Here is a 72,089-nt window from a genome sequence, read left to right as displayed (position 1 = left end):
CTGGCTTTCGTGCACGCCTGTTACTCACCAACCAGAGGATGAGAATAGGCAGGTGACAGCATCTGGATTGTATCGGGTTTTGATTGAAGAGCTTGGTTGGGGCCTCCAACCGAACCTCCTCTCTATGAGGGTATAGATCTTTAAAATGATATGACCCTCTACTGAGTTAAACAGTACAAAAGAGTCTGATCATTCAAAAGAGCGGGGAGAACACACCGCCACGAAAACCAGCTGCAAATAAAGAAGAAGTGGTGAGATTTATGTTACAGATATACAAGTAGTATTGCTCAAACTGTTATGGATTATACCTGGTATTCTATCTTGCTACTGAGGCACAGATCTTCCTACCTAAAAGATAGATTATCAATATCAGGACTGTTCAGGGAAACTCTAAGATTAATTAGAAAAGAAAAATAATCCTTACCACTTGGAGTATTGGGAATTGTCCAAAGGAGAACAACGACAGTATAAAACAATAAACAGGAAGGTTAGTGAGGGTTCTAACCCGATCGGCACGAGGAGCGCACTAGGTTCGGGTTGGTGCACAACCTGCGCAGCGTCCACTTGTGCACTTTGGAATTTAGAGCAAGTAAGTCCCAATATCTTGTGCTTAAAGCAGGGTAGCAATATCCCCGCAAGACCCCAGGTAGCCGGTCCCAAAAAAGCTAGTATGCGAGGTATCAGAGTCAGTGGGAGGAACATTCAAAATGAAAGTTAAATTGCAGAGCCTCACAGTAATACAATGAACCCCTGCACTCACCGTGTTAGAACACTGTCAGATGTGTCCTGTATGAGGCGAAGATGGCTGGGTCCAGTGTACAGACGAACGCTGCTGTTGCAAGTAAGGAGTGCCTGAAAGCAGCCAATTAGTCTGTGAGGCAATCCTTGCAGAGTGTAAGGAAAAGCAATCCAAGAAAACTGGCAAGGTTCTGATACCGTGCTGGCAGCAAATGACAAAACGTTAGGAAAAAGCAATCCGGGAAGGCAGGCAGAATAAGTCCTGGTAACGTGCTGGCATCAAATGACAAAAATGTTTGGAAAAGGCAATCCGGGAGACGGACACAGTAAATCCTGGTAACGTGCTGGCAGTAAATAACAAAACGTTAGGAAAAGGCAATCCGGGAAGACAGGCAGAGTAAATCTTGGTAACGTGCTGGCAGTAAATAACAAAACGTTAGGTTAAGCAATCCGTACGGCAGGCAGTGGTCATTCGAAAAGCTCCAAAGGAAACGAAGGTGGAACTTCAAAGTCAGTGTCAACTTTGATCAGAAGCAGCAAACCGAGTGACAACGTTGCTTTTATGAAACTGAAAGCAACGCGTCAGAGCACCACGATTGGAGGAGCAGGGCACATGACAACCCCCTGAAGCGGCATGTAAAGTGTAGTTTGTTTAAGCTCCCTGCCGCAATCTCCATCGTGCAATGAACTGATAGACAAAGCGCTGCACACCATATGGAAGGGAAACAGGTTTGTGCATGCCTTTTGTCAAACAACCCCTTACTCTAGCATGATGCATACGGCGAGTTGTGGCAGTATCCACCCCCAAAAATGGGGCACACCCCCCATGTGCATGGAACCGGCGTACAAGGGCAGGTGCATGAATATTGCGCAAGGGCTCCCAAGATCGATCCTTGGGACCATAACCCTTCCAATCAACAAGGTAGAAGGGATGACCCCTGCGTAGACGGCAATCCAATATATCAGCCACCTCATATTCCAGATCACCATCCACGTGTACCGGAGGCGGACGAGACGGCAGCCTGGTGGAGGCAGAGCAAGGTTTCAACAGGCTGACATGAAACACGGGATGCACTTTCCACGAAGAAGGCAAGGAAAGATGCACTGCTGCAGGGTTGATCACAGCCGCAACCGGAAACGGGCCAATGAATCTCAGAAGGAGCATACGTTTGCCCGGTATGTTCAAATTGCACCTGGAGAGCCAAACCTTCATGCCCCCTGTGTAATTGGGTGCAAGGACCCAATGCCTATCGGCACAATGTTTAGCTCATTCCTGGGCCTGCAGCAAGTGTCCACAAACAGAGTCATGCACCATCTGTATATTCCTGACACAATCCAGGGCTGCTGGATTGTCGATTCGAAGAGCTGGATCAAGAGGTAAGGAACGCGGGTGTTGTCCATACAGAGCAAAGAAAGGAGAAACACCAGAAGACGAGTGCACAGAATTGTTGTACACAGATTCGGCTGGCGGGAGCATCACTAACCAATCTGACTGGAACTGAAGGCAGAGACACCTAAGATACTGCTCCATGGTGGCATTGACCCTCTCCGTCTGACCGTCCGTCTGCGGATGAAAGGCAGAGCTAAAACGGTCTTCGATGCGAAGGGACGCCATTAGGGCTCACCAGAAGCGTGACGTGAACTGAGTCCCACGGTGTGAAATGATGATAGAGGGAAGGCCAAAGAATCTGAAAACGTTCTTAAGAAAGAGGGACGCCAAGACCGGGGCCGAAGGGAGACCAGTGCAGGGAAAAAAAACAAAGCCAACTTCGTGAAGTAATCAATCACTACCCAGATGGTGTCGAACCCATTTACAGGAGGTAAGTCCACTGCGAAGTCCATGGACACCATGTACCATGGCTTATGAGGTACTGGAAGCGGTTGTAGGAGACCCATGGGCTTGGAGCGAGAAATTTTACATTGAGAACAGACCATACAGGAGGCAAGGTAGTCAATGACATCCTTAGACATTGAAGGCCACCAAGCCCAACGACAAATAGATTCAAGTGTCTTCAGTTGACCCAGATGAGCTGCCAAAATCAAGTCGTGGGACCAGGCCAGAGCACAAAGACGTGACTCTCCGGGGGGTAAGTACAGCCAACCTTGGATGTATGGCAACCCCCGAACAACGTCCAGATTAAGGTCGAGACAGTCCCCTGCATTAGTGGCAACACACTTAGCAACTAGGGAACGCTAAGACGGAGGCGGTGTACACTCGCAGACCACCCTACAGGGCAAGACCAAAGGCCGGTCAGAAACAGCACGCTGAGGGTCATGATGCAGACGGGACAAGGTATCAGCACATGTGTTGAGACGGGCAGGATGATAGGTGATAGTAAAGTTGAATTGTGAAAAGAAGAGATGCCAGCAGGCCTAACGAGCAGTGAGGCCCTTCATAAATTTAAAAGCCAGAAGATTGCGATGATCTGAGTATACTGTAACAGGATGCCGGGCGCCCAGCAAATGGTGTCTCCATTCAGAAAAGGCATCTTTGATGGCCAACAACTCCCTTTCTGTGATGGGATAATTCTTTTCATAAGGAGTGAGTTTCCTAGAGAAGAAAGCGATAGGGTGTATTTCACCAGAATAGGACAACACTGAGACAAGACGGCCCCAACAGTGGATCTCGAGGCATCCGCTTCCATCAGGTAGGGCAACAGTGGGTTAGAGTGCAGTAGTACTGGAGCAGAAGAAAAGGCCTCTTGTCATGATGCCTCCCCCCGGGGACCCAGACCAGGTCCAGCAACCCGGAAGCAGGCATCAAGTTATTTTGGGCAAGCCCAAAAACCCCTGCTAGGGGCTGTTTGGGTGCGGTCCTGGCGCCTATGGCACCAGGCTCATATGGAGCATCAGTCCAGGCGCCATAGGCGCCAGGCTCATAGAGTATAACTTACCTGATGCAGACCATGCTGCAAGAGCTCCAAGCCAAATGAGGCTTGGAAGGGACTATTTTACCTAGGGACTATTTTTTTACTCGGCCGGAGCTCTGGGAGGAATACTTACCTGGGACTACTTTGGAGGCTATTTAAACCACGCCCGAAGAACACGCTTCGTGTTATTCTGCATCCAGCAGCGTAACGTTCACCGTGCCTGCAAGTCTGCATCCAGTCTTCTGCCACGCCCACCTCGAGTTTGGAGCTCCTAGAAAAAGGGAGAAAGAAGGAGAAAAGGTTAGAACAAGAGCAATACCTTTTGATTCTTACCTGAATTCCCGATCCATCACGCCTTCGAGCTGGAAGAAAGAAGTTATTTTATGCGCGTCGCCTCGCCTGCTGCAGTGCCGCGCTGAACTCACCGGCCTTCGCAGCATCTTCACATTCCACCGCATCCTCCTGCATGTTCCTGCGGCATTCCGGCACCTAAGGAGTAGACAAGAATAGCAAGGTGAGCCAAGGGAATACACAGATGAATATTATTAACCCCCCCATAGACTTACCTGATTTTACCACCGGGGGTACTATTCCTCTTCACGGGTCGGCGCAGCTTCCACTGCATCTTCGCCGAACCCCGGCCCCTAAGGGGAAACAAAAGGACAGCAAGGTTAAACAAAGGGACTATCAAGGGGAACCCTCCTCACCACATTAGACTTACCTGATTTTACCACCAGAGGTATTATTCCCCAAGACTTCATACTTTCTCTCAGTGCCTGAATAAGGGAGAAAGCAACAGGTTACATATTGACATTATTTATCGAACTGTGTTGGAAATACAAATCCTTACCAGAATATTACTGGTTGCCACTAGGAATTCTTCACTAGGGTCAAGCTGCAATCTGCAAGGAATCGGAAAAGAGTGAAAGTCAGGCATTTGAACTCTTACGAACTACATACTTTTTGGGGTCAATATTGTTCTGGAACTCACCAATTCCTTCGAGCCAGTGAAGCAGGATGGAGAGCTCATCTTTTCAAACCATCAGGTGAGACTATAAGAGGGGACATCAAAGGTGATCCGTGGGGAGAACAGCGGGGGCGAGGGGATTTACACTCAACTCCACGGGTGGTTAATTCCCTTTCTCCATTTGCAGAAGAATATTCCTACGGGCCAAGCAAACGAAGCTAGGTGGGCCAGTCCAGTCCATCCTCTCGGCCCTACGCGTCAGATTGGTGGAGACCGCAGCTGTCCAGTTCAGATCGACGCCTCTGTGGGAGCCAGGTGAGCATAACACCTCTTTAAGAGCGTTAAAGGCCCCTTGCGCCTCAGGCTTCCAGTGGTAGGGTTGCTTGGAGCTACTCAAGGCGGTCAAAGGGGCTGAGACGGAGGAAAAGGAGTGTATGAAACATTTATAGAAATTTGAGAAGCCCAAAAATGATTGGAGTGCTTTGACTGAGGTGGGAATAGGCCACTCCAAGACCGCCTTGACTTTAGAATGACTCAATCTGATACCATGATTCATGAGATCATATCCAAGGAATTCCACCTCAGTCGTGTTAAAGAGACATTTCTCGGATTTAACGAATAAACGATTTTCCCGTAGTCTCTGCAGAACAAAGAGCACGTGTTCATTATGTGCTTGTCTAGATGAGGAATATATCGGGATATCATCCAGATATACTATTACAAACTGGTCAAGACAGTCACAAAAGATATCGTTCATAAAAGCCTGAAATGTGGCCAGGGCATTACATAGCCCGAAGGGCGTGACGAGATATTCGAATAAACTGTAATGGGTTTCGAAAGCCGCCTTCCATTCGTCCCCCATGCGTATGAACACAAGGTTGTACGCTCCCCTCAGATCCAGTTTGGTAAAAATAACAGATGTACCTAATTGATCCAGAAGAACAGAGATTAACGCAAGGGGATACCGGTTTTTTTACTGTAACAGAAATTAACGCCCTATAATCGATACAAGGGCGAAGGTCGCCCTCCTTCTTCGGAACGAAGAAGAGAGGAGAGGCTGCATGGGATCTGGATGGCCTGATGAACCCTGTATCCAAGGCTTTATCAATATATTCCTTTAATATCTTGTCCTCAGGTAATGTAAGAGAGTATACTCTGTCAGCTGGAATCCTGGCCCCAGGTATCAAGTCAATGGGGCAGTCATATGGATGGTGCGGTGGCAAATGGTTGGCTCCGCCTTCATCAAAGATGTCACGAAACGCCTGATACTCCACTGGAATTGTGATATCTTTAGCAGTGGTAATAGCCCCAATGAGTGCTGTGGATGTTACTAACACCTGGCAGGAGGAATCGGGTGATACATTAGTGTTCTGGAAGCATTGTTCATTACAGAAAGGAGACGAGAACTGAACGCCACCCTTGACCCAGTCAATGGCAGGGTAGTGATGCTGAAGCCAGGGAACCCCCAGGATGACCCGGAACTGGGGGGCCTTGATCAGGTCGAAAGATATGTTCTCCGCATGTCCTTCTTCGGTTTGCATTCGAACCACAGAAGTGTTTTGGGTGACCAACCCAGATATTAGGGAAGTACCGTCCACTGCATGAACGGTTTCAGGATGTGCCTTAGTTACAACAGGTACATTGTGAGAGACGGCATAATCATAGTCCATGTAGTTCCCTGTGGCTCCAGAGTCAATAATAGCTAAAGAAGAAAAAGAGATGTCAGGAGTCGCTGTAAAGACCACCGGCAAGCTGACAGGAGCAGAAGTAAGCCTGTGTAAATCCAAAGAATGTATCCCTGGCGTAGGGACTCTAACTAGCGCCGGGTTTTGGCGTTTCCCGCCTTCCTGATGGGTTTCTTTGGACAATCTTTCAGTTGATGGTCCGCCGAACCGCAGTACATACAAAGATTGTTGGATCTGCAGTGCTCCCTTTGGGCAGGAGTTAGGGGTCCCCGTACAGCCCCCACTTGCATGGGTTCAGGGGCGGACGAGGAAGGAACGGCGGTATCCAGAAGCGGAGGAGCCAGGCCTCCCGGTTTGCGTTCCCCTTTTCTTTCGGCTCTTCTGGCATCGATCTGCAGAACCAAGTCCAAGAGCTCACCAAAAGCAGTGGGAACTATAGTCACGGTCGCTAGTACATCTTTCAGTTCCTCAGATAGCCCTTTATAAAAGACTGCCGATTTCTTCTCTTCTGGCCAGTCTGTTTCGCCTGCCAGTTGATTAAACCTAGTAAGATAGGTGAATAGGGAAGACGTCCCTTGGTGTAAGTTCAGGAACTCAAGATCCGTGCCCTGTGATTTGTAATGGGTGTCAAAAACCCTATGCATAGCTGCGATGAGAGCATCGCAATCGTATAACAAATAGCTGTTTGACTCAAGTAAGGGATTTATCCAGGCTGCTGCAGTTCCACCAAGATTGGAAAGAACAAAAGCAGCTTTAGTCGTCGAGTTGGGGAAGGCCGTGGGACGACAAAGAAAGTGCAGCTTGCACTGATTAATTAATGTCCTGTAATTTTTTGGATCCCCCAAAAAATCTCTCAGGAGGGGCCAACGGAAATTGGGAAGCCATTGTTAGGAAAGATTTCGTAATTGTAGGTAATTTTCCTTCCATGTGGCAACCCCTAAACTTTTTGCTGTTGTTTTTCACCTTGTTCTTGACTTTGCCAGAGAAGTGCAGCCTTCTGCCGCACTCCTCTGGGCTTTCACTCCTTTCTTACGGGGATACTGACATGCCCTTAAGACTGTCAGTACCGGGGAACGCTGTTTCCCGTAGTTTCTTTTATCATGTTGCGGCTTTAGTGCAACATGACACAAGAGGGCACTGTAAGCTAAGTTACAGCTCTCTTGGGTCTCTAGCCTTCTACAGGCCCTAGATACTCATTTAGGATTGTATTTGATCGGTGCAAGTCATTCAGGGACTGGAATGGTGGCAGCGATCGTTTTGTGTATTTTGAGCTCCTTTTGGCGTTCTGAGCGCGTTTTTCGCGCTGAACCCAAAATGGTGGCCTGGCTCCCAAAATGGCCAGACCACGAGGCTCCTTTGTCCTGTCCACTGACCGTCTTGCTCCCTTCACCTTCCCCAGGTCGAGCGACCCGGGGCCTTCCTTATTTGGGCATGTACTTTCCCGCGAAACACAGATGCGTTCGCGGGCTTCTACATGTCTTTTGTGTGCCTCCAGGGTGTGGGCTGGGATGTCTGGTCCCAATACACATCCTGGGTGCCAGAGAGTCTAGGGTGGTGTGAATGCCTGGGACCACCGTGGTCCGTGATTGGTCCACGTATGGTGTGAGTGTTGATGAGCGGATCTCCCATTGGGTCCCCTCCGTTTTGGCGCGAAGGGAACCGTGGATAAGAGGGGGCTGGAAACACCACTACCATGTCGATCTCCTGAGTTCTCACGAACGAAGGAATACAGGAGCCAAGTATCCTGCAACCACGAGGCTGGACCGAGGAATCGCTGGTGACCCGCTGAAGGACTCCTCCTTTGCACTGCTGTCGTCCTGTGAAACCCTTTCCTCCTTTGATCGAACCAGAAGGCCTGTACTGGTGCTTCGACCTTTGGAATAGCAGGAACAGCTATTCTCGGCAACTTCATCATCTCCTGCCAGTAAGCCTTCGGAAGCGTCTCTGGGCCATCCAGTTGACTGACCAGCTTACACGGGAGTCTTGCTCTGTATCCGCCGCCAGGTTGTGTGGTATTTCGAGTCCTTGTCACTCTCACACGCTTCGTACACTTGGCGTTCCCAAGTCTGAAGTGAGTAGTGTACATTTGGCTCCGATACACACGGCCGCTCCGTTGCCCTGCTGTGGTGACAAAACTGTGCAGGTTTCTTCGATTGGGACGTCTTTTTTCTCTACACGACGACGAGGCGTTCCCTGCTCTTCTGAACCTGCCAGCTGCTGAAACTAACGTGGAGAAGCCTGGGTCTGCTTGCATCGGGGACCGGTGAGTAGTATAGCTAGGATTTGGTCGCCCTCCTGTAGTAGCCCATTGCTTTTCCCCGCTGTGTAAAACAGCACCCTTTTGTCCGTACTCGCGCTCTGCTTCTGCTCCCTGTGGAGGCTGCGCTTGAGTCACGGAACCTGTTCTTCTTCTGTTGTGCACTAAACCGAACTGCCTGACTTCCTCCGAAGAGCTTCTCCTTTTGCCCGTTGGCACCAGCGCGTGCAGGTACTTTTGAGCACAAGGCTCCACTCTTCGCAGGGCTCGGACTTCCATCTAGTTAGGTGCTTCTGAAGGCGAACTGAGTCTAAAGCATTATCGCACTGCCTGTTTTCCTTCCCTTTCAGGTGGACTACACATTTCGTGCATATAACGCTTGCGACTGTCGTATTTGTATATATATTGTGTTGATATGGTATGTGTTGGCTTAATATTGTGATATTGTGATTTTCTCGCTACGGTCATTATTTTAAAGGCCTTAAAATAAATGTGTATATATTTTTGATATAACAACTGTTTGGAGTAGTTTGTAAGCGCTCTTGCTTTGTGTGCTCATTGCGGGCTTTCAGTCACCCTCACCCCTCTTGAGACCTAGTCTTGACCGCCGCGATCGCTACCTTGATTGGTCTGGCTCGTCCAGAGGTTACCCTGTTCCAAGTAATTAGGTTGGCCTTCTGAACTTCTGCGCCACCAGGACAGAGTTCAGAAATCCGTCTTAACAAATTGGTGTACAGCGGTGGGATACGACTGAAGGTATCCAGTGTTGCGCTCGAACTAAGGCATTTCAGGTTATTCCAACCAGTACACGTAGTGAATTGTTGTAGTATAACTTTAAAAAGGCCATAGTCCTATCTAACAGTATGGAAACAAATACCTTGTTAACTTTAAATGCTTCTAAATCAGAAACACTAAAAAAGATGTGTGCGGAGAGAGGTGTTTCCTCTCAAGGCACGAAATTGGAAATGATCCAAAGAATCGTGGCGTGGCAAGAAGCGCAGCTTGATGCTATAACTTCTGAGGACAGTGCGGAAGGTGGTGGGGCTGCTCTCACTGGTAGAACCGACGGTTCTGCCGCCGCACTGATCCATCGCGACCACAAGGACAGGGAGGACGAGATGTCTAATGTTTCCTCTGCCAGTGATGATGGGGAGGCTATGCTTGAATTCAAGAAGCAAGAGCTGCGGTTTAGGCAGCAGGAGCTTGAATTCAGCATAGCCAAACTAAAAATCGAACAGGCAGAAAAACAAAAAGACAGGGATCACCAGTTGGAACTGGCCAAGCTTCAGGTTGCAAATGGGTCCAAGGGTCCTGGACATGGGTCTGGGGCCTCCTCTCATCCACGATTTCCGAAAGATCTGCTCAGTGTGTATGAAGAAAGGAATGACATTATGGACTGGCTGAATGCGTTTGAGTATGCATGCGAGGTTCAAGAAGTTGACAATGCTGATAAGATTGCATGGTTACTCAGCAGACTGCCCCATTCTGGCTGTAGTGCCATTATGGAAATGTCGAAGGCTGAGCGAGCTGATTTCGCAATGTTAAAGCAAACTCTCATTTTAAAGTTTGGGAAGACTCCGGCCCAATATTTGAAACGTTTCAGAGAGTATAAGAAAAAGGAAGGTGGTACTTGGGTATCTTATGTCACTGAATCCTTGAAAAACTTAACTGGCTGGGTCGAAGGTTATAAGGTTTCTACCTTCGAAGGCATGATAAATCTTGTCATGCTGGAACACATTTTTGCATCTTCTTCCCCGGAGCTTAAGCAGCATTTGGCCGATTCGAAGGAGATAGATCCTAAGAAGCTGGCCATTGCAGCAGACTTATGGGTGTCACATCGAGTGTCCCATAAGGACAAAACTCATCCTGGTAAGCAGGAGGAAGGGGAAAAAGTCCAAAGATATGGAGGGTGGGGAATCTGATAAATCTTCTTCTCATAAGGGCCACAAAAAGAAAAATAAGGGTAAGACACAAGAGAACTCGCAGGGTAGTGGAGGTCAGCCTCCGAAACTGAACTCTGGTTACAATAAGCCTCCCTATGTAAACAGACCCAATGGATCTTGTTTTGCTTGTGGAGCAACTGACCACGTGAAGGGGGATCCCCGGTGTAAGGTTAGACCTCTGGGGGTCCACTCTGCTAATCTGGCCTTCTCCTCCTACGAGGAAGAAGAGATTACAGGAGCATCCTTCTCCTCAGACTCATTTCCCAGCGGGATAGAGGCTGAGGTAGTTTTAGTGTCCCTGGGTTCCTGGGAGCCTAAAGTCGCAGATGCTTATGCTAGGATTCCGGATAATACCAAGCACTACTTTAAAGACAGTGTGCTGATCAATGGAGTAGATACTCCAGCTCTTAGGGATAGTGGGTGCAGTCGCACTGTAGTGGATTCTACCTTGGTAGACTCAGAGGAAGTTGCCAGAGCTACTCTGATGCCCACTAAGTTGGCTGACGGCCCCCTCCGTATGTTTCCAGTAATACCTGTAAATCTTACTTTAAATGGTACAGCAGTCAGGATTCCAGTGAGCATTCAGAGAAACGTCCCGGTAAAGGTCTTGTTAGGTAATGATCTCAGAGCTTTAGGGCTCGTAGGAGACACTGCCGAAAGACCCTACACACGGTCTCAAGCACGGGCAGCATTGGCCAAGTCCAATACGCCGCCCCAGCCGAAGGGGAAACCCAAGGCGAAAGGAGTCGACAAGTCACGACGAGGGAAAGAGAATATTCCCCCGAGCTCGCCTACCACTGCGGTGGAGGAAGTTGGTCAATGGCCCGGGCCTGACGAGGAGGTGGCGATGCCTGAAGTATTCGACCCCAACGATCATCCTGAACTAAAAGACTTGTTAGTTGAAGGAGGTCCTGATAGGGACGAATTCAGTAAAGGCCAACGTGAGTGCCCATCTCTCGAAGGCCTAAGGAGACAGGCCTGCTCCCAGCTTGAGGGTGAACCTCCTGGGACGCATAGGATTTATTGGGAAGGTGGACTCCTGTATAGTGAGCCCACAGAGTCTACAGAAGGAGACCATAGGAGGTTGGTGGTTCCCCTTGCTGTTAGGCCCTTCCTCCTGCAGTTGGCGCATGAAGTTCCCCTTGCTGGTCACCTTGGTATGAAGAGGACCAAGCAAAGGTTATCCATGCACTTCTACTGGCCCAAGATGGGGGTGCAAGTAGAAAGTCACTGCAGGAGTTGTGCCTCCTGCCAGTTGTCTGGTAAGGTTGGCGCGACAATCCAAGCTCCGTTGGTACCGCTCCCAGTTGTGGGGGTACCATTTGAAAGGGTAGGGATCGACATCGTTGGTCCCCTTGACCCGCAAACATCCTCAGGCAATAGGTTTATCCTGGTGCTGGTCGACCATGCAACCAGGTATCCTGAGGCCATCCCATTAAAAACTGTAACTGCCAAGTCAGTTGCAAAAGCTTTACTCGGCATATTTACTAGGGTTGGCTTCCCTAAAGAAGTTGTGTCAGATTGTGGCAGCAACTTTATGTCGAAGTATATGCAGGCTATGTGGAAAGAATGTGGGGTCACCTACAAGTTCCCTTCTGCATACCACCCCCAGACCAATGGTCTGGTGGAACGTTTCAACAGAACGTTAAAGAGCATGATTGGGGCTCTGGAGGAGCCTCAGAGAAGAAAATGGGATCTTCTTTTACCATGCTTACTGTTTGCCTACCGAGAGGTACCACAGGAGGGTGTTGGCTTCAGCCCCTTCGAACTTCTGTTCGGTCATCCCGTACGGGGACCCTTAGCCATCGTCAAAGAGGGATGGGAGATGCCCACTCCCCCTGTTACTAACAATGTAGTTGATTATGTGCTAGGGCTCAGAAAACGGATGGTACTTCTGATGGGCTTGGCTAGTGATAAATTGAAGGCAGGGCAAGCGCTGGTGAAACATTGGTACGACCAGAAAGCTTCCCTCATCAACTTTACACCTGGTCAGCAAGTCCTGATCATGAATCCCATAAGGCCTCGAGCTTTACAGGACAAATGGTCAGGCCCTTACACAGTGGTGGAGCCCCTGGGTGAGGTTAACTATTTAGTGGACCTTGGAAGGCCTGGACAGGCTCCAAAAGTGTTTCACGTGAATAGGCTGAAGGCTTTCGTCCCAAGAGTCGAAATCGCAGCACTGCTACTGGCTTCAGATGTTGAGGAAGAGGAGTCTGAACCTTTCCCCGACCTGTTCCAAAGCGGTCCTTCAGATAGCTCCTTTGAGGGTGTCCGAGTGGCCACTCACCTGACTTCTGATCAGCAGGCTGAGGTGAAAAGTTTGCTTAGGCAGATTTCCCCCCTGTTTTCACAGTCGCCTGGTTTGACACCTTGGTGCAAACATAACATTGACACAGGAGACAGTGTACCTACCAAAAGTAGGGGATACAGGATGTCAGACAAAGTACGGTCTTATATTAAGACCGAGGTCAACAAGATGTTAGACCTTGGGGTGATTGAACCCTCTAGTAGTCCTTGGTCCAGCCCTGTGGTCTTGGTTCCAAAGGCAGGCACTTCTGAATTGAGGTTCTGCGTGGATTACAGGGCTCTGAATGCTGTCACCAAGACAGATGCACACCCCTTGCCTCGAACAGATGAGCTGGTGGATACTTTGGGTGCCTCCAAGTACCTCAGCACGTTTGACCTCACTGCTGGCTATTGGCAAATAGCTTTAGCAGAACATGCCAAGGAGAAGACAGCATTTTCTACGCCAGACGGCCTTTACCAATTCCGGGTAATGCCGTTCGGGTTGAAGAATGCACCTGCCACTTTCCAGAGGCTTGTGAATCATGTGTTGAATGGGTTGGACGAATTCTGTCTTGCATATCTGGACGATATAGCAGTTTTCAGTGCCACCTGGGAAGACCATGTGAAACACCTCGGGATTGTGCTCCAGGCTCTTCAGAAAGCACACCTGACCATAAAGGCTAGTAAATGCCAGATTGGACAAGGCTCAGTGGTTTACCTTGGACATGAAGTAGGTGGAGGGAGGATACAGCCTCTACCCAGTAAAGTACAAGCAGTACAAGACTGGCCTACCCCCACTACGCAAACCCAAGTGAGAGCCTTCTTAGGACTCACGGGGTATTACCGCAATTTTGTGGCAGACTATGGCACCATAGCTGCTCCTCTGACTGCCCTCACAACTCCGAAGAAACCCAAGAAGGTAACTTGGACCGACGAGTGTGAGAAGGCCTTCAATGGCTTAAAAGACTCCTTGTGCCAGGCCCCTGTCCTCAGGGCCCCTGATTATCAAAGACCTTTTATTGTGCAGACGGACGACTCTGACACTGGGATAGGAGCTGTACTATCACAAGTAGATGAGAAGGGTAAGGAACACCCTATCGGTTTTATTAGTCGCCAGCTTAAGGACAGAGAGCTCAGATGGTCCACGGTAGAGAAAGAATGTTTCTCTGTTGTGTGGGCCCTAAGGAAGCTGAGGCCCTACCTCTATGGGACCCACTTCACTGTGCAAACTGACCATAAGCCGTTAAAGTGGCTAATGAACATGAAGGGGGAGAATCCAAAGTTGCTTAGGTGGTCCATAAGTCTATAAGGCTTCGACTTCATTATTGAGCATAGGCCAGGTGTCCAACATAGCAATGCTGATGGGTTGTCCAGAATGTTTAACCGACCTGAACAAGAGACTCATCCAGGGGTGGATTAGTTCCCCCTGTCCATAGTCTGGGAGGGGCGAGTGTTAGGAAAGATTTCGTAATTGTAGGTAATTTTCCTTCCATGTGGCAACCCCTAAACTTTTTGCTGTTGTTTTTCACCTTGTTCTTGACTTTGTCAGAGAAGTGCAGCCTTCTGCCGCACTCCTCTGGGCTTTCGCTCCTTTCTTACGGGGATACTGACATGCCCTTAAGACTGTCAGTACCGGGGAACGCTGTTTCCCGTAGTTTCTTTTATCATGTTGCGGCTTTAGTGCAACATGACACAAGAGGGCACTGTAAGCTAAGTTACAGCTCTCTTGAATCTCTAGCCTTCTACAGGCCCTAGATACTCGTTTAGGATTGTATTTGATCGGTGCAAGTCATTCAGGGACTGGAATGGTGGCAGCGATCGTTTTGTGTATTTTGAGCTCCTTTTGGCGTTCTGAGCGCGTTTTTCGCGCTGAACCCAAAATGGTGGCCTGGCTCCCAAAATGGCCAGACCACGAGGCTCCTTTGTCCTGTCCACTGACCGTCTTGCTCCCTTCACCTTCCCCAGGTCGAGCGACCCGGGGCCTTCCTTATTTGGGCATGTACTTTCCCGCGAAACACAGATGCGTTCGCGGGCTTCTACATGTCTTTTGTGTGCCTCCAGGGTGTGGGCTGGGATGTCTGGTCCCCATACACATCCTGGGTGCCAGAGAGTCTAGGGTGGTGTGAATGCCTGGGACCACCGTGGTCCGTGATTGGTCCACGTATGGTGTGAGTGTTGATGAGCGGATCTCCCATTGGGTCCCCTCCGTTTTGGCGCGAAGGGAACCGTGGATAAGAGGGGGCTGGAAACACCACTACCATGTCGATCTCCTGAGTTCTCACGAACGAAGGAATACAGGAGCCAAGTATCCTGCAACCACGAGGCTGGACCGAGGAATCGCTGGTGACCCGCTGAAGGACTCCTCCTTTGCACTGCTGTCGTCCTGTGAAACCCTTTCCTCCTTTGATCGAACCAGAAGGCCTGTACTGGTGCTTCGACCTTTGGAATAGCAGGAACAGCTATTCTCGGCAACTTCATCATCTCCTGCCAGTAAGCCTTCGGAAGCGTCTCTGGGCCATCCAGTTGACTGACCAGCTTACACGGGAGTCTTGCTCTGTATCCGCCGCCAGGTTGTGTGGTATTTCGAGTCCTTGTCACTCTCACACGCTTCGTACACTTGGCGTTCCCAAGTCTGAAGTGAGTAGTGTACATTTGGCTCCGATACACACGGCCGCTCCGTTGCCCTGCTGTGGTGACAAAACTGTGCAGGTTTCTTCGATTGGGACGTCTTTTTTCTCTACACGACGACGAGGCGTTCCCTGCTCTTCTGAACCTGCCAGCTGCTGAAACTGACGTGGAGAAGCCTGGGTCTGCTTGCATCGGGGACCGGTGAGTAGTATAGCTAGGATCTGGTCGCCCTCCTGCAGTAGCCCATTGCTTTTCCCCGCTGTGTAAAACAGCACCCTTTTGTCCGTACTCGCGCTCTGCTTCTGCTCCCTGTGGAGGCTGCGCTTGAGTTGCGGAACCTGTTCTTCTTCTGTTGTGCACTAAACCGAACTGCCTGACTTCCTCCGAAGAGCTTCTCCTTTTGCCCGTTGGCACCAGCGCGTACAGGTACTTTTGAGCACAAGGCTCCACTCTTTGCAGGGCTCGGACTTCCATCTAGTTAGGTGCTTCTGAAGGCGAACTGAGTCTAAAGCATTATCGCACTGCCTGTTTTCCTTCCCTTTCAGGTGGACTACACATTTCGTGCATATAACGCTTGCGACTGTCGTATTTGTATATATATTGTGTTGATATGGTATGTGTTGGCTTAATATTGTGATATTGTGATTTTCTCGCTACGGTCATTATTTTAAAGGCCTTAAAATAAATGTGTATATATTTTTGATATAACAACTGTTTGGAGTAGTTTGTAAGCGCTCTTGCTTTGTGTGCTCATTGCGGGCTTTCAGTCACCCTCACCCCTCTTGAGACCTAGTCTTGACCGCCGCGATCGCTACCTTGATTGGTCTGGCTCGTCCAGAGGTTACCCTGTTCCAAGTAATTAGGTTGGCCTTCTGAACTTCTGCGCCACCAGGACAGAGTTCAGAAATCCGTCTTAACAGCCATCAATACTGGGGCTGCAGCAAGCCCAGAGGCTGAAGGTGCAGAAACCCATGAAGGTGATGCAGAAGCGTTTGAGGTGTCTATCCCCAAAGACTGCAGAGGCGGGAATCTCTGTAGGTTATCAATCCTGTGATTCAGAGCATCATGGGCCACTGATATTTCAGTCCGGAGCTCTGCCACCAGACGGACCATGGCGGCGAAGGGATCCTCTCCTTCCATGGTGGTTTAGGCTTCTGATTCTGTTGCTCACAAACCAGAGGATGAGAATAGGCAGGTGACCGCGTCTGGATTGTACCGGGTTTTGATTGAAGAGCTCGGTTGGGGCCTCCAACCGAGCCTCCTCTCTATGAGGGTATAGATCTTTAAAATGATATGACCCTCTACTGAGTTAAACAGTACAAAAGAGTCTAATCATTCAAAAGAGTGGGGAGAACACACCGCCACGAAAACCAGCTGCAAATAAAGAAGAAGTGGTGAGATTTATGTTACAGATATACAAGTAGTATTGCTCAAACTGTTATGGATTATACCTGGTATTCTATCTTGCTACTGAGGCACAGATCTTCCTACCTAAAAGATAGATTATCAATATCAGGACTGTTCAGGGAAACTCTAAGATTAATTATAAAAGAAAAATAATCCTTACCACTTGGAGTATTGGGAATTGTCCAAAGGAGAACAACGACAGTATAAAACCATAAACAGGAAGGTTAGTGAGGGTCTAACCCGATCAGCACAAGGAGCACACTAGGTTCGGGTTGGTGCACAACCTGCGCAGCGTCCGCTTGTGCACTTTGGAATTTAGAGAAAGTAAGTCCCAATATCTTGTGGTTAAAGCAGGACAGCAATATCCCCGCAAGACCCCAGGCAGCTGGTCCCAAAAAAGCTAGTATGCGTGGTATCAGAGTCAGTGGGGGGAACATTCAAAATGAAAGTTAAATTGCAGAGCCTCACAGTAATACAATGAACACCTGCACTCACCGTGTTAGAACACTGTCAGATGTGCCCTGTATGAGGCGATGATGGCTGGGTCCAGTGTACAGACGAACGCTGCTGTTGCAAGTAAGGCGTGCCTGAAAGCAGCCAATCAGTCTGTGAGGCAATCCCTGCAGAGTGTAAGGAAAAGCAATCCAAGAAAACTGGCAAGGTTCTGATAGCGTGCTGGCAGCAAATGACAAAATGTTAGGAAAAAGCAATCCGGGAAGACAGGCAGAATAAGTCCTGGTAACGTGCTGGCAGCAAATGACAAAAACGTTAGGCAAAGCAATCTGTATGGCAGACAGTGGTCATTCCAAAAGCAACGCATCAGAGCACCATGATTGGAGGAGCAGGGCACATGACAACGCCCTGAAGTGGCATGGGAAGTGTAGTTTGTTTAAGCTCCCTGACGCAATCTCCATTGTGCAACGAACGGAGAGACAAAGCGCTGCACACCATATGGAAGAGAAACAGGTTTGTACATGCCTTTTGTCAAACAACCCCTTCCTCTAGCATGATGCATACGGCGAGTTGTGACAACGCCACTCAACTAGAACTGCCCTTGTTGCTGTCTATCTCTACTATCTTCTCGTTATTCTAAGCAATCCTCCCATTTAGTTCTTATCGCATTTGACACGGTCGACCATTCAATTCTTCTTTCCTCTGTTTTCCAATGTGTCTTTCATGATTCTGTTCTCAATTGGTTCCACTTTTAGCTTTGTAATCATACTTTTTTCCATCTCCTTGGCTGGTCACTGCTCACCTCTTTTCCCGCTCCCTCTTTGTGTGCATCAAGGTTCTGTCTTAGGACCTATATTTATTTTTCTCTAGACTAACTCTCTTGCTCCTATTAATTCTTCTGTTGAGGTGGTCAGGAAAGGTCCCAATGATGATGAAGAAGGGTCATTGTTGCGTGCACCACATTTGGGACCGGGGGATTCGGCAAAATGGGATGATGTTGCAATTGCATATGTATCCATTGTAGTTAAATGCGAATGGGATGTGTTACTCCAAGTGTTACTTTGTGATCAAGATGTATGCATATTAGATCTGCACATGGGCAGAAAAACAAATGCCAAAACCGCCAAATAAAAATATAAAACACAATTCAGATATGGTTTGCGATGAAGTGCCTAGAAGCTGGGTGGCGAGGAGTTTCAAAATGCGCATGCGAGAATGGGGAAGGAGACTGCTCACGGAGGACCCACTGTAAAGAAGAGACACTATTTATTAAACCTGCATGCACACTGGGATACATACATAGGGAATGTATAAATCTACATGTAGTGTGTTCTCTTCATAAATCTATTAAAACTCTGCAGCCAGGAGTTTGCAGGATGAATTCTGAGCATCTGGGAACAACTAGTTTCGCAGAATTGGAGCCAGGAGGAGGAGTAATGATTAACCAAGCAGATGGTCAGCCAACAAATCAGCCAGAGGGTTTATGATCTGGTAGATTCATAGAAAACAGATGTAATCTCTTTGCAGTGCATGAGAGCTTGCAGAGGGGTCCAGACATTTCCTTTGACCACCAATAAACATGGATTGAGGTGACGCTCGAGCTAGAGTGACCGATACTCAGGGGTTTGATTGTTTTCTCAGGATGTGCCGTGTGTGCTGAAATGGTGGTCATTTAGATTACAATGTTCCAGGACACCAGTAAAACCGAGGTGGATGAGATGGCTATTGATAGTTCAAAGGCAACCTGTTTACTCTGCTCTCTCTCATGTTATTTGAAGTATCCATGCGAACCATGTGCAGTTATGTTCAGGGTTAAAGGGCTTAGGTCAGCTGTGATTTGTAATGAATTATGTTTGTATACAAATGTGTAACCATGTAATGTCACAACCTACCATGGACGAATCCCAAAAAGGGGTGTGCTATGAATACAATCTGAACTACTCTGGTAGTTCACAAAGTAGTGACCATTGGGATTGGGAGAATTGGAGAAAGATTGAATAGGTTTTGTCCAATCACATGTGGGGGTGGATTGTAATAAAATATATGGGAGTGTTTTAACTGTTGCAAAAAATGTATATAATGTGTCAACTTATGCGGTTCGGGGAGACTCTGGTTAGTTTGACTCTTCAGAGTCATCTAGATCATCCCCGGACGATTGTACAATAACCTTGCTTTATATACAAAACGTACACTCGTTCTTTGACTGGTGGGCCTGCCTTGGGTTAAGGTGTTTAGGGGCCCATCCATACACTTCTCATATCATCTTGATGCTGACGACACCCAGATTCTTCTGTCCTTACTCTGACTCTTCATTTTGCTCTCTTGGCCCGTCTGCTCTGTTGCCAATCCTTGCTGTCCTCCCACTACTTTCACCTCAATTTGTCTCAGACTGAGGTTCTCTTCTTTCCTGCTTCTACTATACCGCCTTCTCTTCTCCCTTCCTCCATTTTATTTCCTTCTACTGCTCTTCCTTGCTCGAAGTCTGTTAGTAATCTGGGTGTACCTTCCACACCTCTCTCTCATTCACTTCTCACATTTCTACCATCTCTAAGTCTTGCCGCTTTCAACTTTTTAACAGCTGCAAAAACCCCTTGTTTCTTACATTTGATGCTTCTAAGCTCCTTATTGCTTCCTTCCTTTTCTCATGCGTGTTTTCCTGCTCAAGTTTTCTTCTCTGTGTCCCTGCCTGCTAGCTTACCCCTCTTCATTTAATCTATCATTCCTCAATTTGTGTTCTGTGTATTCGGTTCTGTCATTTTTTCAATTTTTTTTTTTATGTTGCCTAACCGAAAGACCAATTATTTTTTCATTTGATTTTAGGCAGCCTAGAAAAATAGAAAAAAATGACATTTCCTCGCCCCCACCACCCTGATGCCCCACCCTCTACCCTCTCTTGCGCCATTTACAAAAATGTTTCCTCTCCCATTTCCCACTCCCTCAACCACCACCTCCCTCCCCTCCCAACACCCTCCCCATTAGACACGCACACCCAACACACACACACACACACAAACGCAAGCATGTATTTGCCCATTCTCCCTCGTGGCCGCTTCCGGGTTCTGATGTGCCTGTCTCATGTGCATTGCAGGGACTGACCGTTCAATTTAGAAAGACCACTATGTGTGGTCACTGAGCAGTCTTTTTTGTTTTTTAACCTAGAACAGTGTATTCTCTTCCCATGTGATTCTATCTCCTCCGATTTAGATTCATTACAGTGGTTGTCCTTTGAAGCCTGTCTACTTTATAGTTTTCTCAGTATCGTTTTCAAATATCTTCACGGTTTAGCACCTGCTTATCTCGTTCTAGTCATCTTCTTGCACTCTACAGTTTCAGTCCCTCTTCCATTTAGCTTTGCCTCGAACTTGCACCTAAGTACTGAAATGCTCTCTCTCTTTCTCTGTGGATTCTATCCTCAGTTCCTCTCTTAAAATCTCACCTTAAGGACCATTTTCTTTCTCCCTGATCTGTTTATTTGATATTAAATATTTATTGTACCATTTTGATTTCTCTGTACAGCGCGTAGGTTTTAAGCGCCATATAAATACGCTAAAATACATTCTAGTTGCAGAAAAATATGATTAGAGAGCACCCAAACCCCTCTTCATTCTGCTAAAGGGACAGTCACCTGGATCTGGGCCTTTCAGTTAAAGTCATGACCAAGTCGGGTGATTCACTTTGTGTCTTTCCCCAAAGCACTCTCTTTCCTAGGAAATACATGATAATCTGGAAAACATACCATCTGACTGTTACATACCTTGAGGAGTCAAAGGAGAAAAACACACACACACACACACACACACACACACACACACACACACACACACACACACACACACACACACACACACACACACACACACACACACACACACACACACACACACACACACACACACACACACACACACACACACACACACACACACACACACACACACACACACACACACACACACACACACACACACACACACACACACACACACACACACACACACACACACACACACACACACACACACACACACACACACACACACACACACACACACACACACACACACACACACACACACACACACACACACACACACACACACACACACACACACACACACACACACACACACACACACACACACACACACACACACACACACACACTCTCTCTCTTTTCTCTCTCTCTTTTCTCTCTCTCTTTTCTCTCTCTCTTTTCTCTCTCTCTTTTCTCTCTCTCTTTTCTCTCTCTCTTTTCTCTCTCTCTTTTCTCTCTCTTTAATGTTGAAGTCTCAGGGCTCACACACAGTGGGAAGGATGAGTGGGTCATACAGAGGTAGGTGAGTGATTGACTAAGAAAAGTATTGTTACTATGGTGAATCACTTGCACCTATGCCTATTCCCCACCACTCAATGGTAATATGACAATATTAGATGGCTGAGAGGGGGTAAGGGGGAAATATAACAGTAGTCTGGGAATGTTTATTTATTTATTTATTTTTTAGGTTCTTATGCAATAAGAAAATACTGTTTCAAAGCGCCCACATGGAAATTGAGGGAGTAGGGGTGGGGAATACATTAAAAACACAATTAGATATGAGCAGTGGGGGGAGAGGAAGAAAGGATGAACCTACTATGCCTTCTGAGTATTCAGAATGTGCAAGTGCAGTAAGGAAGAAGGCAAGGGGTCAGTGCTTTGTGGCCTCAGCTCATGTGTGAGCCACAGATGAAGTGCTAGGATTGTTGAGTGCTACATGGCCTGGAGCCGCGAGGGGTGTAAGTGCAGATAGACAGGATCTGGGCCCAGGATACCCAATCGCAGCAACTGTGGGATTAGCAGGGGAACGAATAGGTGAAGCAGGTAGTAAAAAGGAGAGTCTTAAGGAGATTTCGGAATTTAAGACGATCCTGCTCAAGGCGAAGAGGGAGGGGGAGGCTGCTCCATAGGAGGGAGCCAGCTGAGGAAAGCGAATGACCACCTGCCGTCTGTTAAGCAAAACGCTTTAGGCACAGAGAGTTAGAACCAGGGGAGCGTAGTGGTCTAGAGGGGGAGTATTTAGTAAGATAAAGTTGAAGATAGTGTGGTCCCAGGGCCGATACCACCTTGTGGATGATGCAATATGTGATAGAATATCTACGCAGAGGATGCAAACTAGGCATTCAACCAAGACTTAAGATGTGACTAATATAGTTTAAAGAAAGTGGCTATCTGCTCATGATGCAACCTTGTTGAAAATGCCCAAGAACTAAGTCTTCAGTGTAGGTGACTAATCGGAGAGGGGGTCTGCACACAAGGGTATCCATGTCTTACAGCAGAAAAGTTCATTTTTCTGATGCCATGGCTACCCCCTTACCGCATACCGGGTCCGGGTTTCCTGAATGGGGAATTACCGGGCCATTCCAACCTTGGAGGACCCGGTATTTCCCCATTCAGGGAACCCATCCCTATTCCCATTTTAGCCCCCATAGGGCTCAATGGGAATGGGCCCATGCTAACAACAGGCCCGTTGGTATCACGCTGGTCCTTTAGCGGCTACCACTAAGGACGCCTGGAAAACCCAGCTGCCCTTAGTGGGAACCGCTAAAGGACCTCATAATGCGGCGGTAAGGGGTTAACGGCACCATTACCGGTGCCGTTATCCCATTACCGCCAACCTCGGAATGAGGCCCAAGGACCCCTCAGGAGTAATCTCCCTCATCATAGTAGTGATAATCAGAGAACAAAGAGTCAAGAACGCCTCTGGAGTAATCCCCCTCGCCACCATATTGATACCCAGAGAGTTGTGATTGCCTTTATTAGGGTCTAACTATAGCCACAAGAAAAGAGTGTGACAAATCCAAGGAATTCATCTCCTCCCCCAAAGGTGGTGAGCATGCAAGGTTCACCACCCCCTAGGGTCCAGGATAAGCAGAATCCCACTGGGGGGGGAGGGAGACCCACCCATGCCCCCCCCCCACCCATGCCTTTGAGTGTAGGAAATCCCTAGAAAGGGTTACACATTGTTCTCCATATTCCCAAGTTCCTAATATCTTTGTTGGCTACATGGGGTTAAACTGTTTGATGAATGGCATGGTTTCTGACCCTCTGTACGCACAGTATTCATTGGGAATGAAAGGACAGGGCGGAGGATAAAGCCCCAATCAAGAAGCCAGAGAGAGATGTCAATACTTCCCCCCCTTAGGGTTGCAGGCAGCAGGGAATTACAGATGTACATGTGGGAGGAGGGACTGCCCACCTCATTTTCCTGAACAGTGCTGGCCCGGCCATGGAGACTGCAATGAAGAAGAACTGCAGGGAAGCATGCTGGAGTAACAGGACTACAACTCCCAGCATGCTCTTCTAGCTCTCCAAATCCATCTTGGGTCTCCCATGGTATTCAAACCCCGCCCACTTACACATCCATGCTTGCCGTTACTCGGTCACCCTGACAGCACCTGCAAGCACCCGAAGCCTTACCCTTTTGCAAGACTCCTTCCGCTTGCAGCACGTTCTCTCCACGCTCTGCTTCCCGGAAGTTCATGGCTAGCTGGTTCATCCTTCAACACCTGTAAACGGAAAGAACACAGGTCAGCAACTGCAGCGTTCTTCTCCTTCAATTCGTTCCTCGACTCCCACCACAGCCCACACTCTTAAGTGGTCATCAGCAGAGCAAAGGACACTAATCATTGCATTATAAAAGGGAAGCAACACGAGTCTGAATTATTAAGCCTAGTATCCACGCTGCATGCTGACATATCTCTTATCTACTTACCAATCCCTTCGTCAGCATTCCTCCGCAGTGGCCTCCTTGTCACAGTGCCTAAAGTGCCCTGAAAAGGTAAAGAGACATATTTTAGTGAATAGCACAAGCCATAAGAGACATTTACAGCTGGCTGACTGCGGCCCAGCCCTTGGGAGGCTAACTACCCCGCTGAACCAGCACCCGTAAAGGCCTAGCTGAGAGGAACCGCAGACAGACGAGAGCAGTGACAACTGGTTGTAAAGTCAGAAACGCGGAAGCCAAACTACTCGCTCACCCGAGGAGCACCACGAAGAAGAAAAAGGTACACAGTTGCTCCAGGGAACTGAGAGAGGGAAGGGTAGGCTAAACAAGACCACTTTGTGGGGGGAGAGAAGGTGAATTCCAGGCGAGTTGAGCGAGAGGATACCCGGGGCAGGGTAGGAGAACACTGACAACAAGGTTGGGTGAAAAATCAAGACCGCCAACACATTGTGAGATATGGGCAACCCAAAGGTGGGTTGAGTGAGGAGACACCCCATGCTAGCATGAGCAAGACAACAACCCAAGGTGGGGTGAGCGAGAAGAAACACAAGAATGAGGGTAAGGGAACCAATTCCCCAAGTTTGGGTGAGCAAGAGGAGACCCCAAGGCAGGGTGAGCGGGACAGGACCACAGTATGGGGTAAGAGTACCATGACCCAAAGGCGGGGTGAACGAGATAAGACTCAGAGGCAGGTTGCGAGAACCCAAACCCCAATGTGGGGTGAGAGAAATGAAACCACAAGACGTTGACAGAACCCATACCCCAAGACCAGGTGAGAGATGTACAGCCCCAAGTTGGGGTAAAAACAAAGAACTACTTTGAGGGTGAGAACACCCGGAACCTTCATGATTTATGATACTCAGAGCACTTTCCCAGAAGGGGGCAGCGGGGCTACAACCAAATAATAGACGTTTATGGAACATGACCAACCTGGACATGGGAGAGTACACTTGGAAAGACATGCCCCATCCCCACATTCCAGATGCCCACCCAGAGGCCCCCTCCCACTGATCCAGACCCCACCAAGATGTATTTATTTTATTTATTGAATATCTATAAGGCGCATATGCAGCAAACAGTTTTTCCAGGCGTCACAAGACAAAAAGGGGGAGTTGAACAGGGGAGATGATAACAATAATGGTCCTACTGGGCCTTGTGACATTCGGATCGTGCAAGTGCAGTAATGAGAAGGGGGAAGGGGGAACAGCATACAATGCAGGGGGGCCAGAGGCTAGGCAACTGCTGAAGGGAGCTTGGGGGTTGGAAGGGGGGGGGGTAAGTGCCAGGGGATGGACGTCTAAGTACGAGGACAGGGGTGGACTCTGGATGGATGCCCAACCCTCCAGACTAGTCAGGGAAGGGGGCCTGGAAGAGAAGTGCTGGATTGGGGGAGTGCTGGTATAGACTGGACATGGAGGGCCTGGTAACCAGGTAAGATGTTGTGTTATGTTACTGTTATTTCTTAAGCGCACAATCACCCAAGGGTATCTTGGCGCTGGAGTGATAGGCACACATCCACAGCATAGAGCCATTAAAAAGATACAGTGCTAACTTAGAAAAGGCCAACGATTTGAAAGTTTCTTTATCAGAGGTGGTAGTTCGTTCCATAGTCTGGCACCAGCTATCAAAAGGACCCTACCTCCAGTCCTCATACGACGGTAAGAGGGCATAGTAAGTAGGTCAGAAGAAGATGAGCGTAGCTGATGATTAGAACAGTAACGTGAACCTTTGGTTTGCAGGAATCAGCACCCTGGATATGTATAGAACGATGGGCTATACATAAAGCCTTGAACCCAATGCGCTGCTTAACAGGAAGCAAGTGCAATGATCGTAGAACCAGGGATATGTGTGCTCCATAGGGGGTGCAGGTCGCAACCCGGGCTGCCAGATTCTGAAGGCGTTGCAATCGCTGAATGAGACCCTTTGGCTGGGCAAGATACAGAGAACTGCAGTAGTCCAGCCGAGATAATATCAGGGCTGCTACCACTGGCGGGCAGAGGGGAGTACCTTCTTCAGAACTCTCAGCTGAAAGTGTCCCACTTGACAAACAGCTGCGACTTGGTTGGCCATAGATAGAGAAGCTGAAAGAATTACACCCAGGTTTTTCATCTTACCCACAGGAGAGGGAAGGACACCAAGGGAAGTGGGCCAGAAAGTAGAGACCCAGAGTGAGGAATCAGGGGGACACCCCACCGCCAAGACCTCCATCTTGTCTCCATTCAGTTTGAGCCAATTGAAGATGCCCCCATCTCTCCATCTAGACCCATACTATACCTCATCCCTCCCTCTAGATGCACAGATGCCCGTTCCCACTGATATGTCCCATTCCTCCATTCCAGACTCCACCAAGATACCCCATCCCTCCCTCTAGAGCCATACTATGATGCCCCATCCTCCCTCCACACACAAAGAGATGGCCCCATCCTGCCCTGCAGACACACACACCAAGATGCTCCTTCCCCTCCCTCCAGACCCACACAATGTACCCCCATCGCTCCCTCCAGGCCCACACACACATGCCTCCACACTTCCAAACCCACACCAGGTTGCCCCAACCCTCATTTCCAGACCCCACAAGAATGCTCTCTAAACTTATACCATAATATCCCATCCTCCCTATACACAGCAAGATGCCCCATCCTGCCATCCAGACCCACACCTAGATGAACCATTCCTCCATGCCAGACCCACAACCTGATTTCCCCTTCCTCCCACCAGACCCACACACAGATGCCCCTTACCTCCCTCCATACCCACACAGATGCCCCATCCCACCCTCCAGACTCAAACAGATTCCCCATGCCACCCCCCAGGTCCACACCCAGGTGCCACATCCCTACCTCCATATCCACACCTAGATCCCCTATCCCTCCCTCCTTATACACAGCATATGCCCCATTCCTCTCTCCTAGCCAACACCCAGATGCTACATCCCTCGCTCCAGAGCCACACCCAGATGTTTAATCTCACCCTCCAGACCCGCACCCAAATGCCCTATCGCTCTCGCCAGATCCACACCCAGATGCTCCATCCCTCCTGATGCCTCACCACTCGTTCCAGATGCCCCATCCCCCGATCCAGATGCCCCATCCCTCGCTCCAGATCCACACCAAGATGTCTCATCCCTCCCTCCAGATCCGCACCCAGAAGCCCCATCCTCCCACCAGATCCACATCCAGACCCACCCCAGAGGCGTTGCTGGGGGGGCTGAGGTGGCTATAGCCCTGGGTTTTTTGGTTGTATGTAGCCCCAGGTGGATGCTCAGAGGCTACCACCAAAAGGTTGGCTAGCGCCAAGTCCCGGCAGTCCCAACATTAGCATAGCCCGAGATCTTTGAGGACTAGCAATACCCCTACCCCCACTCGAATGTCCCATCCCTCCCTCCAGATCAACACCCAGATGTCCCCATCCCTCCCTTTGAGATACACCCAGGTGCCTCATCCTCCCACCAGATCCACATCCATATGCCCATACCTAACTCAAGATGCTCACCTGGGTGTCTCCATCCCTTTCTCCAGATACCCACCTAGATTCCCTCATACCACCCTCCAGATCCACACCCAGATACCCCATCCCTCCCTCCAGAACCACACCCAGATGCCTGATTCCTCCCTTTAAGATACACGTCCAGGTGCCTCACCCTCCCACCACTTCCACTTATGATTCCCTCATCCCTCCCTCCAGATCAATATCCAGATGCCCATACCTACCTCCAGATCCACACCCAGATGCCCTATCCCTCCCTCCAGATACACATTGGATGCCCCATACCTCTCAACTGACCAACCACAAGATGCTCCATCCCTCTCTCCAGATCCACACCCAAATGCCCATGCCTCCCTCAAGATCCACACCCATATGCCCCATGCCTAAGTCCAGATCCACACACAGGTGGCTCCATCCCTCCCTCCAGATCCACACCAAGGTGCCCCATCCTTCCTCCCAGATCCACATTCAGACGCCCCATCCCTCACTCCAGAGCCACACACAGATTCCCATTTCCTTCCCTCCCGATGCCTCATGCCTTGCTCCAGATACATCATCCCTCGCTCCAGATCCACACCCAGATTTCGCTTCCCTCGCTCCAGAACCACATCGTGATGCCTCAGCTGTCCTCCAGATCCACACCCCGATGCCGCATCCTCCCACCAGATCCACATCCAGATCCACACCCAAATGCCCCAGCCATCCCTCCAGATCCACTCCGAGATGCCCATACCTACCTCTAGATCCACACCCAAATGCCCCATCCCTCACTCCAGATCCACACCCAAATGCCCCATCCCTCACTCCAGATCCACACCCATATGTCCCATTCCTCCCTCAAGATCCACACCCATATGACCCATCCCTCACTTCAGAGCCACCCCCAGATGCCCCATTCCTCCCTCCAGATGCCTCATCCCTTGCTCCAGATGCCTATCACTCCCCCAGATCCACACCCAGATGCCTCATCCCTCGCTCCAGAGCCACACCCAGATACCCCATTCCTCCCTCCAGATGCCTCATCCCTTGCTCCAGATGCCCCATCACTCACCCAGATTCACACCCAGATGCCCTATCCCTCCCTCCAGATACACATCGGATGCCCCATTCCTCTCAACTGACAACCACAAGATACTCCATCCCTCTCTCCAGATCCACACCCAAATGCCCATCCCTCCCTCAAGATCCACACCCATACACCCCATTCCTTACTCCAGATCCAGACCCAGGTGCCTATCCCTCGCTCCAGACCCACACCCAAATGCCCCAAATATCCCGCAGATCCACACTGATGGCCCTTTCCTCCCCCAAATCTGCACCCAGGTACCCCATCCCTCCCTCCAGATCCACACCCAAATGCCTGATTCCTCCCTCCAAATCCACACCCTTATACTCCCTCCCTTCCTCCAATTCCACACCCAGGTGCCTCCATCCCTTGCTTCAGAACCACACCCAGATGCCCCATCCTTCCCTCCAGATCCACAACCAGATGCCCCATCCCTGCCTCCAGATCCACACCTACTAAATGCCCCATCCCTCACTCCAGATCCACACCCAGATAGCCCTTCCCTCACTCCAGAGTCAGACCCAGATGCCCCAACCTCGCTCAAGATGCCCCATCCCTCACTCCAGAACCACAACCAGATGTCTTGTCCTTCCCTCCAGATCCACACCCTGATGTCTTCAGTTCTCCCTCCAGAGCCACACCAAGATACCCCACCCTCCCACCATATCCACATCCAGACCCACACCCAAATGCTCCAATCATTCCTCAGATCCACACTCTGATGGCCCTTTCTTCCCTCAAATCTGCACCCAGGTACCCCATCCCTCACTCCAGATCTGCACCCAAATGTCCCATCCCTCCCTCCAGATCCACACCCAAATGCCCAACTTTAATATTTGGAAAGGTACTTTTCTTTGTCGGTTTTTTGGGTACATCAGACCCTCAGAAGCAAGAGACTTTGAACGAAAGATACTTGGGCACATAAGGCCCTGCTGTTGGTAAAAGGAACTGCGAACTCGTGCCGAAGAAGCACAAGAGTGTGCTGTGCTCAAATTACCCACCTTGTCCTGTGCTAAAAATGCGGCGAATGAGGGCCAACAACCTACACATCCTGAAGGATTGGCAAGGGTTTATATTAGTATAGGCCTTTTTTATTTGACTAGATGCCACTAGGACTGTATTATTATTTGATGGTCATAGCTTGCCACCATCTTAGATTTAGTTTTAGATAAGCGTTTTTTACACACCTGATAAGGTTCAATAAATACCCTTGAACTGTGATCACTTGTGTCTGTCTTACTTTGATAACATGCCTTCCTTACAATGCCCTGGACTAAAGGTGCTCTGCCACAAGTGTGGAAAACAAGGGCATTTTGCCAGACCGTGTAGGAGTTTCTCTAAGACTGGTGTTCAGGAGATTACTGTAGAGTGTGAGGATGACTAGGATGATGAAGAAGATGACTAACGTGTTGATGGTGTGACTTTACCAGTAAGTCAAGTGGGCTCAAGTCCAAGGAGGGCTGAGAAACCACATGCTGTGGTTAATCGGATTGCAGTGTCAATGTTAGTGGACACTAGTTCTGACTATACCATTTGGACAGCTGCCAATGGGAAGAGAAATTTAAAGGTACTAGGCTGAGGCGTCCCTCGGTGAGAGTGAATGCTTATGGGCGCTCGCATATAGACATATTGGGAGTATTCAAGGCCAAGTAGCAGATATCTGTTTCAAAGAGGGGAGGCTTTTAATTGGGGTGTGTAAGGGTGTGGAAGGAGGAGACCGACACAGAGGTGGCATGGTTGTTGTCAGAGACTTTTGTTAAATAAATGAGGTTTGGGGAAATACCTTCCTGCCTTTAATACTAAGAGGGGGTTCCCCGCCTTGAAATAATATTCAAAGGTGTCTGTCAGGATAATCCAAAGAAATAAGTCCACTGTCATGTCAAAAATCTATTTCCAGCCCTCACACTAAGAACTCAGACTAATGTCAAATGGAGGATCTTCTTTAGCCTGAAAGTTATTTTCCAACTCGCAAAAACAAAGTTCCGAAATGGTGCGAAAAATAAACTTCTCAAGGTAGGACAACCTTACTCCCCAGGTTCTAGCACCCTCCGAATTTCCAACGAGGCTCTTCCTTATTTTAGGATTCCAAAAATGGCCACAAAACAACAGGTTTTTTTGTTACTTCCCTTTCCCATGGTTTTCTCTCCAGCCTCTTCCAAATGTTGGGGGGATATCTCCCTTTCTTGCCTTTGTGTTGTCTGTACAAATTCATAGGCGCCTTGATGCCTGCTGGCTGTAGCGCGCTCTACAAATCCAAATAAATAAATAGGGAGGATGCTTACGTTGCCCTAGTTTCTACCCAGTATATTTCACAGCCAACCTGGTACACTTTCCTGCCAGGTAATGTGACTAAGAGGAGTGTTTTGGCTCTATCTCCATATGGATGTGAATCCCAGATTCGCCTTTTTCAGTATTTTCAATTATGGTCTTCTCGCTTTGCAACTACTTTGTTGATCACGATCAATATGGTACACTATCCTGCCAGGTACTGTGACTATGAAGATTGCTTTGAAGGCTTTGGTTAAGTATGTGGTTGGGGTCCAAGACTCTCCTTTGTAATCCTCACTTCTCTCAGCCGTACTGCTAACTGTCCCGGTCTCCCCTACCTCTCTGGAGAGCTTACTGGTGGTTTCCAGTTGTTTTGCGGGTGCTTCGTGCCTTCTCAGCTTCCATCAGCTACTTCCATGGATTACAGCGGCTCTGCGCTGACTCCCGGAAACTGAGCTGTGTGTCTGGACATCCACACGCTCTAGGCTTTCTGTCTGGCTGGGGATCAGGCTTCTGCTTCTTCGGGTATTTGTCTGCGACAGATATTTTGTGAACGCCTCTACCAGCGGGAAAGCATCCCATTCCTGGTACTGTCGGCATCCGTCTCCTCTACTGCTGCCGGGATTAGAATATCCTGCTTTCTCCTTGGAGGGCCCCTCTCCTCACCAAGTCCTTCTTCCATTTTTATGTTCTGTTCCTAATTGCTTGACACAAATTAACTACTTTGTTTGAACTGGTTCAGTGGAGTATTCCTTATTACTCTGCACTTCTTCCTCGTCCCAGTATTATAGTCATCCCTGTACTCAATGTTCTTCCTCATCTCAGTGTTTCTTGGGGAAGTGACATTGTCTATTCTGCAGACATACATGGAAGTGTGTGGGGGTTATTATGTCCTGTGCAGGATAACAGGGTGAGGGAAGTTGGGGTGCAGAGGAATGATACTGCATTGCTCCCAAGGTGTCGTCCCTCGTACCATGTGGGCTTTCCCTGCGCATGAGATCCACACGCTGAGTACCACCCCCAGGGGGACTATCGCGTAGCAGCTTCCCCTCCCCGGCCTCATGGGAAGGAGCTACCCCCATGGAAGCAGTGACGACATCGTGGGATTTGTCACATACCCTTGCCCTCATGAAATTGGATCTCTCGTCTCCCAAGGGAAAGCGGGACAGGAAATCGACATTCCCTTGGCCCTAAGGGAGTTCGTACAAGACACAACACGGTCCCGCTCCTGAGAGTTACGAGTAGCAAACGAGTGAATGAATTAGATCCAAACAGATATCATCAGAGATATTTCCTTGGGATTGATGTCCTTATTAACAAAGATTTCCATCCTCGATCTCCATTAGATTGAGACTGTCTCAGTATACACAACTACACGTGTGTTTTTACTGAAACTGGATACTGGATGACAACCTATTGCCACACCCAGCAGTCCAATTACAGATGCCCAAATTATAGCTTATGGGCCACTGTCCATCTCTACTAAGATTGAGATTGGCTTAGAAGAAACAATCAGATATGTGTTTTTTTCCGAAACTGGACACTGGATGATACTCTCTTGCTACACCCAGCAGTCCAACTCAGATGTCCAAATTACAGTTTATGGACCACAGATTTTTCAATCTATGTTAATGGGGAACGAAACTGATCTTCTGAAAATAACGAATGTCCTGAAGATGGCCCAACATGTATATCACTGACCACCGCAGACAAAGGTCGTACACCATCAAGGACCGAGAAAGGAAAACCAAATGTTTTTTTTCCTATGTCATGTATGCACACTAACAACAACTGTTATGCTAAAAGAACATTTTTAGTTATAGAACCCCGTTTGCTTGAAAAAATGTATGTTGGATGAATGATATGATTGATGATCATTAATGAAAATTTTGTAATGCTTTTTAAAGATATTTTTATGATAAACGATTAAAGAGATTCATGTTTTGAAAAACTGCATTCACCCTAAATAACTGTCCCCAGAAAGGTGCTAAGCCTGCCAAGTATATAGGCAGGGGCCCCCACCAATACCTGTGTTACATACAGGACCTCTAGAAGAGGGGTAGTCAATCTGTAATGTATTTTCTTTCTTCCTAGACTCTCCCTTCCAACAGATTGGACCCCCCGTCAACAAAAAACTTAGGAGTACCCAATTATTTACTTCTTCCTTAGGCTAGGGCACTTCAGCGGTGGGTGGTCTGTGATTAAGGTGGACGTCCTCCTGTGGTAATCTCACCAGGACGTCCTCCTGGTGAGATTACCACAGGCATGCACTTATTTATTGGCAGCTGACAACTCTATAAGTCACTTAACAGCTGCTTACTCCCTAGCACTTCCCTCTCTGGCACACCCAGCCCTTTCCACCCACTCCCTCATCCCTTCTTTCTCTCTGTATTTGCTTGCTCTGAATGCTCACAAGACCTAGTAGGTCCGCCTCTATCTTTCATTGTCATATTTGCTTTCTTTCCCATAGTCCCTCCCTGTTGCCCTGTGTGTGCTTTGAAACACAATTTACTTGATGTATAATTGACTTACAAATGCACAATAAATAAATAAATATCGGAGATGGCCTATGACCCACTTGATTGCTATCGCCTCTAACTCTATTGTGGCCTGTTGAACAACTCCTGGATGATATAGAGTACAGGGTATTTAATTTCATCATATATGTGGGACAACACAGCACCTAGTCCTAATGTTTGGAGCATAAACTCTTTATTGAAGTCGGGCATTCTTAGGACTGGTTCACTGAACAAATTGCTTTAAGGAAGTCAAAACGGGCTTGATCTTTTTTTTCTTTTCTCCGCTTGAGTTTCTGTGTTTCAGCATTCTTTAACATGTCAGTGAAACCTGATGTAATAGAGGAAAGGTTAGGGATAAAACTTCGGTAATAGCCTACTGGACCTATAAAGGCCCTTAGGTCTCTTTTAGTTTTTTGGATGGGTGCATCTTTGACTGCCTTAACCTTTTCAATTTTGAGGCTGGACCAGTCCTTTCTCGACAAAGAAATCCAGGTATTTAACTGCTTACTAGACATGGTGGCATTTCTTTGGGTGAGCAGTATATCCAGCCCATTTCAAGGCTTGAGTGATTTGGTATAGATGTCTCATATGTACCTCTCATATCTGACTACAGATGACTATATTGTCTAAATAAGCCCCTCTCAAGCTGGAATAGGGTAAGATCAATTGGTCCATCAAACTTTGAAAGGTGGCTGGAGCACTGTGAAGCCTGAAGCGAAGTACTTTAAATTGGAATTGTCCCCTAGGGGCGGAGAAGGCTGTGTGTTCTGTTTCTTCAGGGTTTCAGAGGGACCCTTCAATAGCCTTTGGTCAGATCAATCATGGAGATGTAAGCAGATGTGCCCAGTCAATCAAGTAGATCAATCCTTGGCATAAGATAATTGTCGGACTGGGACACCACGTTTAACTTTGGGAAATCTATACACAACCGCCATGATAGACCTGGTTTGGCTACTAGGAATATTGGAGAGAACCGTGGACTCTGAGATGGTTCTATTATATCAGCTGCTAACATCTTATCCACCTTCTGGATGACTATTTCCCTGCAAGCTTCTGAGATCCTGTAGGATTGCATATTGATGCATATTGATGGCTTTACCAAGGGGTGGTCAAATGTGCTGATAAATCCCCTTGACTCTCTCTGGTTTATCACTAAAAATGTCAGGGAAATGATTCAAAAGCTCTTGGATATCCTCATGTTGTGGTGCTGGGATATCAGCTGGTATTAAGTTGAGACCTCCTTTTTCCTCTGTTAGCAGACTGGCCATTAGCAATGAAGAATACTCTGCTGAATCTTTCTTCCACTTCTTTAACATGTTTATGTGGTCAATTTGTGTTTTGAGTCTTCTATCAGGTTGGGATACCAGGTAGTTACATGGACCAGTCCGCTCTATTATTTTGTAGGGGCCGTGCCAGTGGGACAGCATCTTATGCGCAGACCTGGGGAGGAGTACAAGGACCGTCTGTCCGATAAAGAAAGATTGCTGTACCGTTTTTATGATTATATTGGCTCTTTTGATGTTCTTTTTTTAAAATTATTTTTATTATTTTCATTGTTGCAAGGCATACAAACAGTATGCCACATACTCCCCATGACCCACCCACCCCAATATGAGCATACATGGCAATACAGTACTGTTATGTTAACATTGGCTAAATACCACATTGACATACCCAACATGATCAGTGCTCTAAATTCCCCGATGATGAATCTGTGAAAGTAGACATATAACTTTGAAAAGGAGGCCACGTGCTGGTAAGGTTGTAGCATATTGTGTTTCCCTATTTTCACGCATATTCATAAAGGGAGACCATTCTCGGATTGTTGGAGTTTTGAATTTCCTCCAAGATTTGGCTATTAAAGTCCTGCCAGCGACAGACGCCATACCTGTAAGTCTTTTTTCAGTTCTAGAACACTCATCCATTGAGACCCACATACAGAACTCTGGAGAATACTGCTAGGAACCACAAAGCATGGTGGACATAGTCGCTTCAATCGCTGACCAGAACGTTCGTGCCAAGGAGCAGGACCATGCAACATGTAAGAAGTCGGCCATGTCTAGAGCACATCTGTTACATTTAGAAGGTCAATCCGGATAAAGGGGGTAATTCATAGAATTCAGCGCACAAGTGGCTCACGCGGCTGGCGCACAGTGTGTGCGTGTGGCAGTCTGTGCCAGCCGCATGTGCCAAAACCCATTTCGGCGCACAACGTATTCATGGATTTCAACATCCCTAAGCAACTGTGGCGCAGAGTGGCGCAGCGACCCTGCAGCAGCGCCAGTTATGCCCCCAACCCTGCCCCGTGCGCCATGAACAGGGCACAAATCCAGTACATGGCGCACAGGCCAGGGGACCAGCATACAGCCCCCCAACCACGAAAACGTGTGTAAAATTCCCTGCACACCCCTCAGAATACACGTGCCCCGCTCGCGCTAGGACAATCACGTGTAAAACTCCCCGCGCACCGCTCGGAATACACGTACCCCGCTCATTCGCGGGAAGTTTCACAAGCGGTAGGCCCTGTGCGAGCGGGGTACGTGTATTTCTGGGGTTCGCGGGGAGTTTCACACGCGGTAGGCCCTGTGCGAGCGGGGTACGTGTATTACTGGGGTTTGCGGAAAGTTTCACATGCGATAGGCCTTGGGCGAGTTGGGGCATGTCAATTACTGGGGTTCGCGGGGAGTTTCACACACGGTAGGCCCTGTACGAGCGGGGCACGTGTATTCCTGGGGTTTGCGGGGAGTTTCACACGCGGTAGGCCCTGTGCGAGCGGGGTACATGTATTTCTGGGGTTCGCGGGGAGTTTCACACGCGGTAGGCCCTGTGCGAGCGGGGTACGTGTATTACAGGGGTTCGCGGGAAAGTTTCACACGCGATAGGCCTTGGGCGAGCGGGGGCACGTGTATTACTGGGGTTCGCAGGGAGTGTCACCCGCAGTAGGCCCTGTGCGACCGGGGCACGTGTATTCCTGGGGTTCGCGGGAAGTTTCACACGCGGTAGGCCCTGTGCGAGCGGGGTACGTGTATTTCTGGGGTTCGCGGGGAGTTTCACACATGATAGGCCCTGTGCGAGTGGGGTACATGTATTACTGGGGTTCGCGGGAAGTTTCACACGTGATAGGCCTTGGGCGAGCGGGGGCACGTGTATTACTGGGGTTCGCGGGGAGTTTCACACGTGGTAGGCCCTGTGCAAGCGGGGCAAGTGTATTCCTGAGGTTCGCGGGGAGTTTCACACACAGTAGGCCCTGTGCGAGCGGGGTATGTGTATTTCTGGGGTTTGCAGGGAGTTTCACATGCGGTAGGCCCTGTGCGAGCGGGGTACGTGTATTACTGGGGTTCGCAGGAAGTTTCACACGCGATAGGCCTTGGGCGAGTGGGGGCACCTGTATTACTGAGGTTCGCAGGGAGTTTCACATGCGGCAGGCCCTGTGCAAGCGGGGCACGTGTATTCCTGGGGTTTGCGGGGAGTTTCACACGCGATAGGCCTTGGGCGAGCGGGGGCACGTGTATTACTGGGGTTCGCAGGGAATTTCACACGCGGTAGGCCTTGTGCGAGCGGGGTACGTGTATTACTGGGGTTCACTGGGAGTTTCACACGCGGTAGGCCCTGTGCGAGTGGGGGTACGTGTATTTCTGGGGTGCCCAAACGAATTGGCAGTGTGTGTCCTCCCAGGTGTGCCCTCACACCCCTCCCCAGGGCCTGCAGGCAAACCACAACACGGGGGAACACACTGCACCCCTGGCCATGCCCCACAGGCAGCCCATCCACCCTGGCGAAGCTCCCCAGCCAGCCCACATGTCACCACGCACAAGTGAGCACTGACTCATGTCCCCCCACCCACTCACTCACCCAACTGTGAAGGTCACCTGCCAGCAGGCCCCCACTCATGTCCCCACACCCACTCACCCACCCAGCAGTGAAGGTCACCTGCCAGCAGGCCCCCACTCATGTGCCCCCACCCACCCAGCAGTGAAGGTCACCTGCCAGCAGGCCCCCACTCATGTCCCCCACCCACCCAGCAGTGAAGGGCACCTGCCAGCAGGCCCCCACTCATGTCCCCCCAACACGTAAACATGACCCACAATCATGGCCCCCCAAATCCCACCGGGCGCCACCCATGCCCAAATAACCAACCATACATAACATACACCCCACATTGAAATGGCCATTACATGAAACAACCCAAATGGCATGTATGTACATCAACACATGTCCGTCACACACACACAATGGGTGGCAGTGAATGTGAAAACACACATCGTGACATACATGAAACCAATGAGAGAATACCACAAATTGAAGTACGGCAAAAAATGTATTGAACAAAAAATGTGGTGAAACAAATTTAAACACCAAACAATGGACATAAGGAAAACAATGCAGAATGTCACATAATGATAAAAAAAGGAAATCAGAATCCACAATATATGAAATTAAAAATGTCTCCAAAGTCTCCCTCCAACAAAGCAAATCCAAACATAAATTAAAATGCAAAATCCATTGCTCCATGGAAAAATCAACAAAAAAAAATGCCGACAAATCAACATTCCAACTATTTACAAGGATGAAATCCTGGGTCCATGAGCCCAACTGTCCAAATGAAACCTACAAAAATACACTAACTAATGAAGAACTATATACAAAAATGTGGGGTATTGTCCAAGCGCCCCCAAAAAAAAAATGAAAACCAAAATGAAACTTAACACTAACTAACTATTTACAATGGCAGGCGGTCTTCTTCCATGGCTCCGAGGGTTCGCAGGGACGATGACATGTTGACCTGCTCGGCCCGCCTCAGGGCCCTCCGCATGGAGTTCTCCGCCCTGACCATTGTGAACCGTGACTCTTCCGCCCGCTGCCGCTCAGCATCTATGGCGTGGCCCAACCGCTGCCACATGGAAGACACTTCCAATCCTGGGTCCTCCTGCCCTCTGGCCGATGCCTGCCGCTCCGATGTTGAAGGTCCTGAGCCATCATTGCTCCCACCATGTTGCTGCCGCTGCTGTGCCTGTGCCTGCGCCCTGTCTCTTGCTGCCTGCACGTCCTCCTCCAGCTGGGGTGCAGTTGTCGTGGTGGCCACCCCTGCTGGACGTCCGACTCCCGACTGTGGCAGGGATGTGTCCCCCACCAGCCTGGCCGCTGGGTCAGAGGCAGCTCCACAGGGTACCCAGGTGATACTTGGGTGGGAAGATGGCATGGAGGACGACTGGCGTGTAGAGGGTTCAGGCGAGGAGGGGTTCGCAAGAAGATCCAGCACACAGAGGAATCCAGCACTGGTAACCCGTCCCAGTAGGGCAACGTGGTCAAATAGGCATCCGAGATGACATGCAGTATCTTCACGAAAACACTGCAGGTCATCTCGCATGCCCCATTGACGCAACGCTATCCCAGCCAGGACAGGCTCAACCCGGTCCCGGATAGCCACGTCTGCAGGGAGAGGAAGGCCAGTTGTTGTGCGCTCATCCCCTCCCTGAAAACGGGTCTGGACGTAGGCATCCCTGCTGGTGCCGGATGATGCAGTCACAGGATCAGGGACAGGATTACACACAGGCACCACCGCGGTGGCCTGTGCTGCCTCCTGGCCCTGCCCTTGCACTGCACCACTAGCACCAGTGGAATCCCCACCTCCAGACCCCGTGTGTGTCCCTCCCATGGCCTCCTCCTCCACCAAACACCCCACCAACCTGGATGACTCCATGCCATCTTCCTCCGTCTGACCCTGTGGGGTCTCAGCTGCCCCTTCTGCTGCCGAGGAGTCCATCTCCGACCTCCGCCACTTGGACCTACCCTCGGCAGCTGCGGCCTGGGACGCGGCACCAGACTCCTCACTCCCCGACGAGAGGACAATCTGGGAGGGGAGCCGGGCCTTGCGTCTCCGGCTGGTGGTGCGATGCCTGCTGCTTTGCTCCACAGCTCCCTCTCCGCCCTCTTCATCATTTGACACTGCAGACAGGGAGAGATAGAACACAGGCATCAGGGCACTGTACAATGGACTGATACACACATGACAGTTGTACATGAGTGGCAGTGTAAAACTTCAGACATGGCATCACACTCCCCAACACACATGTCATTTCAACTCACACACATGAGCAATTCAACAGCAATATTGCACCAGGCAGCACCATCCATACAACAACAACAGCACAAGCAGCCAAAGGTGAGCCTGACGTCACATGAAACATGGGAGGTGCACAATACATGCACACACGCCACCAGACCTACATGCATGTGTACATGTCCACAAAATGTTGCAGTCATGACATCCCCATCCATGTCACATCTGGCATTCTGCCTCCTCCATGTCAGTGTCACATGCATCCATGTTGCATCACAGTTGCACACTTGTCAAATACACACACATGCACATGTACACAGTGCAGATACATGCAGCAGGAACCACCATCCATGTGTGACACCACAACCATGCCAACATACATACACAGAAATTCAAATATGTGTGCTCCCACACCTGCATTTGGCCAGCATTCTTACCAACACATACACCATCGATGTGTCTCACACATGAGTACTCACATGTGTCAGCCTCACGCCCCTGTACATACACATCCATACATGGCCCTACGTAAACACATGTGCAACCTGCACACTACTGGCACACCACAACACGCACAGCGTCCAATCAGTATGCATGTACACTTACCGCTCGACTCCAGACGGGTGTGCCTCTCAAGGACCTGGACGTGGAGCGCTGGGCGTATGCGTTCCAGGACCCTCATTTGGTGGTCCGACAGCTGGCCCCGGTGCCCCTTGGCATCCGCTGCCTTCAAGAGGCGCCGGGCCTTGTCGAGGGTCCTGGACCTGAAGTCCTCCCAGCGCATCCAGACATGTTTGATGTTGCGGACTGCCACCCCCTCCTCGTTGATGGCAGTCACGATGTCCATCCTGGTCCGTCCTTCATTGTCAGCACGTGAACTTCCAAAGAGGGCATCATACTGCTCCAGGACTTGCTCCACCAGGACACCAACTTCCCTGGCACGGAAGCTGGTGGTCCTCTGCCTCTCTGGCTGGGGGTTACCAGTGGTGCCAGATGGTGGTGTGCCCGACATGGCAACGCCAGAGGTAGGTGTGGGTGGGCAACTGTGTCCTGGGGCTGGGCTGTTGAGCGATGGTATCCCAGTCGGGAGTCTTCGGTTCCAGCAGGGGTGGTCACAGCACCTACACCCCTGGCTGACGTTCAGGCAGCAAATAGCAGGGCACGTGGGCAGCAGGCAGTCAGGCAGCAGCAGCAGATGGCAGGTGGGCGCGTGCTCGGGGCACTGGGGGGCAGTAATTTGGCCTTCTGGGCAGGAGCGTGGTCTTCCGTGTGTTGTTGCGTGGCCAGCTTGATACGGAGTGATTTGGCACATGATAAAATTGCACGTCAGCATGTAATTCGAGGAAAGGTCCTTAGTGCGTAAACGCATCTGTGAGGTTACGCGCACAGGTGTTTCTCTCGTGACGGGTGCATAGTGAATCAGCATGTGAAGACACAGCACGTACGTGAATTCATTGGACTAAAGGCCCTTAGCACGTAAGCACGTCTGTGACGTGACGCGCAAGGGCATTTCCCTCAACACAGATGCATGTTCATTGTACACGTGCAAAAACTGCACGTCCGAGTGTCAGCTCGTGTAATTGGAGGAAAGGGCCTTAGCGCGTACATGCGTAAGTGACATTGTACGTGTGGGCCGGTTTAAAAGGTACGTGTAGGACGCCATTTTCTTGTACGTGCTTTTCGTGGAGAGCGAGTGGGGGAATTTTGTACTTCTTGTCGGTTCACACGTGATTACTTCACAGCGTTTCAAGTTCGTACTCCCTGTTACCTCTGACAGCGTTCAATTTTTTTGTTGGGCCTGTTTCCTCAAACAGCGTTCACTTCTTCTTTTGTCCTGTTTCCTCAGACAGCGTACAATTCTTCTTTTGGCAGGGGTGTTGCCAACGCGCACACGCGCATCTTTTTCACGTTCTTTTTCCAGGCATACGGTGAGTCGCGCACGTATTTACCAACTGTGCTTGCCCCGTGTGTCGCGTACCCCTTCAGAGGTTATTGTAGGCTGCATGTATTACGCGTATGCTTATTTTTGTGTTTCTGGGTGCCACGGCATAGTGTGGGTTCATTTTTCCACGCACGTTGTCTATGAGGGGTTGCGTGCACATTCATTTTTGTTTTCGGGAGCCTGTGCGTTGCGTGACCCGTTATCTTCCCCCAGGGGTCACAGACAGTATTGCTAGAGCACTAGGGTACGAATACCATCTAGTATCCTACCCCTTTTACCCCCAATTGCCCAGGACAATAGTTTTTTTTTTTTTTTTTTTAATTTATGTTTATTGGTTTTAACACGATTGACTCATTGATAGACAATTTGATATGCATAACTCAAGGACAACATAGTATAACTTCCCCAAACCTCCCTTCCCTCCCCCCTCCCCCTTTTCAACCGAGACCACCGATAAGTTCTCAATCTTCTTTAGGATCTCGTGCCGGGCCGGGACTATCCGTTTTGTCCGAGGCACCATCCTGCGCCTCCGGGTGGAGTAGTGGCACCGTAAGCGCCACCCAACTGAGCAAATCTGCGCTGGAGTCAAGGCGCTGCACGTGTATCGCCGTTTCCCACGCTGCAGTCTCCGCCGCTATCCATCTCCTGAGGTCGCTCCACCAAAGGGCCTCGGTTGGACCTCTAGCGCTCTTCCATTTCATAGCTATACGCCTCTTCGCGGTGATGTAGATCAAATCAGTGAGTCTATTCAGGGGCCTATTCTTGCTACTTCGCTTGTATTGCCCCAGTATGCAGGCTGCCGGCTCGCGTATTTCTACCTCGATCCCCGCAGTCGCCACCCTCTCTTTTACTCGGGCCCAGAACCTCTGGATCGTCGGGCAGCCCCAGAACATGTGGGTCATTCCTGTCCTTGGCTCGTGGCATTTTGGGCATGTCTGGGTTGTGGCGCCTTTGAACTTAGATATAGCTTCGGGCGTGAGGTAGGCTCTGTTGGTGATGTACAGCTGGATGAGTTGGAGACGGGCATTCCTGGAGATCTTTCTATGGTAATGGGTTATTTTCTCCCATGCTCTGTCTTCAAATTCCAGGCCCATTTCTCTTTCCCACTTCCCTTTGCACTTTAGTTCATTGTTGGTTGAGCCCTGCAGGAGGGCCTCATATATCCTGGAGACTTCGTGGCCGCCTTCAGCAGTGTTCAGCATTGACTCGACGGTTTCATTTTCTGTGATTTGGACGATAGTCTCTGGCCACTTAATCTTCAGGGCCTGTGTCACGGCTCCGTGGAGTAAGAACTGGCCTGTGGGCAGGCCTGTAGATTCACTAAGGTCCGTGAATGTCGTGAGTTTCTGGTCGTGAACAAGGTCCCCAAGTACCGCCACTCTGTAGGGTTCCCACTGGGTGCGTGTTTCTATGTGTCCCCATGAGGATTTGGCCATGATTGCCGCGATGGGGATCTGCGGGGAGTACGGGTCTGGCGGCCCCACTATTCTGCAGGCTCTCTTCCAGAGCTGGGTTCCAAGCTTGATCAGGTAGGGACACTGTCTTAACGCCCCCTGCTCCACCCACAGCAGGTCTCGGAGAAGTAGTCGAGGTAGGGCAGGTTGTAGAAGTCGGGTGTCTGTGGTGACTTCGTCAGCCATCCAATGCGTTACATGTCTTAGTTGGCTGGCTAGGTAGTACAGTTCGAAATTGGGGATTTTCAATCCCCCTTTTTCGTAGGGCCTTTGGAGAGTATCGAGCGCCACCCTGTGCCTGCCCAGGACAATAGTTTACTGCTACTCCCATATGCACAACAACATCAGTGCCATGGTTGGGAGGCGACCAAGCGGTAAGGGAGGCAAAGGTGGCCATTCTCCAAAAGGTGGGGGTGGTGGGTGCGGTAGGGGACGTGGACAGGATTTGCAGGGTGCCCCTAGACCCCCGTGTGTGGAGGACCAATCAGGGACACACATGCCCCCCCCTGGTTGTGGGGAACGTAGCTGACACCATCCCAGCTCAGCCCTTTTTGGACCGGCCCATTTTGGCACCTGAACTGCCACAGGATGACTCCCAGGCTGACTTCCAGGTAAGCAAGTCTAAGCCACGTGTGGCGGTGCAAGTTGCTGTCACCAGGCCACGTGGATCTGGGGCAGCAATGTCATCTGCTGCCCCAAGTATGCAGGGTGGGGAGGCTGCGGGGGCAGCTGCAGCTCTATCCACCCCAGCTCTGAGTCTCCCAGCCGGGACAGTGTCGGTCCAGGTCCATCAAACCGATGTTGGCCCTGCCAACATCACCCTGCAGCCAATGCCTGCACCAAGACCTATGGTCATTGTGCATTCGCACACTCCTAGTACCCAGTCCACCGGCGCTTCTGCCCCTACTGACCAGAGCGGCGTAAGCCACTCAGGATCCGCACCACCTTTGAAAAAGAGGAAGAAGGGTGCTCTGGCACTACAGTCTGAGACCCCAGACACGGCTACACACTCCGGCACGTCAAGGAAGCCTAGCTTTAATGACGCCAAACTTGATGCACTTGTGGCCTATGTGTCGGCACATAGCCGCGAAATGGTGGTGACTGCAGGGTGGAAGACCACACCTGGTCAACGTAAGGCACACTGGCAGACCATCGCGGACATCATTAGTGCCCTTGGATTTGTGAGGCGCACAGCTGCTGATTGCTACAAGCGGTGGAATTACCTGAAACGCAGAGCAAAGAACAAACTGGCCTCAAATCATGCTTCTACTCTGGTGACTGGCAGTGGGTCTCCACATGAGGACAACCAACTCACTCAACATGAGTCTGTTACTGGAACCTTCGTCACAGAGGAACAGATCCAAGGCGTGGGAGACCTACCAGATTACGACGCATTGTCTGGTGAGTGCCCATGCATGTGTGTGTAATCCATGTGCATGTTGTGTGGGTGACTGGTTCTGATTGAGTGCCAGGTGAGGGTGTGTGCACCTGAGTGGTATGGGTCACCCATGTGCTTCCTCCAAAACATTCACTGGCCTTGGATTTGGGTATGACAGTATCCCTTCTGCGCACAGTAGAACGTCACATTACTGCAGTTGCCCTTGAACTGTCATCTTGCAACAACATTGTTCTGAATTTTTCAGTGTTCATTCTGGCTGATTGTTTCAATTCTCCCACTTTTGCAACGCATTTTTCAGCCCTAATGTCACATATGTGACATGCTTCTGTCATTGATTACACCCCACATTGGCCCACATTTGTTACCTTGTTATGTGAATGATTAGACCATTCAGGCTAATTGAGTATTGGCACGCTCACATTAATTTTTGGGGCCTGTTTGTATGTGGTACATGATAGTTGTTTCCTGTCAAGTTTAAGTGACCAACCATTGATGTGTACATCTGCCTGCCATCACTGTATTATTGTACACTGGATGTGTTGCAGTGTGTGGCACATGCGCTTTTTGTCACACTATGTAGCATTTTTCATCTCATCAAGTCCATCTCACATGGGTGACAGTACTCATTCACTGACATATGGCTGTACTTATGGAATGTACCATGGCTATGCTACATGCCATCTGTGTGATGGCATGTGTCATGTATGTGTATTGGACATGCCACTCACAGGCTAATGTGTGATGCCAGTGCTACCCAGCATGCAGCAAATGTGTTGCTTTTCCATCTTGGTATTCTCAGTGTGTGCTTTTTGCCTCCCCTTCCAACTCATTGACAGTGCATGCATGCCAGAGTTATAGTCATGTGGGACATGTGTAATTCATGTACTGGATCTCTGGCTTGTCAGGCCTATGTGTGTGCTATGGTGCTCATGCCTGTTTCCATTTGTTGTCTTTCATGTTTTTGCAGGTGATGACGCACTTGATACTGTTGAGGTGGAGGAGATGGTGCAGACCCAGGAGGAATCTCAGGCACGACCGGGCACCAGTGGGGAACGTGGTGTGGTGGTGGGTGAAACCTCTTTGTTACTGCAGACCATACTGTCCAGGGGTGTTTCTGGGTGCACCTCCTCAGACCTCTATTCAGGTGCTGAATTGGATGATGAGACTTATGTGCTGTCGCAGGTGAGTGTTTCTGGCAGGGATTCTGTTCTGTCCAACCCACCTGCACCAGGGGTAGAACCCTCTATGGGGATGTCAGTGTTGGTTACTCAAGGCTTTGGCCGTTACGGATGCAGGGTCACACTCCACAACATCTGATCTTGTTCCTGGCCCAGCAGATCAGAGGGGGAATGCAGTCCTGCAGCCTCAGGCAGTGCCAGCACAGCAAGGTGCAGATCGCCTTGCCCCAAACCGGTGTGGTGCCCGCCAACGCGGTGGCCGTACGCCACCAGGCAATACTGTATGGGAAAACTCCATGTACGGTATAGCAGTCCAACAGGGAGCATCGGTTGAAATGATGGCTCAGGCAATGGAGAGGGTGGCCACTTCCATTCTCCCCCCTAAAAGGAAGATGGGGCCACAACAGCAGGCAACAGACTCCATTTGCCAATCACACAGGGAAGACATGTTGGCGTTCAACAGGGACCGACGGGCGGGACTGGAGACTCTGCGGGAAGCCATTTCTATAGAGTCACAGGACCACAGGGAAGCCCTGAGGGTAGAACTGCATAACCTCAGGGAGAGTCTGGGTGACCTTGAGGCTTCCTGAAATTTTAGGTCAGAACAGCAACTGGAGCAGCTCACACGTTCACTCTCAGTTGAGCTGCAGGCAACTCGGGAGGAGATCCGGACATCACGGGAGGCCATGCATGCAGAAATGCAGGCAACCCGTCAGGTGCTGCATGGGGATCTCCACACTATCATCCTCCAGAATGAGACCTTCCACACCCGCATGCTTGCTGCCATGGAGGACCATACCAGAGCTTTGCGTGGGCTGCCTCCCATAGCACCACCACCTCCTGATGCAGTAGCAGAGGGTGATGAGAAAGACAGCAGCAGTTCTCCCACTGTAGCGTAGCCGTGCAGGCCATGAGCCCATGGAGGTATTTTTTTTTCTCGCAACATCCATACAGGTGGGTGTTGGTGTGCACCCTGTCCTCAAACCTCCTTGGTGGCCTCCCCCCCAGGGCCCCACATGGCCATTTTTTTTAATTATTTTATTTTTTACACTGTGTTGCCTTGTGTGGCTCCCGTGGGCATACTGTGATTGGGTTAGATGCTTGGGTTCCTGACACACACACACCCCTCCTGCTTCCTGTTTCCATGGGCTCGCAAAGAGTGTGACCAAGTGACAGTGACTTACACAGTGACAGTGGGCTCCCATGAGCTGTGTGGGCAGTCTGTAGTCATAACTGTGTGGACATCCCTAGTGGGGTTTGTTTTCCTAGTGGGGTTTGTTTTTGTATTGAACACTGTATGGTGTATTGATATGTGGTTGTTCATCCATGTCTTCCTCCTTATTCGCAGGTACCTTCTTCATGTCTTCACAAGGCCGTTTCCTTTGCAGATGCAGTTCATGTTGTATGCAGTACACTGACACATTTGCCTGACAGCAACACTCTGCAGTTGGAAGGGGTTGATGTGCAGGCTTATTCAGGTTGTAAGACTTACACTACTTTGAGTTTGTACTGTCATATTTTGGCAATGGTTCATGCTGTGTTGTTGTATTGTGTTGCTGGTAAGTATTTGGTCATGTCTGCTGTTTGTTATTGGTTACTGGGAGCATATTGTCTGTGGCCTGTTTCCATTTGGGACAGTGCACTTTGTGACACTTGTGTTGTGCATTCCTTTGTTTGCTTTCACATTGCATGACATGCCATGGTGTGTTGGGTGGCGGAGATGGGGAGGGGTTGGGTGACATGGCGCTATTTTCATGTTGTATTTTGCAAGGGGTTAATCATTCATGCAGCATAAATGTGTGTCTTTTTGTGACACAGCATTGTTTGTCTTTCGGTATGTAGGGATGCACACAATGTAACACTTCCAGGTGACCAATCTCAGGCTGGTATGGTTGTAACAGTTGACTGTCCCTTATGTCATCATCATTGATTGTCAGCTGGTATGTGCCAGGGCTGTGTGCACTCCACAGGGTTGTGATTTTAGGTGAAGTAATTAGCCACCAGCTGCATACGGGCTACCTCACCACGTGCCCTTTCCCCTCCCATGCGCAGCGGGCGTGAATGTGGTTGGGGATGTGGGGGCACCACCATGTCCACCGGCAGGCCCTAGCGTGTTGCAACGTTGTGCAGGACACATGCTGCCACTATGATCCTGCACACTACTGGGGGCGTGTATAGCAGCTGCCCACCAGAGCGGTCAAGGGACCGAAAGCGTGACTTGAGCACTCCGAATGTGCGCTCCACTATGCCCTGGGTTGCAATATGGGTTGTATCTTACCTCGGGTGGTGTGGTGTGGTTCCGAATTGGCGTCGTCATGTGGGTGCTCAGAGGGTAGGCACTGTCCCCTGGAGAGGTGATGATGGGTATCATTAGTGGGGTTGTGACATTACACAATATCTGACATGCATGCATGTGCAGGGGCATTTATACTCACCAAGCAGCCATGTATCACCATGCCGCCCAGCTTCTAGGTCCCGGTTTAGGGTTGAAATTCTGTAAATGAAACTTTCATGGGTGGACCCTGGATAGTTGGCATATACTGAGGTGATTATTCCCTTGGCATCACATACTACCTGCACGTTGATGGAATGCCAGTGCTTGCGGTTTCTGTAGATGTGCTCCGTTGCCCTGGGATGACGTAGAGCCACATGGGTACAGTCAATGGCACCTAGAACTTTGGGGAAGTGTGCCACCCCATAAAAATCCTGGACGACAGCCTGTCTTTCTGCAGGTGTTCTGGGCAGGTATATGTGCCTGCGGACTGATGGGCGTGCAGTCATGATGGCCAACACCTGGTGCAGGCAGCGTGACTGCGTGACCTGTGACACCCCCCCCCCACTATGGCACTTGTCCGCTGAAATGAACCAGTGGCCAAGAAGTGCAGTACATTGAGCACCTTTTCCAAGGGGCTCAGTGCTTGGGAATTCAGGGTGGGTGATGTGAGGTCATCCTCCCACTCACTCACCAGGTCGAGTATTATGTGAGGTGGAAACCTGTACCTCCCATACACCTGGTCATCACCTGGTCATCAGGCATCCCAAAAAGGCTGGTCCTGGGTGTGAAAATTCTGGCCCTGACTATCTTCCTCCTTCTGCGGTGTCCCACGACCACTGCTGCGAGGAACGGTATATTCACCGTAGCGTCTGAGCTTGTTTGTTGTTTGCGCGCACTTTTATGCTACGCGTTTGCCCTGTTCGATTCCATGAATACGTGTTGTAGGCACGCGTGTGGGCGTTCTGCGCATTTGCCTCCTGTACTTCCCCCGTAACGCCCACATTTTCATGCGTTGTTCCCCATTCCGCATGTTACGCCCCGTGTCCCGCCTACTTTTGTTGTGTGCGCTGAGCTATGTGCGCTATGTGGGCTTTCGCTGTGCGCGTAGCGTATGCCGTTTGATGACGTGTGCGCCCGCCTGCGCCACGCAGAATTTTAGCGCACATCCCAGAATTTACACGCGCACGGGTGTTCCATGAATTGATGTGCGCGGCTTTTGCACACTTGCACTGCGATTTTCGCACTTGCGCTGCAATTCGCACGCTTTCGCACGCTTGCTCTGAGATTTTTGGCGCACATTAATTCCATGAATCGGCCTGTAAATCTGTTCAACCTTGCAGGGGAGTAGTACATCTGATGCAAATATGTGTAATGGGTTCAATGTAAACGATTATTCAACGAGAGAATTTGTTTGTTGGCAGACTTGTTTCCACTGGGTGTCTGTCAGTACCTTACCCAAGGCAGACTCCCATCTGAGACCAGGTGCGCTGGTCCGAGGACGGTTCTGTGCTCTAATACCCCTATATATAAAGGAAACCAATGATTTAGCAGATGTAGATGGGAGATGTGATAGTATAATGTAATACTGGGGAGGTCATAGGAGCCCGTGGGTGTTCTGGCCAAATAGTTCTGATTAATTCCCATAAACATTGTCTCCATATTCCCATTCACTTCTAGTTTTCAGGGCTTCACAGGTGATCAGGCACCCATCCACTACAAGATCCCCAAAGACTGTATCCCCAGTTTTTCAAAGGTGTATCTAAAATGTTATTTCATAAGTGTAATTGTAAAGGTTTCTTTTGTAAACCATATACAATAAATAAAAAGAATTTAAAAAAAGAAGGCCTCCCATAATACTCTATTATCGGAGACAGATCCCACATTTATTTCAAAGGTTTGAATGTCCTGTCTGATGTTCTTGCGGAAAAGGGCTTCTTCCAACACGCCAGCCCTAACCTGCCAGGTTGAGGAGGGCATGAGAAGAGGATCTTCACTGGGGAATGGTCTGAAAGGGAGCATGAAAGGATCTGTGCATCCACGATAGCATGGAACAAGTTTGTGGTGACCATGACGTAGTTGATCCTGGAGGAGCTACCATGGACTCGAGAGTAAAAGGAGTATTCCCTAGAAGTGGGACGCAGTACCCTTCAAACGTCATATAATCAGTGATATTCTGTGATGTCCAACCATCTGACCGCAGCCCTTGGCAACATGGTTTGTTGTGTCATGGATCTATCTAAAAGTCAGTGACAAGGCCACATTAAAATTGCCTGCCTATATGATGATGTAATCCGAAAACCTATATAAATGGCTAGTACATTGTTGGAAAAACTCTGGAGAGTCAGTATTCGGGACATAAATGTTCATTATGAGAACTCGAAGACCCAAGAGCTTCCCGGCTAGGAGAAGGAAAAGGTCCTCCACATCACCGATCTGTTATGGAATTTAAATGCTAACGATCCGTGTATATACGTGGCAACTCCACAAGAATATGTGGAAAATGAGGAGCTATATCTATGCACACCCCACCCAGGAAAATTGGGAAGTCTACCATCCTGAGCCAAATGCGTCTCCTGTAAGCACAAAATATTTACACCATGATTCTTTGCATAGTTTACGATTAGTCGAGGTTATTTGTGGTTAGTGCAACCCCGTATGTTCCATGATAGCAGTGAGATACTAATCCCCCAACTGCACCCCTTGTGAAGACATCATTGCATGCCAACCACACCGCAAGTCCATACATTGCACCACCAAGGGAGCCCTGTGGCGATCAAGGGCACCGCAGGACCGTACAGTAGCAAGAGTGTGGTAAATTAGATCTGTGTACTAATAAAGCCATCCCAAACCAACCCCAAACTCTTCAACGTCCCAACCCCCCCACCCCTACCCATGCCAGAAAGCAAACCATACCGGCATCACCCCCATAACCAACTCAACTCAAAAACAACAAAAACATACAACCCCTGCAGTGCCTGCAGGAACGGGGTGCACCTGGCGGACAACAGGGATAGTTACATGAACCACCAAATGTATCTACTGAGCGACCATCCGGCATTAGGATGACTTTTCTGGAAAGCTGTGATAGTCAGGCAGTTCAAGTGCAAAACGTTTCCGCTGCTTCAGGGTTGGTGAAGAAAGTTGCTTAACCTTTATGGATCAGACAGAGTTTGGCAGGGAATAACACAGCAAGGCGAATGCCCTTCATCGCAATGAGTTTTTGCAGATTGAAAGGCCTTCCTTTGTGTAAAGACTGGAGGGGGATGTCTGTACTTCCGCTCTCTATATGGTAGAGGAGAGGCACAGAGGACCCCAGCCAAGATTCTCTGTGGTGGTAGCAATGGACGAGCAATCAAGGCCTAGCTTCTCAGGAGGTGATGCGGGCTGGTTCTTAAGTACAGTGTAGTCCCCACGCACCCACAAAGGAATGTCTACACACTGTATCGGTTAAAACACAGTCTTTATATAATTAATATTCAAGGGTATATACAAAATCACGATAACGCATTGTGTATTCGGAAAATCAACAATGGTAAATATATACAGTTCTAAAGTGGTACCACAACGATTATTAGATCTCATTAAAGTGCATCAACTATATGGTCAAAATGTCATACAGATCAATAAAGAGGAAACCAGCAGTAGAGAGAGGAAGGAAAGCAAGATGGTTGAACAATTGGCAGAATACTGGTCACTACCGTAAAACACAGCTCTGTGTGGAGAACCCCCCATCTGGGCAACCTGTAGGATAAAGATACAAGCCCAGTCCATATATTGTTCACACTAGACTTCCCAATAGTTCTGCAACCCCAAAGTACCTGGTGTTGTAGCGTTCCTCGTCGGGGAATCGACGTCCCTTCTTCAGTGCCCTCCCTTTAAGGCAGGAGACACAGGTCGTCGAACGTCTGACAGGGAACAGGTTGAGCTACGACGGTGAAGTAGCCGCGTCGTTCCTAGCGGTGCTCGTTGACGGGGAAGCGTAAATGTCCTGCAAGGAAGAGGCATGCGGGGCACCCCGGTGTCTGGACCGCAAAGAGTTTGAAGAACTGTGGCCCAGCAAGGGCGTCGAGTCATCGGCATCTATGTGGTCTTTGGGTGGCGGGAAACCCACCGTTGGATGCTCTTTGGCGCGTAGACTGTCAGGCCATCTCCACCAGGATACAGCGGCGACAATGCGGACGAGATCGTCCTTGGATCACTGAAGTTCTTAGGCAAACGGGAGCACAGCGGCTCCGGCCGTCGACGGCGGTCGTCGACAGTGGCCGACAACAGTCTGGGCGCTTCTCCTTGTGATTCCGCGGCGGTACCCGTCTCGGGTCGGCAGCCTTTTCGAAGGTCTGTCTACCAGGGAGCTTTGGCAAAGATCTGCTGATGCACGATGGTCCCTCATAGCTCGGGAAGAGGGCGCCTTACCAGGTCCTCTCTGGGTCAGTCCTTGGAGACACAGCAGCTTTCAGATTGTGAAGGAGAGCAACAGCAATTCTTCTCTTCCAGCAGGGCTTCAAGGTCAAGCATCAGTTTCACTCCAGTTACTCTTCGTAGTTTGGACTTCAGCTCTGAACACTTCTGAACACAATTCCTAGCAGTGAGAGGTCCCCAGATATACTGTTGATCTCCCATTCATTCCGCTGGGTGACACTGAAGCATCCAATCACTACGAAGGGCATTCATGCAGGCAGGCAACCAATCAGACACACAGTGCATTCAGGCCATTGACTTCCCTCCAGACACTCACAACAAGTTATGTGTATTGGGACAAGTACCGAGCCATTCAACACTTCATAATGCATTCATACCGGTTTCGGGCAGTGCTGTCTCAGTCATTGTGTCAACCACCAGATACTAGACACCCACAACATACAATGCATTTTCGTCACACACTTCATTCACCCAGGTCCCACCCGCAGGCGTACTCACAACATACGGTCGTTGAGAAGGCTCCAGCCAGTCTGGTCAGCACATCCCTACACTAACATATATGGAACTTCCACCCAACAGCCAGTCAGGGGGAAGGGACAGAGTCAGGGCTTCCCGGGACTTCGGGAAGACCAAGGTAACAGGTGATGGAAAGCAAGAGGCCATGGGGGCCATTTTGTCTCCATCAGGAATCTACCGATTCCAATGACAGGTCCTGGGCATCCTAAAATGGAGGATGCTGAGGGCACCAGTCATTTCAGCACAGAACTGCCACCAGCCCGTACCCTGCTCTGTGGGCCACCCACAGGTGCCCAAAAACATACACTAGGGGCACAGGGTTGCATAAGGGTATCCCATGGGTCTGTTCGCCAAACCAAGAGAGAGAGCTGCACTGCCAGGAGTCCCACATGAACTCCTGCGCGGAAAACATGACAGAACACGATAAAAAACAGTAAAGGACAAGAATACGGAGGCCCTGTCCCTCCGATGTATTTCCAGCATCACACTTTGTTCTTGCACTTGAGGACTAAAGTCTGGGAATAGTTCGATTATTGTGGTACCCCAGTGTAGCTCGCGCTTCTCCCTTGCCACTCTGAGGAGCACATCTCTGTCATGATAACTGAAAATACGCACAATTATGGGTCATTCTGGTGCCCCAGGAGGGGTTTAGCTGCCAGGGAGCGATGTGTACATTCCACAAGGAACATCTTGGAGACTGGGGATCATCCAAGATCTCCAAGAGCAATTTTCTAATCAATTGTTCCATGTGCTTGATGGTGGCAGACTCCGGTACCCCAAAGATATACACATTGTTGTGTTTTGATCTCCGTTCCGCGTCATTGTTTTTGCCACGATTTTCTTCATATTTTGTTGTAGGAGGGGGACCTCCCGTTGCAGGACAGATACCTTGTCTTCACCCTCGCTGATTCTGTTCTCTGCCTCAGTCATACGGTTACATAACCTATCAATATGCACTGAAGAGATATCGACCTTACAGGTAAGTGGGTCGATTTTCATGCCCAATGTATCCGTGCTGTTCGTGAGAGCCACCAGAGTCTGGTTAAGAGCAGCCACATTGAGCTGAAGGGGCAAGGAGCAGCAGACGAGGGAGTGGTGTGTGTTAGATTTGTCAAAATAATCCATTTTAGGTTGTTTCTTTGAATTCACCATGGTAAAACCTCACCGCACAAAAAAATTTAACCTTGAGGTGTCCTAGAGGATGACACTGGTATATGCAGAGGTGTGCTGCAGTGAACTGATTATGACTAACAGCTATATGATACTGTGCAAACCTCATGGGAACAACAAGTCGTGTATGATTCTGTTATCCTTGTACCAATCAAGCCAATAAGTGCCTCATATATTTCTCTGTGTCGCTGCACAGAAAGAAAGAATTTCAGTCCGAAACCTCACACCCTCAAGTGTCAACCACGCGGCCTGGGACAAAGACAGATCCCCTGCTAACTGTCCGAGGGGCACGGTCTCCACAGAGGACAAACTCCAGGGACAGTTGGAGGGCCACACCAGTCTCATCCACCACCTTGCAGATTCAGTATACACTCTGCACCAGTATATAGAGTGGAAAGCGGATTGGGCGCACTTCTACATCTGCATGTCCTACATAAAAATGACTAACCCACAGGTCTCTCCAGAATCCCGCCCTGTGAGCTAGCCAGGATCGGGTGCACACAAATGCATTCAGGATGTATGGTGCAGGCACAATCCCCCACAATGACAGAGCGCAGTCAGGATCGCCACCCCACCGGCTATCACAGTTCACAAGGGGGAGTACATTGAAACAAAGCAGGTGCTCCACAAAGCTAAGAGGGCTTGGCTCAGGTACCCGCCAGCTCTTCAAATGGCCCTCGATGTCTCTGCGACTCCCAGGTGCACCATGCAGTTCAAGTCCCAGATGGGGCTCAGATGTCCAGGCAAGTGGACTGCTGCAGTCCCATATTTGGCAGACAGATCTAAAGGAGACTGGTCGCTAACTACGATATGCACACTGGAGTAGAGGGTTCAGCGAGGCAAATTGTCCATGAACGCAGCCCTGCCGGTCCGTATGGGGACCATGGCGCGCTGAAGGCAAATTAGCAGTCCTGGCACAGCTATCCTGGGGGGCCGTCGGCACCACTTTCGCCTACCCGTGCAGGCTGCACCTCCAGTCCTCATTCTTAGTCTGCGGCGGTCGGGGTAGCTGGGTTCCGATTTTCAGGCCCAGCACCTGCGATCACTATATCTGGTCAGCAATAGTGTTGCAAACCTAGGGAAGGCCAAGATTTTCTAGGAGGATGTGCGAGCCCAAGCCAGAGCACTCTCAGGCTGCAGCCATTTCTGTTGTCACGCAACAGCGCCCCAGTTTTTTTAATGTTCTTGCGCTTTGGCCAGATTAGAATGCACTATATCTCTAACGAGCGCCATATGTTCTTTATTTCTCTGTGCTGTCTTTGAGAAGGGCAATATAGCTTCCTCCCTCTCTCCCCATGACTCTTTAAGCATATCTAATACATCCCTGAGTTCTCGTGCTTATAGGAGTTTGAATGGTTAAAACCCCAGTGATGCTTGAGGGGCTTCTCTGATGGTGAATAGCTTCCAGGGAATCATCATGTACCAATTTCTTCCACCCTCCTCAACTAACCTTTTAAGATGGTTTTAAGGGTCTTGTTGAAACGTTCAACCAGGGCGTCCATCTGGGGATGATACACAGGCATCCTGAGTGTTTTAATTTGAGGGATTTCCTTCAGCTCAGCCATAATCTTACTCATGAATGTCGTACCTTGATCAGCAAGACAAGAATGGTATGAGATGCTTTTATATCTGCTGGGATGTTTTACTTCGTATAGGAAATGCTTCTGGGTATCGCGTAGCATAGTCTAAGATAACCAATATATACCGGTTCCCAAGTCGAGAGGGTTCTGAAGGTCCCACAATATCCATCCCGATCTGGGAAAAGGCGACATCTATTATCGGTAATGTATGCAAGGGGACCTGAGGTGGCACAAGAGGCAGGTTAACACAAAATTCCTAATGTCTCCATATATACCTGGCCAATAGAATCAGCTCACTATCTGAACCTGGGTTTTGGCTGTTCCTAAGTTCCCCAAGGTGAGATGAGAATGATGTGATGGTTATCAATATGGAATTCCCAACCCGGCCTGATTCCAACATGGCTGCTGCTCCGGCACCCGACTGTAACACAATCCTCAGTCTAGTTGTTCGCCCCAAAGCTGCACCGCGAGTCTTCCAGATCACTTCCTGTCCACTTGCATATTGCCAAGCAACGCCAGATGAATGATGCGTTGCTTCTCTCATAGGAGCCCGCAGACGCTACGTGAATTTGTTACTTAGGACTTTGTTTTCTTACGGTCATTACCATCTTTCTTGTGCTATCTTTAATCCCTATTTCTCTTCTCCTTGTACAACTTAGGAATTAGCTGGGTCAGTTAACGCTTCAGGGCAGGATTCACCCGATTGCAGACAGTGTCGGGCTAAGCGTAAGCCCCGCCCAACGAAGGCACGGTTAGCGCTTCCTCACTGGGAACCTTTAGGTAGATTTATCTTGTTGCTCATTCCATACTGAGATTTCTTACCGAATAGAAACCCGCATTTACCAATATATTTTTCGCACAGTTAGAACCCTCGATCAGTATCCTTCAGGCAAACCAAAAGATCCACGAAAACTGTTTCGGAAAGCCGTAGAATCAAGCGGGTAGGCTAAAACTCCCTGTGATATAACTTCCACCTTTGAATAGGACCTCCGCTCCTCTATAAACTGATTCACTCTGTCTTTTCTGTTTTTTAGTTTTTTCCTACATTCTGTATATCCTAAAGGCTACAACCTACCAAGCAGCCTTCTCTACTTCCACTTATGGTAAGAAACCCAGAATCCTAGCTTAGGTTCCCTTCCTCCTCAAGCAGGTCACTAGGATGAACTTTTGTATATTTTCTTTTCCACATATCGACAGTCCAGCCCAGGACCAGATCCTCTAAGCCTGTCAGAATTCTAGCCAGAACAGCCTTCCACGCCTGGTCATCTAAAGGAGACAACGCACCCTAGCAGCTCTTCCAAGGGTTTTATTACCCACAAGGGTTTCCCTGGGAACCTCCCGGTGGTCAAGCCTTTGTGCCGGTCTACCTGAGGATTAACAGTGGGATTTCTAATTTCATCTTGAGATGGTATGGAGTCCCTGCATCCACCAGGCATATTCCCGGAACCAGTCTTTCCCGCTCCTCAAGCCCAGGTAAGTGGTCTTATGGTTCTTCCCTGTTCATACTTGGGACAAATAGTTCTTTAATCATAACACGTGAGCTTATCTCGAGGACCACTTGGCGGTGACTCTTTGGGACCCCAATCTGGAACCTAGATACCCCTTTACTAGTCACATCTCCTTGATACAGTAACCCTTGTTTAATGAAAAAGGGACAGTCTTTCTTCCTATGGGATAGCTTTGAGGAGGGTCTTGGATATTATTGGGCCATTATGCTGAGTGAATGCCAAATCAGGTATTATTTCGACCTCCTCTGTGTCTACTTGAGGGGCGATGGCTTGACCTGTAACCATGTTGGCTTCTCCAAACCATTTTTCCCCTCTATCCGCCGGGGACTTCCACTACATCAGGGAATACTGCTCTTTCCAAAATCCCTTGGGTAACCTTATCTCCTACCTAAACATGGTAGGGCTGTTTGCCATTGTTTTGCATAAGGATTTTTACGTCACCCCTATAATCGGGATCAATGACTCCCACGAGGATGTCTAGCCCATGTTTTCAGGCAAGCCAGGATTTTGGTGTCAGGCTGATGTATGTCACTTTAAAAAAAATAAAAGAACCTTTTGAATGACCATTCATGATCTTTGTTTGTTCACAATATACTCTCACAATGATTTCCAATGCTTTATGTCAACCATATCTTTTCTTTTACAATTTATTTGTTTTTACAGCTAAGAGCTTGGATATTTTTGTTCTTGGTACATCGTTAGGGCAAATGTTAACTTAATGTGCAATCAATTACAGCATAGATGCCACCATTCTTCTCTGCTTATTGACGGCCTTTTTGCTATGCTAAGTCCCAAATATCTCGTTCTCAATGCCCTTAGAGCGGGGCAGAACAGTGTGTTTTAATGTTTCTGCTCCCTTGTTGCGGAATCTGCAATTGTTGTCTCTAAAGGGGTTACATATCCGTATTTCTAAAATGTCTGTTGTCAGAAATAAATTAAAACAGAATTTCATGTATAACTTCCAATGATGGCTATTTAGAAACTTTTCTAAGTATTTCGGTAATGTATTCATAGCTTTTGCCTCATTACATATGTTTTGAACCAGTTTGTAATTGATTCTTTGATCTAAAGTATCTGTCAAATCTAGAAGCCAAAGCTTCTTTTTTTTTTTTACGACCACTAGGTTGAGCTGTTGCAGTGCCCTATTTGTGTTAAGGTCCGAAAAAGTGTTTGTTGGCAGTGTTCAAGCCATTCCTTCAGTGTGGGTTAATTCATAGTACCGCTGTGTTGGCGCAAGATGTTAAATGTCGGAAGGATGTCGTTTGTCACCATTTTTCTGTAGAGAGACAGCATATTTCATGTCACTCTGGTATTGATCGAAATCAGCCCCAGTTTGTATCTTACGCTGATTCTCGGCACACCCCTTGGTAGCCGCAGAACTGCTCTCCAAATGTTGTACTCCAAGGTTGGCCATAATGTCCAGGGACAACCCAGCGCACAGTCTGCTCCATGGATTAAGGCGGGAACCACCTTTTTCTTGTAGAAAGTCGTGACTGTTCTAAGCGAAAATGTGCAATATTTCTTATAGATGATGATCCCTTGTGCTGTTAGTTGTTTATTATTGGACTTTATGCTTTCGACCCATTGGGCATCATTGATGCTGGAATTGATTCTCATTCCTAGATATTTTGTGGAATTCACACATCTCAGTGTTTCTTTTGCCAGGCGCCATTGAAACATTTTTTGATTGTTCCTATTCCTTCCCTTTAGATTTTGTAGTGTCAGAATTTCTGATTTTGTTGCATTGATAGTTAAGGCATTAGTTTCTACGTATTTTTCAAGAAGATGTAGTTTTCGTTGCAGGCCAATTGGTGTAGTTTCCGTTGCAGGCCAATTGGTGTTACATCTAACAACACAAGGTCGTCTGCGTACATCATCCAGCCCAGATGTTCTCCATTCATTTTTGGTGGGACTGTCTCTTTAGAGGTCAGGACTAAGCCCCTAGGTATGAGTTGTCTTTCCCCGGAAGCATAGTGTAAGGAACACATAGTGGCAACAGTCAAGACAGACACAAGTGATCACAGTTCAAGGGTGTTTATTGAACTTTATAATGGGTATTGATATTGATATTTTATTTGTATCACGCTCACCCACAAGTGTTTCAGAGTGCAACAAGGCAAGGGAGGTGAACAAGGGAGATCATACTAGGCCCAGTGACATTGATAACGTGCAAGTGCATGGGAGAGGGAAAGGGGAAAAGTGCATGGAAGGGGGGAGAAGTGGAAAGTGCGGAGCAATGGAAAAACAGGTAAATAATAACATCAATAAATAATAAAGGCAACAAACAGTGGTAGTGCAGCCAGCAAAGGCCAATTGCTGGGTTTAAGGCAGCAGACAAGGTATGTCTGATAAGTGCAGGAAGAAAAAGGGGGTGACTGTATGGGTACAGATACAGACCCCAGTTCAGGGGTGGCCCAGAGGCAGTGCGGTGGGTGGCAGGGAGAGCAGGGACCTGGGCCCGGAAGACAGAGGGTAGCCCAGGTGCACAGTGCCGAGAGAAAACAGATCAGCAGGGGAGAGGAGGGGCGAGACCAGAAGCAAAGAGGAAGGTCTTGAGGTGCTTCCGGAACAGAGATGGTTCTCCTCAAGTTTCAGAGTGGCCGGGAGGCTGTTCCAGAGGGAGGCCCCAGCCGAGGACAGAGATATAAGGGTTGAGATAAACACCTAATCTAAACCAAAATCTAAGATGGGAGCAGGCTACGAGCATCAAATAATAATAAGGCAGTCCTAGTGGCATCTTGTCAAAATAAATAAAAGGCCTATACTAATAAAAACGATTGCCAGTCCATACTGCTAAATTACAAAAAAAAGTGTGGGATAATGTTCATCACAAAATGATAAGTCAGGATGGTATGGCTGTGTCTCCCTTCCCCACGTTTTAGACACGGGACAAGGCGGGACTTCTGAGCACAGCACACACCTAGGCCTCGCTTGCACAAGGTTACAGTTCCAATTCAATGATACCAGCACCTTCAGGGGCCAAGTCTCTTTCCTTAAAGTCTCTTGCCTTAGAAGGCCTGCTGTTTCAAGACAACAAACAAAAGTTCCTACTGTGATCTTGCACCTTGGACAATTGCTCTTTGCCCCTAGGATCTCCCTCCACAGGGCTCGGATCCTCCTTGCAACAAGGGCGTCCTTCCGTCGGGTTCACCACAGCGTTTTCAAATGCACAGCTATTAAGGATTCAATCAGGTCACACACACCTTGGTCTCAGCCTAGGATGTAGCGCTCAATTGATATGCCTTTCTCTTTACTTTATGCAAATTCAATTTGAGATGGTACACAACTCTTATCACACCCCCTTTTTTAAATACTGTGGGTCACAATGGACCATGAACCAGGTCAGTTGGTGAAAATACAATATTTATTTATTTTTAGAATTCAAAAGAAATCAAACAATTTTTAAAATGGGGCAGCAATCACCAATGGGGTGATATGTACAATGAAAATAGAAGCAATGCACTTGGTTAACCTTCTCCTACAATATATACAAAGCACATGTGAATAGGAGCACTTTTTAGATTAGGATAGGTAGCCCCCAGGTTAAAGTTTCCCCCTGCAAGGTTCCCTCAACCCACAAATAATCTTTGGATACAAAGAAGCAGAAGGTAGCCAAGGATAAGAGACAGAAAACAGAATCAAAATGCGACCTTCCCTTACAGAATAAGAGGCAAAAACCTTTAGCAAAGGCCTAAAATAACACTTGAATTTTACAAATAATTAATGTGTGGTTAAATTATAATATACATATGTTTCATCACAATAGCATGTATGTTATATCACTGGCAATCACAAGGTAATGGATCAGCAAAAGGCATACAATTCGAAAACGAGTGGAAAGTTTAGAGCAAGCTGCAGCCGAATGACATGTTGGAAAGTTGCAATTTTCTCAATTCCCGCTTTAAATTACCCAACCGGTTTTTAATAAAAATGGGTGAAATATTCTGATTTGGAGTGTGGTTTGTGGGCTGGGGGAAAGATCTATATCGCAGGGACTGGAAAAAAGTGAAAGGAGGTCTCTAGCTAAAGAACTGGATGAGATATGCAAGAGAAAAAGGGTTGATTTGAGTAAAATGAAGCCGTGAAAGAGAAAAGAAAATCAGCTGAGAAAAGAACAGGTTTACTTTAAACTAGACTATTAAGACTACACCACCAAAGAGGGACACAATAAGATCCAAGGTTGATTTGTGACTTCAACCTTATCACCCCAGCGTCCAACCCTAAGCGGAATCTAGTCTGATCACTCAAAATATGACTATGGGTTTAGGATTTACAGAAGACAAAATTAATAAAGGGATGGCACAAGCACTTTAGAAAGTCAAGGACAGGTACACAGATAATTCTAACAGTTTCAACAAGTTACCAGGGTATAAATATGACTGCTTAGAGAATGGGAAAAGGATAAAGGCAAGGCGAGATAAGCTATGTGTTTCTGTGCGGTGGGGATTATACTCACAGTCCACTTTTAAGTTTTTGGGATTTTTGAACAGTCAATGGGGTCTGGTCACCACACAGCGGGCGCGCCTGAATAAAAGACAGCTGGGCAAGGTCTGGTCACCGGATGGCAAGGACAGCTGGGCAATTCGGATCACTGGATGGCACAGGTACCACTGGATGCAGTTAGTGGGCAAGCATTTAGTGGGCAGCAAGCCAGGCTGGTTCAGGATGCTTCCCAAAAGAATACCACAGCTGAGAAAAGAACAGGTTTACTTTAAACTAGACTATTCAGACTACACCGCCAAAGAGGGACACAATAAGATCCAAGGTTGATTTGTGACTTCAACCTCATCACCCCAGCGTCCAACCCTAAGCGGAATCTAGTCTGATCACTCAAAATATGACTATGGGCTTAGGATTTACAGAAGACAAAACTAATAAAGGGATGGTACAAGCACTTTAGAAAGTCAAGGACAGGTACACAGATACTTCTAACAGTTTCAACAAGTTACCAGGGTATAAATATGACTGCTTAGAGAATGGGAAAAGGATAAAGGCAAGGCGAGATAAGCTATGTGTTTCTGTGCGGTGGGGATTATACTCACAGTCCACTTTTAAGTTTTTGGGATTTTTGAACAGTCAATGGGGTCTGGTCACCACACAGCGGGCGCGCCTGAATAAAAGACAGCTGGGCAAGGTCTGGTCACCGGATGGCAAGGACAGCTGGGCAATTCGGATCACTGGATGGCACAGGTAGCACTGGATGCAGTTAGTGGGCAAGCAGTTAGTGGGCAGCAAGCCAGGCTGGTTCAGGATGCTTCCCAAAAGAATACCACAGCTCTTTCCCTTTTTAATGGGATTTAGTGGGCTTTTCTGGATCAATGGATTTGCTGGCACAGGATCAGCAATGCTTTGGCCTTGTAGTGAAAATCTGGAATCAGCAAGATGAATGGAGCAGATTAGGAACGCCGGCACAGGAAATTCAGGAGAGAGTCTGTGTCGAGCTCTGTCAACCACTCTTATTTATAGAGCATGGTGACATCACAGAATTGTTGGTGGGCAAAACTGAGCTAGGCCTACCTCCAAGAAGCGGATAGGACAATCAATCAATGTTGGTTGCGTCCTCAAGGAGGAGTCCCAGTTTATGAGGTTGCATTTTATGAGGTAAAAAGCCATCCCACAGTTACTTTAGCTAAAAACCGATTTTGCCACAAATGGTAGATTTATTCTGTTGAAGTCTCTTAGCAAATTACATAAACAGGTTACACATGTTATGCAGGCCATTCCAGTCCAACTCAGCCATCTGTAAGACATTGTTTCACCCTTATACCAGATTTTCTTGCATTTCAGTGAGAATTATATTACTTAAAATTCTATAACTTTATCCATGGGTGTGGATTATCATTAGGCATGCAATTCGCAATGGCATCATGGATAATTTCCTTATATTACCCAATTCTCTGCCATTTATATTCCCAAGGTGTCAGGGGAAGCTACAATGTCTTAAACTAAAGTCCGCAAAATCACATTTAAACTGCTAAATTTTCACATTTTTGCAAAGTCCTTGGAGGCAAATGTCAGTATTGTTCTACATATATGGGCATGCCTTTCCAAGGCTACCCCCTCAATCCAGAGTTGTCACAGAGATCCCCTTTGATGCTTCCTGTAGAAATCACAAGGAGGTGTGAATTTTCACACCGCACTTCCGTGTCCCAGACGTTCCATTGTCAGAGGGCTCAGCAGAGACCAAAGTCTGGCCCAAGTAGTAATTATCACCTGTGTGCCAGTATCTACTGTGAGGGGCCTTTTGTTTCTGGTATCCTCTCAGCAGAAACATGTTTTTGGGCTGACATCTGCTCATGCAGCCACAGCAGTTTGATTTAATTTTATTTATTTTTGCTCTGAATTGGAAGAAAAATCTGCTGAATAGAACCATCTCATACATTTATTTTCACAGCACAATCCGCTTTCACATTGCTAGGCAGGGAGGAGTTTTTGTTCAACATAGTACTTTCCAACAGGCATTTTCTTCTTTAGTTTGCAAAGGCCCTTTTGACACATGTGGTGAATGCTGGCATATTCCTTTCAAATTTGGCTTTTAAATCTGCCTTTCCAATTTGGTTCTGTAGCTGTAGCCAGCTTGTTTTACACAACAGTCTGTACCCAGCAAAGGTCTCCATGAAATTGACATGTGCACTGAAAGCTATGATTTTCTTTTCAAGCAGTGATTTTTGACATTTTGTAGCAAAATGTAAGTGTTTCCTGTGTAGCTGAAGGTAAGCTTTTGTTGATTTTCTCAGGTTTGGCTGGCACAGCCTGTCATTCAGGAATAAGGCTCTTTTCCGATGGAGCACAATGTGAATAAGGCTGGGCGTGACAGGGTCTTTTTGATAAAAGCAGTCTGGTCAAAACAGGGAAAAATAGTATCAGAGTGGCATCATTTTAGAGGTGACATATTCCCTTTTTCAATGGAAATTTTGGGCTTGCAGCAAAGCAGCGCTGCTTTTTCACTCCATTTCTTTGAGACAAACACAATCACCCCCTAGTAGCCTTTCTCTGGGTTCTTCCTGTTCCATCTTGCGGAATGGTGCTTGGCAAAACACTGCAGCCCTCTTTTTGTTGCTGCAAAACGCACTTTTGGTGCAATGCAATGGTGCTCAAAGGAGCAAGCGCAGACATTTTGCTGTTTCTACTGAAATGCAGCTTGGTGATGTGGGGAAGTACTGCTGGGTGGGTAAATATATCCCACACAGTTCAACTTGCTTCATCACAGTACGGGATTTACTCTCGTTAGCTCTCCCCTTGGCATCCCTCCATCGGGTTCACAGTGGCCTTAGTCCACAACTTCACAATCTTTCTCAGAAAGCGAGGGTTCTCTCTGTAATGGGTCAGAGACTTTTGATTGTGCAAAGGATTTTACGTGACCCTTGTAGGACCACTCTGACGCCTCACGCCACTCTCTCCTAGGGTCTTCTGGTACTTGCAGTTTCAAAACAGGTCCCGGTTAGAGTCTTTTGAATGAGCGCCCACGTGGCACTGGACCCCTCTGCACATGGACCTTAACTAGGCTTTCTCTTCAAGTTCACAGACACACACGGTCTTTGTTCATCTGTTCCTCGCATTCACAATGTTGCTACTTGCAGCCTTGGGCTCAGAACAGCTCGGTTCACTATCAGCTCTTTCTGACTTACCGGCTGTGTGGAACCCGTTAGCTTGTCTTTGCCTCTGGAGTCAAGGACTTTGTCTCAGTAGCCAGTGTGTCTCCCTGCCTGGGTTATCAATGCCAGAGGCCCCTGTGCACCGTTGACATCTTGAACTCCACACCTCAGCTGTACACCTCGGTCTTACGTTTTCTCTTTTGGAGGCTTTGTGGATCTGTGTTGAAAAGGGCAAGTGCTCTGGGACAGCCACCAGGGGGGCGCATGGATGAGTAACACCTCCGTGTGAGCTCTCGCCCCATGGGCCCATGAAGTGAGTTGAGCCCCCACTCAGGACCCCCCCATACATAACAACCGGTGGATGGTGTGTGAAGCGACCCCCCCCCATTGAGCGAAAACCCGATCGAAAACGGACGAGATCTCCCAGAGAAAGGACCGACTGTCTGCGGTGCCCCCCTCCATGACGTACGCAGGAACGGGACGCAAGCAGCACATTAAAGGAACACTGAGGAGCCCAGTCCCCGGCCACGAGCCCTGGCAGACGGTATGGGCTGCCCAGCAACACCCCCACCGGGTGAACAGCCACTCCTTGTCTCACAGCCCCTCCAGGAGAAGCTGGCGACGCACGCAGAGGCTCTGTGGGAGTGGGGCCCGGCGTTCTGCCCGGACGCAAAGAGGAATCAAGTAAGTCGGCAAGCCCCCCTCCCAAGTGCACCCGATAGCGCTACGTACAATAGAGGGGCCCCAACGGTCATCAGTGCACACCCGGCCTGGACACCAAGCGCAGGACCCACATTCGGGCTGTAAATGAAGAGCGCTCCCTCTTCCAATAAATAAATAGACTTGTGGTGGGGCCGCCTCGCCCTTTCACCGAACAAGTGTGCACAGGCCCACGAGAGGGTCTCTCCACGTGCTCCACGCCCCTGACGAAGCGGAACATACACAGCCCTGGAGCAAGGCAGCTGCAGTCTGGGACCCGACCTTGTCCCCGAGTAAAACGAGCACAGGGCTGCCACGGCCAAGGCGAAGGCGATCCAACACCCCTTAGGAGCCCCTCATCCCAGTCCACAATCTCACAACCTACAGCCCCGGATTACGACTCCATGCCCTGATAGGAACCCACAGGGCTCCACACATTCTGGAAAGGCCTCTGAACTCAAGAGGCCCACCGAAACAAAACAAGCCCGAGCACAACACGGGAAGGCACTGGAACACTAAGCACCACAAACCTCCGAAAGCCATATAGTGACAGAACATTACCCAGTAACGTCCGCACACCAGGCACCGCCAATAAAGTCGTTGACCCCCCCTCAGGCCCCGGCATAAGGTGCCAGCAGCAGACTGACGCCCTCGCAATTCCCACGGGCACCAGAACACTCAAGGACATAGAATCCCCCTCCCTACCTACCGGGTGGGGCACCTCGCCACAAGAACACTCCACAACGATGCCTGTCTTCACCCAGTCAGCCTAAACAGCACAACTGGCAGCCCTGAACCCCGGCACACATAACCAGTGGGCCGCCAATACAGCCCCCGCAAAGGGCGTTAACGAGGTCCACGGGGAACAAGGAAGAGAGATCACCGCTGCATTGAAGGTTATTTAGAGGGTTGGGCTCCCAAACACGGGGCGTGTGCCTTCCTCTGAATGGAAGTCAGTGCCAGGATCCCCCCGTGGTGGAAAGGTAGTCCATTAGCCTCCGGCTAGACCAAGACAAGCACCAGCAGCCTGCAGCGACAAAGAGCACCAGAGCAACAACGTGCTCCCTGTGAAATTGAGATCACGCTGAACGCAACAAAGATACCAGTCACACGTGAACTCACCAGTGGCCCCACACAAGATACCCTAAACATCGGTGCACTCCTGGAATCATACTGAAACCATCAATAGGTGACTAATCAAACGGAGGGTAGGGCCCCTGGAACCAGAGCGAGTGCCTCCGCCTGTCCCGCAGATGCTACTTGCACACTTCCAACCAGAGGCACACCATCACTGCCCCTGCAGAGTGCGCTGGACTCAAAACGTCTCAGCACTCAGCTTAAGTCCACCCCTGCTTGTGGAAGAAAGTGACATTCAACGGTGGAGATCCCTCATAACGCGGCAGGTCCGCCCGGACGCACAAGCTGATAGTGTCCACACGGGGCGAGCCCACCAGGACCTACAATACCGCCTGGCAACAGCCATAGCAGTCAAGGCACCACCGACACACAGCAGGGATCAACGCAGGTGAGGAGCAGGCCTCCACCTTAAACTCCCTGTGCACCCCCCCACAGGACCCCAACAAGGCATAATACCTGCACCGGAGGGGAACCCAAGAGATCTTTCAACAACGGACCAAAAGGCAACACTAGGTCCCCCCTGGACCACTTGCCGAAATCGCACGCATAAGACTGCGCAGCATCAGGACCCTCGCCTCACTCCTACAGGACGCCCGCACCACACCTTTGCCCGAAGTGGGAAGCCTGCCATAAACATTTCGACCACGGATGGACCTAACGGCTGCCTAGAGAAGCCCTATACTAGTACCCCACCCACATGGTAGGCTGCGCTACAGCCCAACGGCCTGGAATCGTTCTAAAGACATCCGATCACACAGTGGTACAGAGAGTAAAGCCCCCACACTAGGGGAGTGTGCCTCCTCTGGCACAATAATTGCTTTATGAACACTAAAAGCAAGCTAGCCAGATATGCATACACTTCACTCCCCTTGAGCTCCGACCAAGGAGCCACAATGTCGACGGAAGTTTCAGAGACGGGAGCGGCAGCCACCAAGGGCGACATCGCTGCCCTCCTGAACGAAATAAAAAACATGGGAGCCAGCCTTGGTGGCAAAATAGATAAGATCACACAGAGAATGGATAACATCGAAGAGAGACTAGAAGGCGTTGAGAACAACCAAGCCTCAATAGATGGCAAGAAGAAATTCGCCTGAAGATGGACGACTTAGAAAATAGAGAAAGAAGGAACAACCTACGTTTTTTCGGGATACCGGAGCACAAAGGGGAAACAGAAGAAGACCTCAAAAAACAATACATGACATCATCAAAATCCTGACAGCGGACAAGGACATCGACGAGCCTAAAACCGAAAGAATACACAGAGCTGGAGGCCCACCAGGCGGCCCAAGATCAGTCCTCGCTAGATTCCACTGATACCAGGACAGAGCTAGGATACCTACGGAAGCCAGATCCAGGGGCCCCCTCACACTGGGGGGAGTGCAGATTACCAAATTCCAGGACCTATACTCGCTCACCCTAGACCTGAGACGTCTCTTCAGTCCCCTAACGAAATGGCTCAAAGAGCAAGGCACAAGATACAGGAGGGGATACCCCTTCTCCCTCACCTTCGAGCACGGAAGCAGAAGGATACAGCTGCAATCCGAAGAGAGATCCAAGACTGTATCGCGGACATCCTCGGAACAGGCCCAAAGGAAGGAGATCGAGAGGAACCTGAACAGAATAGAATGCGATGGGAGGTTCAGGTTCCAAGGAGGAAAACAGTGAAGGGGTCAAGGAAGTATAGGCGGCCCAACGACACACCAGACAGCGACAAATGAAAAACCACCCCAGTGTTCCACATCTCAAAAACAGTTATCCGAATAACACTGCATGGGTGTTTGTCAAGATCCAGGCGCCCCACACACCTCCAACACGGGGCCCAACTCATAGAAGGGCCCCCCCTGGAGGGCAGGGTGGAACAGTCAGCAGACGAAGAACCGTGAAATTGCATGTATCACTATATTTTTCACTTATAACAGTTATTGTTGAGTTCTAGAGTGTAGGGGGAGGGGAGGCGGGAAGGGGGCTCAAAACGTTAAATTGACAGTAGTTGCGATAAGGACTGTGAGGTAACGGTCCCCACCGGTGGTCTGACATTGGACAGACTGTTTCCACTCAGTCCAATCCGGACGCCACTAAACCAAGATGCAAGCCCTCATCGAGAAGGGGAAAGACGAAGAAAGCAAACAGAGGGCAAGGGGTATCACGTTGAATACCTCTAAGGGGATGGCGGGGGAGGGCAGGCAGAAACATCAAAGCTCCAGACGGCCTCGGGCACTTACCAGACTACTTCCACTATGTCGGCACCCAGTGACGGAAGATGGGACTCAACGCACAAACCAAGAAGACATACAAGTGATCGACAGACATGACACGGCAAGCGACAGGTTCGGCACAATCAAAATTGGCACATTGAACGTCAAGGGACTCAATTCCCCCACTAAAAGGTCACTAGTGTCCAGAGAGCTCAAGAGGGTGAAGCTCGATATACTTTTCTTACAGGAAACTAGATACAGCAAGGGGGAGGAAAGTAAGGTCCTGTACGCCAAGACAGGCTCCGAACACTCGGGCTCTGGCTTGCTCATGAAAGCCGGCGTTGGCATCCTAATCAGCAAAGAGCTCCGGTTTGAAATCTTGAAAACCTGGGCTGACGTAAGTGACAGAGGACTTGGACTGGTTGGCAAAATACAGGGCACCACCATTACACTTGCATCCATATATGCCCCCAACTCTGGACAGCCCAGGTTCCTACAACATACAGTCCCCAAAGTCATGACTGAAGCAGAAGGCGAAGTGATCTTGGGAGGAGATCTTAAAATGTGGCTAGACCCAGAATGGGACAGACAAGCTGGCAACCCACTAGCGGCTACTCCACCAGAATCTGGCCACTCACAGGTAGCAGACATGATGGACGCCTACAAACTCAAAGACGCATGGCGACACATAAACCCACGGCAAACAGGCTTTACATTCTACTCCGCGCTGCATGCCACATACACCAGAATTGATTATATATATCTCATCACCAGAACTCATGGAGGCGATGTCCACATCTGGTATAATAACGTGGTCAGACCATGACATGGTCACGGCCACTCTCAGTCGGATGGCGCTCCCCCCAAGAAGCTCGAAATGGCGTTGCAACAACTCTGGAAGGACCCAATATTCTGAGACCAACTTATGCAGGACATTGATCAGTACTTCGAACAAAACAACACAGGTGAAATTTCTTCGTAAACACAGTATGGGAAGCAGGGAAAGCCACATGGAGAGGGATACTCATCACAGAAGGGGCAGCAAAGAAAAGAGAATGCCAATTCATAGAAAACAAGCTCAGAAGCGAAATAACCCAACTGGATCACAGCGCCCAATGCGCTGGCTCCGATAGAACCCAAAAAATAGAGGAAGCCAACAACAAGAGAGAGGAACTGCAGCAATTAGAAACCGACCAAATTGTGCGCAAACTTCAATATCTAAAACAAAAACAATACGAAAAAGGGGATAAGGCGGACGCCCTACTCGCCGCCAGACTCCATGGACAACGCAGAGAAAGATGGGTGTCAACCATAGAAAGTGAGAATGTCTCCCACGGAAACCACCCTTCCAATATTCCAGAGACCTTCGCCAGCTTCTATGAGAAACTGCACACCTCGGATGCCGCCCCACACCCAGAGGCGATTACAAAATATATGAACAAGATATCACTTCCAAGCCTACCCCCGGACATAGCTCAAGCCATCGACACCCCCATCACAGGCAAGGAGATAGAAGAAGCGATTGAAAGGCTCCCAACAGGGAAAGCCCCTGGAAATGACGGCTACACGGCAGGTTCTACAAGACTTTCATGGATACCCTCCTTCCATTTATGGTGAGCTCTTCAGTAACATCCTCCAATCTGACTCCGCTCCAGAATCCTTCTCCGAGGCACTAATAACGGTTATCCCCAAAGAAGGCATGGACCCCAAATTATGCGCATCCTACCGCCCGATTTCTCTCCTAAACATGGATGCCAAAATCTACACGAGGGTCCTCACTGCACGGCTGGAGACACATATGCACGCCATAATTCACAACGACCAGGTGGGATTCATCCTCGGCAGACAGGGAGCAGACTCTATTCGTAAGACCCTTCACCTCCTACACAAAGCCAAGAAAATGCCAAACACACCCGCACTATTCTCAATCGATGCGGAGAAGGCGTTTGATAGAGTCGAATGGCACTTCCTGGAAGCCCGTTACTGAAAATAGGTTTGGGCACTGCTTTCCAACAAGGAATTAAGGCTGTTTACACTGCGCCCTGAGCGTCCGTTGCAGTGAACTCCCAGTACTCACGCTGGTTTCACCTGAGTAGAGGAACAAGACAGGGTTGCCCTCTCTTGGCAATACTATTTGCATTGTCGCTGGAACCGCTGGCTCAAACGCTCAGAATGAATGACGGCGTCGAGGGACTACATGTGAACGGTAGAGAATATAAGCTGGCCCTGTACGCGGATGACAACCTGCTCCACGTGCAGAACTCGATGACATCGATCCCCCAAGCGATCCGTTTTATCGAAGAGTACGGCGCACTGTCAGGCTTCAAAATGAACAAAACCAAATCCATCCTCTTCCCGCTTCACAAACCCACCCCGGACCAACGAGTAGACTTTGAGCGCCTGGGACTTATCATCGGAGGCCCAACACTAAGATACCTAGGGGTTAACCTAACAAGAGATATCGCAGACCTGTATGAGGCAAACTTCCACCAACTCCTCAACGCAGACCTCACAAAATGGAGACTCCTCACAATTTCCTGGATGGGACGCCTGAACGCCATCAAGATGGTGAGCCTCCCGTGCTTTTTATATCCCTTTCAAGTACTCAGCGTGACAGTTTCAGGACACTTCTTTAAACAAGTGAAAAGGGCAATAACTGGATTCTTATGGGAGGGAAAGAAACCTAGAATACTGTATGAAACTCTGATACTACCCAAAGAGCAAGGAGGTGTCGGCCTCCCCGACATCGAGCTGTACTACCAGGCTGCCCAACTAAGAGTTCTCATCCCACATCTAAGAGACAGGAAAGACCTGCAACGGGTCCAATTAGACAACGACAACCTGAGCCCCGCAACTCTTGCAGAATGGCTATGGGTTCCCAGACCAAAGCTCACAAGAAGACTACGCAATCACCCAATATTGGGGACAATATGAAACATCTGGAAGGAAGGGAAAGGGATGACCGGCGTGACCACATGGCCTTCCCCCACTGAGCCATCTCTGGTCCCCCGGGATCAGAGAGGAAATCCCTGAACACTCCAGATATCAAACTTGGTTTGATGCCGGACTTGAAAAGGTCGGCCAGCTGTGGAGAGAAGATAAATTCATACCAATCACAGAATTAGAAGAAGCTCTCCAATTGCATCCAATCCCGATCTTCCTGTACTTACGTTTGAAAGGTGTTTTATCCAAAAGGGAATGGAAAGACAAGACACGAAGAGGACTCACTCCCTTTGAAAAAATCCAAGACACGACCACCACAAACAAAGGCCTGATAGCACGCATGTACAGCGTCTTGATCTGTAGAGACCAAGTCTCGAGCCTCTGCCTCAAAGAAAAATGGGAAAAGGACTTTGACAGAGAATTTGATCAGCAGGCGTGGGACACAATTTGCAAAACACCATCCCGAATATCAATCGCAGCACAATACAAGCTACACGCAATAAAGCTACTTCACAGATGGCAGTACGACCCTTACAGGCTATCGAAAATGTATCAGACCAACAGCCCGAAATGCTGGCGACAATGCGGAATGGATGCCAACTATTGGCACATGTGGTGGGGCTGCCCTAAAGTCTGCATATACTGGAACAAAGTCCTAGGATGGATTAAACAGATAGACGGCAT

Source organism: Ambystoma mexicanum, chromosome 4p, assembly GCF_040938575.1.
Source record: "Ambystoma mexicanum isolate Mex_15411 chromosome 4p, UKY_AmexF1_1, whole genome shotgun sequence".
Lineage (NCBI taxonomy): Eukaryota > Metazoa > Chordata > Amphibia > Caudata > Ambystomatidae > Ambystoma > Ambystoma mexicanum.
Note: the sequence above shows the minus strand (reverse complement) of the source record.